Below are 72089 nucleotides of genomic sequence, written 5' to 3' on the forward strand. Positions count from 1 at the left end.
CTGTGAACTTTTGCAGAGTGGAGTCAGTGTCACAGATCAGCTCCATCTCCTAGGGAGCAAAGCAATTGGTTGGATTTCTATCATTATTTCAAGATGTTATTTGTCTTCATCAGGAGAATGACTAGGAAAGTTCCCTCACATGTGTTTGCCGGTCATGGGCCAACCCACAGGAGATATAACTTGGTTCATATTATGAGTAGCCTCTCATTATAAGCACAGATTTTTTAATTTTATTTTGCATTTATTGCCTCCAGCTCTGCTGTGATGAGCCTTTGCCTCTCATAGAAAATATGCTCACAAATCAAGTGCATAGCATGGCAGGCCCTCTATCACAGTGCCTCATTCCATTTCTTTAAATCCCAGTGCTTTTTTTGGCCAGTCCTGGGCCTTGGACTCAGGGCCTGAGCACTGTCCCTGGCTTCTTCCCGCTCATGGCTAGCACTCTGCCACCTAAGCCACAGAGCCCCTTCTGGCCCTTTTCCATATATGTGGTGCTTGGGAATCGAACCTAGAGCTTCATGTGTAGGAGGCAAGCACTCTTGCCACTAGGCCATATTCCCAGCCCCCCCAGTGCTTTTCTTTTAAAACTTCAATCTTATCTCTAATTTAGAGAGAAAGAGAGAGAGAGAGAGAGAGAGAGAGAGAGAGAGAGAGAGAGAGAGAGAGAGAGATGCTGGTGATGGAACTCAGGGCCTTGTGCACGCTGAACAAGTGTTCTATCACTTCTGAGTTAACTTGCCACCCAACAATTCTGGTTGGTTACTGAGTGCCACTTGGAGATAAGAGACCTGACAGTATGAAACACAGTCAAGTCTGATGTCTTGGAGCCACCAAAGGTCCTTTCAGAACTTTACCTCATTCTCTGGCTGATACTACCTCCCAGCACAATATCACAGACTTTTTACTCTTTCCTGGGAAGACCTTCAACAAGAATGTACTTCCTTGTTTCTTCTATCCTCTTCAGGTACTTGGACTGATAGACACGAGTGGCATAGGCATCCAGTTTCCTGCTTACTAGGACCTGAGACAGGATGGTAATTTGCCCTTTCCCATCAGACAGTTGCATCAGATATCTAGCTCATAGTTTTTTTTACTGTAAGCCAAGAATAGTTAGTCAGAAAATGAGCTTTTGTGGTTGATGTCTAGTGGGGTAAAAATACAATCTCTATTCATCCTTCTTATTCATTTATGTTGTCTTTGACCAGTGGTCTTCTGTATGTACAGTGGTACCTATGTACCTATCTACCTACCTATTGCTACTTAACCTACAAAATCCATCCTCCAAAGAGTCCGATCCAGTGTCTTTTTGTGTCTTCACCAGATTGTGCAACAATCACTGCTATTAACCCTTTTCACCCCTAAAGAAACCCTGTACCTCTTGACACTCCCCATTGCTGCCTGTCTCCGGCCTCTGTCTCCTTTCTGACTGTGCATTTGCCGGTTCTGGATATTTGGACATTTGTGTGACCTTTGGTGTCTAGTTTCTTTCCCTGCTGAATGTTACTTTGAACTGTGATCCTCAGATCTCAGCTTGCTGAGTAACTAGGATTACAGGTGTGAGACACTGGTGTCCAGCTTTATTTTTGCTTTTTGACTAATGGATGTGGGTGTTTGTGCTCAGATTTTTGTATAACCATAAGCTTTCGATTCTCTCTGGGTGTATAATTGGTAGAGGAATTGCTGGGTCATATGGAACTCTATTAATACCCTGAAAATATAAAGACCTAAAAATTAAATGTCAGAAGAATCCATGAATGGAGAGATGGTCAAATGAATTGAGGATAGTTTTCAAAAGGAGTATAAATGGCCATTAGGGGATGAAATAAAAACTACATGGAGATTTTATGTTACTACAGTCAGAATGATTATTATGTAGACTAGAAATAACAAACTGGTGTTGTAGCTCAAACCTGTAATCCCAGCTACTTGGGAGATGTAGTTTAGGGGATTGTGGTTTGAGGCCAGCCTAGATTCTCGCCCTCCATGCTATACAAATGCCCTACTACTTGAGCTATGCTTTCAGCCTCTGTGTATGTGTGTTTGCACATACATGTGTGTGTGCATGTGTGTGTGAGAAAGAGAGAGAAAGAGAGAGAGAGAGAGAGAGAGAGAGAGAGAGAGAGAGAGAGATTTTGCTGCCTTTGCTTTGACTGAGCACTTACTCTGTATTATCCTTCCTCTGCCTCCCCAGTAGCTGAGATTACAGATGTGTGCCACCATGCCTGGCTTCCTCTGTATTTTCATACTTTAAATTCTAAAGAATATTACGTATTTTCAGGTGAGTTCCAATGTCTTTTACCTGAGTCCTAGCTACTCATCCTAGAGGATTACAATTCAAAACCAGGTGGGACAAAATAACCAGGAAAATGCTGAACTGGAGGTATGACTAAAATGGTACAGCACCACCCATAAGGAAGCAAGCTGAGTCAAGAGAGTATAGGTGCTAGGTGCCAATGGCTCAAACCTGTAATCCTAGCTACTTAAGAGGCTGAAATCTGAGGATTGTGGTTCAAAGCCAGCCTGGACAGGAAACTGCATGAGACTCTTAACTCCAGTTAACCACCAGAAAGACAGAAAAGTGGGGCTGTGGCTCAAGTGGTGTACAAGAAATGTACCCAATGCCTTATGTATGAAACTGTAACCCCTCTGTACATCACTTTGACAATAAATAAGTAATTATTCAGAAAATAATTAATAATAACAAAAATATAAATTAGAAAAATAAAATACAAAGACATTGGCTAGAGAACAAATGTGAACATTGTTCCAATCCATTTTTAATAATCTAAACTATGTTTACTTATTTAAAAGACTTTCATAATAAATTATATCCACACCTATACTCACACAGTAAGATCTACTTGAAGATGGTACTTTTGTGGTTATATTTCTCTGCTATACTTTACCCAAGTTATATTGCAATAATTGTCAGGACTTTACATGCTTGTTTTTGTACTATGCAAATCCACTATAAATGCTTCTCTAGAAAAACAATAATGTCCAGTATGAAACATAGCATGAATAAATATATGAAAAAAGAAATACTTAAATGGAGATGATCAGGAGCTGCTTAAAATGTGTTTTTACATTTAGTATAAAACTTTCAGTTGACACAGAATTTTAATGATTGCTCAATTATCCAGGATTTCAGTATGGATGGATCTGCTCATTTATCACATAAGAATTCTTGTTAGAGGGATAAAATAACAAACGATTCCAAAATCAATACTTACAAAAACCATTTGGTGTAAACCAACTGTACAACTCATGGGAGGGAGAGGGAAAGGGGGGGGAATGAGGGAGGAGGTAACAAGTTGAACAAGAAGTATACTCACTGACTTACATATGAAACTGCAACCTCCCTGTAATTCACTTTGACAATAAAGGAAAAAAAAATATAATGTAGCTAAACAATAAAAAAAAGAATTCTTGTTAGCTTACAACTTGAAAAGTGTGCTTTCCTATAGTAAGTTTTGGCTGCCATTTTGAAGTGTGTTTGAAGAGTGAGAAACACAGTCTTCTTTTCAAAGCAAAGTTATTGTGCAATAGCATCTAAAAAACGCAAGAAGGATCCAAAGATGAAAAATTTAAAGGCACTGACACTTAATACATTTTAGATAACACCAAAACTGGATACCCACCATGTATCTATGCCTAATATTATTGACATTAGTGGATAGAAATTTGTTCTATACAATTCTCAGATATTTAAGTATTTGAAAAAGTGAGAGAGCGAGAGAGAGAGACTTGTCTAGTTTGAGGTAGATTACTTTTAAAAGACTTTTAGAAAATCTTTGAATTCACCTTTTCCTAAAATATTTTTCATTAATTTCTTTCTAGCCAAATTTCAGGAAAAGAGAAGACTGATATAGATTAGTTATCCACCAAAACAAGGCAGTTGAAGACTATTCAGTGTAGTATTTCATTTGCAAAGTAAACTCACATCTAAAGTTAAGTATGACTGCCTTTAATTTTAGGTAGGAGGAACACATTTAAGTGGCAAATAAGCAACTTAATGTCCATAATCTATAATAGTTACATATGCTTTTTAGACTGTGGTGTCTTTCAGCCATCACCTTGGCATATATGTGCATGTACACACACACACACACACACACACACACACACGGTGTGGGAAGGTGTGGTGGGTTTGCTTTTCCTTATAAATTTTTAGTATCTTATGACAAGGATAATAATTTTACATCTAATCAAATTCCCATCAAAACTGTTAAGATATTATACTTGCTAGCATATGAAGTAATGTGACTAGCTGCCAATGATTCATTTGTCTTTTTATTATGCACATTTTCTTATGAAAAGTACAATTCTTAGTTTTAATTAATAACATAAAACAATCTATTTAACGCAAAGAGTCCTAAGAGAGTTTCCAGGGTGGGTTTTTTAGGTAATAACAGCACTCTTGCCTTCTAAGACATTTTTTTCCTCCTAGTTCATTCCTCAAGATAAATGGCTGTTTCCACATTTGATTGAAACAGAACATACATAATTGGAGCCAGTGAGTAGAATCTATCCCTACAATGTGTGAAATCTATATGACATACGCAGAGCTTAATGAGAACAGTAGAGATTCTCTTGTATCATGGCAAAAGGAAGGAAAATAATTGTGCCTCAGATCCCAAAGGAGACTGTTGATAGAAGATACAATGTTCTCTGGAGATGTAAAGATATTATAAAAAGCACTTTAATGTATACCAATCAAATGAGGATATGTCCTTAATTGTATCTTATATAGCTAACACAAGAAATATATACTTTGAAACTAACTAGGAAATAAAAATAAAATTTACGTAAATCATCCACAAGGATGTAACTAGTTTAGCAGACCATTCTGTTAGATATTCAATGAGGTGATAATAGATACTTGAAGAGACGAAGCATTTTCTTAGCAAATAAGTGGCATTCTGGGAATATATTTAAATTATGCCTTTAGTACAAGACATAATTTACTAAATACCTTTAGTAAAAACCAATTGTAGTGTCCAGGGGACACCCACTATAAATCTAACATTGGTGCAATACTTTCACACCTGGCTTTCAGGACTTTCATAGTGATAATAAACAAAACTGTGTCCACTGCAAATTTTTGGGAGAGAGTATGATCTTTTAAACTGACTGTTCAGAAGAGAATGTTTAAGTTTGGAGTCCATCTTAAACTACAATAGATTTTTTTTATTTTTGTAGCAATAATTGACACAGAGTAGCTTCACAGGGTGGATCTACCCTCCTACACCATTCTTGGGAAAATGATACAACAAAATATTTTCACCTCATTTGTATTCCCTATCTAGCTAATGTGATGCTGCATTAAACCTTTCCTTGTGCTTGGTGTCTGACTGTGGTTGACCTTAGTTTTCAAGTTACAAATCTGAAAGAAAAAAGTTGAAACAAAAAAGAAAAGAAAGTCAAAATACTGTGTTAAGGTTGTAAACAAGCCTTAGCTCATCTCTTACCTATAGTTTATCACAATTTCCACAAATACTTATTGAGTCTCTGTGCCAAGTATTTTCTAAATTCCTGGGATTATAGAGATGAGCAAAACAGAAAAGGTAGCTACTCTAATAAAACTTCCACTATCTGGAAGAGCAAAGATAAACTAGCAAAGAAACACACTAAAAATAATTGCACTTCATGCTTTGTGCTGGGAAGAACCTGAAGAGAATGCGCTGAGTGACAGGTGTGAGCCAGTGCTGCTTTAGGTTGGGCAGTTATTTCTGATGTGAAATGAGAAATAATAGCTGTGGGAAACTGCTGTGTAGGTTTAGACAGGAAAGAAATATTCCAAGTTATATTTTGAAAATAATCATTATGCTGATGCATAGATGTTAAGTCATTGTGATGCAAAAAGAAAAACAGAATGACACTAACAAAGTTCTGGTAGCAACCCAGGAGATCAATGGCAGTTTACAGAACAATTTGGACAAAATCACTAGCAATAAATATTGGTGATCAAATGCATTAACAGTAGATTCTGTGGGTGGAGGTAAGTCAAGAAAATAATCAAGAGCATTTCTCAACCTATTAATGTGATATCTCTCTATCATGTTACTAGTTACTGTTTTTGGATGTGGGAAATCTTTAAAAGAAGTAAGTTTGTGAAGGAAAGATCACAAACACTCTTATGTTATAGCACTTGTAGTAGGGTAGAAAACATTAAGCCATGATAATAATAAAGAAAAAATCTCACAATGACTTAAAGTAACATAGGGTTTATTTCCCGCTCTTCCTATGTGTTGACCACAGCTCATCAGGTGACTGTGTGCATTATAGTTTCTTCAGAGAGCAAGGATAATAGAGGATCCCCCATGTCACAAGTACATCAACTGTTTCCTCAGTTGCCAAAGAAGGGGAGAAAAAACTAGAGAACCATGTCTATGATGTGTGGTTGTTTCTGTTGTTGCCGTGTATTTAAGGTTAGATAGAGCATGGGCTTTTCATAGCAAAATACTGGGTTTACATTTCATTAACAAGAATGTGACATTGCCCCACCACAATTCAAGAGGACTAAGAAATATCAAGGATCAAATGAGATGTGCTGTCCCCAGTGTCTATTAGTAAGTCTTACTGCTGATTTTCCTCTTGACATCATATAAGCTATTGAGATTTCAGTCAATTACCAAAACTTGTTTCTGATTAAACTGATCAGCAAGAACAAAGTAGAACTAGAGCTAGATGGAGGAAAAAAGAAACTGATAGAAAATGAAGGAAGGGTTGACACTGTCCAAAAATAAATGTACTCAATACCTGACTATGTAACTGTAACCCCTCTGTATATCACCTTTGCAATAAAAATTTAAAAGAAAAAATATAGTATATTTTGATATGATGCATCCAGAACACTAAGTAATTCTATCAATCAAGATCCTAATAAAAAAAGAGATGGTACATTGGGTTTATAATAAATGAATTAAAAATTATGGATTTCTTTATGTCATTTTTTGGTGAATGGATGGGGCCATGAGGATATAGTATAGGAATTAAATAATGGGAAGGTTGTCACCAAAATAGCTCTAGCCATTTGTTCTATCCAAGTAGGTGACACCATGACTGCACTGTCAGTGGAGGCAGGGAATGATGAAACTGGGTCAGAAGTCAGGAAGTAGAAAAACATGATACAGACCGAAGCCACAGTGTCTGAATAACACATGCTTTGGTTGAAATATAAGAGCCATTTTCTTATCTCTTTTGCAAAGCTATTTCTAAAACCTCTCTAAAACAGGAATTTGAATTATTTCTCTGAGGATAAATGCAGTTGCATATGCTGTTCAAAGTGAAAGATGCCAGGTGTGTAAAAATGTACTCTCTCTGTATCTGTCTCTCTCACACAGACACACGCATGCACATATACACAATAGCATTTGACACAGGGATTGGGAACTATGGCAAGTGAACACGTTGCTCTACAGTTTAGCTGATAGGTAAAAACATAGGTTTAGAAATCATTCATTGAGTAAGTTGGAGTCACTGGCAAATGCTGTCACCGGGGAGCATGCTGAGAGCAAATGGCAGAGATGGCTCCTAGAAAACCTCATAGTTTTGTTTTGTTTTGTTTTTGTTGCCAGTCCTGGGGCTTGAACTCAGGGCCTGAGCACTGTCCCTGGCTTCTTTTTGCTCAAGGCTAGCACTCGGCGACTTGAGCCACAGCGCCACTTCTGGCTTTTTCTATATATGTGGTGCTGAGGAATCAAACCCAGGGCTTCATGTACACAAGACGAGGTCTTTACCACTAGGCCATATTCCCAGCCCCAAACCTCATAGTTAATATGCATTATAACTAGGAATGCCCATTTCCTAAGCCAGATGGTATTCACTCCCTAGAGCAAAATCAAAATCAAAATCTTAGAAGCCTTTTACTCATAGTCTTCCTATGAATGTAGCCACACTACCTTGAAACCCAAGTTAAAGAAATAAATGGTTTATCATTGTTGCTGTCATTTTCAATGTACTACATGAAATTATGCCTTTTTCTTTCGTTTATCTTCCCTAAGGTTTTGCCCTGTGGTACCTTCGGTATTGTATATACACTTATCTAAACTAGGGAAGGGAAGGAGAACATCAAAATGGTGATACAAAGAGTAAAAGGCAAACCAATGAAATAGCAATAATTATAAGACAATATGCTGTAAACCAACTGTACACCTGGGGCAAGGGAGTTAAGGAGGGGGAAAAGTGGGAGAAAAGTGTTGGAGGAGGTAACAAGTTTGACAAGAAATGCACTCACTGCCTTACATATGTAATTGTAACCCCACTGTACATCATTTTGATAATAAAAATAAATTTAAAAAGAGATAAGGAACCAGAGTCCCACAATCAAAATAATAATAATAAATAATAATAATAATAAAGATCTCAACAAGGTGCTGGTGGCTCATGCCTGTAATCCTAGCTATACAGAAGACTGAGATCTGAGGATCAGGGTTCAAAGCCAGCCAGGGAAAGAAAATCCATGAGACTCTTACCTCCAATTAATCACAGAAAAAAAACATAAGTACAGCAAGTGGTAGAGTACTAGCCTTGAGCAAACAGAGTTCAGGGACAACACGCAGGCCCAGAGTCCAAGCCCTCAGACCAGAAAACAATTTTAAAAAATCAAGAAATTTCTTTCTCTACCTCTAAACCTTAGGATTATAGGCATCAATGACAACACCTAGTTCCTTTTAAGTATTTTTATTCCTACAAACACTAAAGTTAACTGAAGACAGCATATATACTATAATGAACTAACAAAGCCCTCTTCAACTCCTCCCATGATTCCAGCCATATACAAGATGTCTGATCGCAAAACAGATAGAGGGTGGGGTTCTTTTTCATGCTATTCCTACCTTGCAGATTTTGAGTTTCCATTGGCTATTATCTTAGCTACTCTCCTTTTTTCTTTTTAAGTTTTAACTAGGTTTTATTTTAGTATGACAAGGTTAAAGTAGGAAGAAGTAGAAATAGATATATTTCTTATTACCTATGCAGGAAGTGAGTCAAAGACTACCACTCTGTTCTCTTCTGTGGATTACACACATACCCCCCTCTAATTGAGAACATAGGTGTTTGTTTCCCTGTTTCTGTCTTCAACCTGTTCTCTTTCTATTTTTCTTTTACCTGAGTTCTTCTTTTCCTCTGTCAGCTCCTTGCCAGTGATTTTTCAATCACACTCCATTCTATGAGATATCTTTAGATTATAATTACAGGTGTTGAGAAAATAAATATCCTTTTTTGTCCAATTTAAGGTTAAAGGCAAAGTTGGATCTCTTCCAAAAGAATTTCTGTACTGCTTCTACACCATTTCCTGCCCCTGCAGAGCCAGAGCAGGGCTCAGAGGCTAGATGCCAAGCTCCATGGAGCAAAGGTAGGGAGAGATATCTTCAGAAAAAAAAAAACTCTGAATACTAAAGAAACAGAGAAACATTCAATGCTTAGCTAAAAATGTGAATTTTGACTAGTTTGTAAATATATTACCTCAGTCATCGAGCTTGACAAATAGATACTCTGCGTTGAAATTAGGATGTGTTGTCTAAAAATTACTAATGACATCATTACCAGATTGTATAAAATTTATTAAATATGAGAAGATGCTTGTCATCTGACTGCTATTACTTCTTCCAACCACCTTTATCATCACTCTGCTCAGAATTTCATCTGTGGTTAACTGATCTTAGCTGATCATTTTTCCTAAAGGCAAAGGAGAGGAAAGTACCTCTGCTCAGACATCTATCTATCATCAGCTAAAGATTTGGCAGATACAGAAAGAGAAATCAAGCTGCAGGTCTTTATCTGACCTTCATCATTTCTATCCATTTTAGTTAGAGAAAGTTTTATAAGTTAGGACTACTTCATACAGCACATCATACATTCTGGTATGATTATGTAAAACCATAAGAGGAAAGAGGAAAGCTCTGAAGAAAAGGGATTACATAGCATCCTAGAGAGGTTCTCATCTCTTCCTGTAATTCAAAGTTCTAAATTGGAATGTGGATAGTCTATAAAAAAAATTAACTACATTTGCTATAAAAGCAAGAAGTTTTATAAACACACAAGCCTCAGATTGGTAAGTATCAGAAGTAACCAATAGTAACACTGGATAACAAAACACACAATATAAAATCATAAGCAGAATAGATTTATACATACACTTTATTGTAGTCTTTGGTAGTAATTTACCACGATCACTCATCATGGATTTTGATTTGGCTAGGATATGCCCAATTTGGGTTGTCTTTATGATGCCTAATGTAGACAGAATCAGTGTCACCCTAAAGTTGAATAGTGATACCTAACTTCTATAGTGATGTGGTTTTAGGAAAAGCTCCTCATGATGAGATCAGTCTCATATACAATAATTATACATATATATAAGAAGTTAGTCTCTTTATATATTAGAGAATACATACAGTTACACAGAGATATATCTATAGAGAGAGAAAAATAGATATTTCTATATACCATATCTGATATAATCTTATATATCATATCTAATCCATATCATACCTGAGGGAGAGAGAGAAGTTGGCATTTGCATTCAATGAGAAGGTAGCTATCTGCAAACTCAGAATCTCAAGGATCCAATAAGTAGGAACCTTGATGATATTCTTTCCAGGCCCCAAAAGTGTGAGAAACTGTGTTTGTTGTTTAAGCCACACAAGTCTATGGTATTTAGTCTTAGCATATCAAGAAGATTATAATCTTCTTGATATAATGGTATAATGGTATAATGGTATAATGGCCCATACTCAGAGGACTTCTGGGAAGACGGCGGAGGAGAAGCAGAGCCCTAGCTGAGCTCCCTCTGACATCGGAGTTTTCTCACCCCATAGAAACTTTTACTCCTAGAAAGACAGCCAAAGTAAGTTCTAACAGTACAGGGATTCTGACCAGGAAGGAAAAATCGACTTTGCTCGTCTGAAAACACAGATTTGAGCTCCGGACGGCGTCCCACCGCCGCGCCAGTGCCGGTGCCGGCACAGTGCCCGGCACAGCAACTGCACTCCGCGCGGCTAAAGCACACAGCGTATACCAGCAAGAAATACTCCAGATGGCGTCTGAGCACGGACGACCTGAAATCGCAGAGAAAGCATGAGTTCCCCAAGAAAGATATTCTCACTCGCACCAACAGAGCAGCTTATGGAAGACAGCCCTTCCCCCACCGCCAGAGCAAAGCGCCATCTTTGCCATTGGCATAGGGTCAGACCAGATTGGAACTGAAGCGGGCCTGGGGAAAGCAAGGTCAAAGTAGCCATCTTTGAAAAGGGCAGGAGGGACCGAACAGTGAGAGCCAGCTCCACCCAGAAGAATGCCCCCTGCCCTGGCGGGAGGCGAATCCCAGGCAGTGGATTAGCCAGAGGTTCCCCGTCATGCCCACCGGATTTTCTAAATTTAAAGCAAAAGCAGCTACCGGTGGCACGGAAACACCAGAGGGAGGAACAAACAGTTCCTGGGACAGCTAAACGGTCCAGTCACAGAGGAAGCCCAATTCCCAGCCCAAAACGGAGCTGCATTCCATAGCCTTCTCCTTGAAGGAGGCCGCCTCCTCCAGGCAAGCAACTCTCAGCCGAGCAAAACAGGCCAGAGGCGCCCCGCCCTGCTGAGTCCACAACCTATTCAAATCCAGGCATCAAAGGCAGCGGCCCCACAGCAGACAGACGAGCCACAGTTCCTGAGACTGCTCACATCCCCATCTACAGAGGATGCCAAGGCCCACCTGCAAGCTATGCGAACCTCAGAGACCCAGGATTGCACCAACAAAGGAGAAGGGTCAGAACAGATCCACCCCTTGCATACTGAAATCAAGTCAAACCAGCCAATCAGGAAAATAGACTGCAGACCATTGCAAGGAAACCAGAGACTGGGGAAAGACCACCCAAACAAGTAGGACTCCATTTTTTTTTCTTTTCAAACATTTTTTAACCTTTTTCTTAAAAAAATTTTCTTTTTAATTTTTTCACATCTGAAACATCGTTGGTTGTTTTTGTTTGTTTTTTATTTGTTTGTTTGTTTTCCATTTTTACTGGTTTGTTTTATCAAGTTTTGTTTGTTTGTTTGTTTGTTTGTGTTGTTCCTCCTCTGTTTTTTTCCTTTTTATTTATTTTTTCTTCTTTTTTAAATAATTTTTCTGTTTTGTGTATCTGTATTCCAGTATTTTTACTTTATTTCCCTCTTTGCATTCTCTTTCTTTAAAAACTACTTTCCTACGAATAACACCTCCACTCTTTTCTGCTAACTCTCCATTGTCTGTCATGTTAACCTTGTTCTTTCTACTGATTCTACTCTTCTCCACATTTCCAAGTCACTGAAACTAAACCAAAATCACCACACCCCCCCCCAATACATTTTACTCTATTCTCTTTACTATCTCCAACTTACACTCCTGACTTACTGCCTGGACCTCCAGGTTCCATTGACTCCTGGTTATTGGATAGAGGGTATCCCAGCTTAATCTGAGTGAATCAAAGGGGTTCATAGAGAAAGCCAGTCCTAAAAGAACTTAATATCAAAACAAGAATTGCGTATAGGGTTGTAACAGTAAATAAGTAACTACTGAATACAGGGCCCAGGATCGGTTGTTATTTTGAAATTGTATTCTTTAGGAACACCAAATCTAACTTTATAGACAGGTATACAAGTTATCTGTATATAATTGTGAACTTGTAAGATTTACACAACAGTGCTTGGTAAGGGCTGCTTTGGGTCTTAAACAGTACTCACAGATGCTGGTAGACTGGCATTCCCTATTCAAATGGGCAGAAGAAACACAAGAAGGATGGCAAACAATGAAGTCCTATCCCCCACTCAAAACAAGCAGGAAGCAGAGCAGTCAATCAAAGACATAGAAGAGAACCCCCAAAAGGCTCTACAAACTCTACTGATAAACATGATAAATAAAAAGTTTGAATCTCTTCAGTCAATTCTGTTAGAGCGTGAGGAGGCAAAGCAAAAATTAATAGAGAATTTCATGGCATCCACAAATAAAGATAAATGATCTTCAAGAGTCAAATGAAAAGATAGCTACCCAGCTTAAAGATCTGAGAGACAACAATCAAAACCAAAGTAATGAAGTTAATGAAGTAAAGAAGTCCATACAAGACCTAAGAAATGACATGGAAATCATCAGGAAAGACCAGTCAGAAGGAAAAGAGATTCGAAATCAAGTAGCTAGCCTACAGTCCAGACTAACTGAAGCAGAGGATCGAATCTCAGGAGCTAAAGATTCCTTAGATTCTATGGAGAAAGATAAAAAATCAATACAAATCCAGTCCAATCAACAAAACAGATCGCTACAGGAGATTCAAGACACGATCAGGAAGCCCAATTTAAGAATAATAGGTATTGAGGAAAATTGGAGAAAGAAGTCAATGGGATAGGCAATCTATTTAACAGAATATTAGCTGAGAACTTCCAAATATCCAGAAGGAAAGGCCTATGCAGATACAAGAAGCATTTAGAACCCCAAACTGAGCAGACCAGAATAGGACATCCCACTGACACATTGTGATCACACAGGATCAGTAGAGTACAAGCAAAGAATCCTTAAAGCTGTTAGGGAGAAGAAAACAATGACATATAAAGGAAAAGCAATCAGAATTACCCCAGACTTCTCAGCAGAGACCATGAAAGCAAGGAGAGCCTGGAATGAGGTATACCAAACACTAAATAAAAATAACTACCAACCAAGAATTCTGTACCCAGCCAAACTCTCATTCATAGTCGAAGGTCAAATAAAAGTCTTCCACAATAAGGAAAAACTGAAACAATATATCTCCACAAAGCCAGCTTTACACAAAATCCTCAAAGATGTACTACACAGGGAAAATAATCAAGATCCCAATACAGACAGAGAAATGAACCCTAAATAGTAAACATCAGATCAAGAAGTGGGAAGACACCGCTTTAAAGAAGATAGTAATAAAAGATAGTGATAATGAAAGGAACAAACGATCATCTCTCAATCCTAACTCTCAACATTAATGGACTTAATTCTCCAATCAAATGACATAGGCTCATAATTTGGATCAAAAATCAAAATCCATCTTTCTGCTGCCTCCAAGAGACACATCTATCCAGCAAAAGTAAACATCTTCTAAAAGTGAAAGGCTGGAATCAAATCTATCAAGCAAATGGCCCCCATAAGCAGGCTGGAGTTGCAATCCTAGTATCAGATAAAATTGACTTCAAATTAAAAAAGGTAAGAAGAGACAAAGAAGGCTACTACATACTAGTAAAGGGATCTCTCCTACAGGAAGATATAACCATCCTAAATATCTACACACCAAATGCAGGAGCACCCAACTTCATCAAACAAACACTACTGACTCTAAAAACACTCATAGACCCAAACACATTGATAGTTGGGCACTTTAATTACTCCAGTATCACCTCTGGACAGATCAACACGCCAAAAACTGAACAAAGAAACCACAGATCTTAATAATTGCATAGACCACCTAGACTTAATCGACACCTACAGAATATTCCACACAGCAAGGACAGAATACACATTCTTCTCTGCAGCACATGGAACATTCTCCAAAACAGATCACATCTTAGGGCACAAAGAAAATCTGTACAAATTCAGAAGTATCAAAACCATTCCCTGCATTCTCTCAGACCACAATGGAATAAAATTAGAGTTCAACTCAAAGAGACACCACAGAAAATCCTATACTTCATGGAGACTAAACAACACACTGCTGAACCATCAGTGGGTCATTGAAGAAATTAAAACGGAAATTCAAATGTTTACGGACTTCAACCAAGTTGAGAACACAAAGTACCAGCTCTTTTGGGACACAGCAAAGGCAGTACTCAGAGGAAAATTTATATCTCTGAGTACATACATCAACAAACTGGAGAAACAGCAACTCAGTAATTTAAGGAAGCACCTTATTTTTCTGGAGAGAGAACAGCAAGCCAAACCACAAGTCAATAGACAGAAGCAAATAATTGAAATCAAATCAGAATTAACTAAATTAGAGATGAAAAAATCAACAAAACAAAGAGTTGGTTCTTTGAAAAGATCAACAAGATAGACAGACCCCTGGCAAACCTGACCAAAAAACGAAGGCAGCACGCTCAAATAAACAAGATAAGAGATGAAACAGGTAACATCACCACAGAAATAACCGAAATTCAAAAAATAATAAGGGACTATTTTGCAAACCTTTATGCCAACAAATTCGAGAACTTGGAAGTAATGGATGATTTCCTAGAAAAAATTGATATCCCCAAACTCAACAATGAAGATTTAAACCTTCTAAACAGACCCATATCTAGTATTGAAATAGAAACGGCAATAAATGATCTCCCATCCAAGAAAAGCCCAGGTCCAGAGAGATTCACTGCAGAATTCTACAAGGCCTTCAAAACAGAACTCACACCAATATTTCTCAAACTCTTCAATGAAATTGAAAGAGAACGTTCACTACCAGACTCATTCTATGAATCCAGTATAACCCTCATCCCAAAACCAGGCAAAGACTCATCATGGAAAGAGGACTACAGACCGATCTCCCTGATAAACATAGACGCAAAAATTCTCAACAAAATTCTGGCAAATTGACGTCAACAGGTCATCAAAAAAAATCATACACCACGATCAAACTGGATTCATCCCAGGGATGCAAAGTTGGTTTAATATACGCAAGTCAATTAATGTAATCCACCACATCAACCGGAGCAAGGTAAAGAACCACATGGTTTTATCTCTGGATGTGGAAAAAGCGTTTGATAAAATCCAGCACCCATTTATGCTAAAAGCCCTGGAAAAACTGGGATTCCAGGGAACATTCCTGAATATAATCAAAGCAGTTTATGACAAACCAACAGCTAGCATAACTCTAAATGGTGAAAAACTAAAGCCATTCCCTTTAAAATCAGGAACAAGGCAGGGATGTCCACTCTCTCCCCTGCTCTTCAACATAGTACTAGAATTCCTAGCCCGAGCAATTAGGCAAGAAGAAAATATAAAGGGTATCCAAATAGGAAAAGATGAAGTTAAACTTTCTCTCTTCGCAGATGACATGATCTTATACCTAAAGAATCCCATAGACTCTACCCCCAAGCTACTAGAGCTGATCCAAAACTTTGGCAAAGTTGCAGGATAGAAAATAAACCTTCAAAAATCAACGGCCTTTCTCTATGCTAACGACCCGAAGACCGAGGCTGAAATCAGGAAAGCAACTCCTTTTGCAATAGCTCCCAAAACCATAAAATACCTAGGAATAACCTTAACCAAAGAAGTGAAAGACCTCTTTGATGAGAACTTTATAAGCTTGAAAAACGAAATTAAGTCAGAACTAAGGAAATGGAAAAACCTCCCATGCTCCTGGATTGGGAGGATTAATATAATCAAAATGGCAATATTGCCAAATGCTGTCTACAGATTCAATGCAATACCCATTAATATCCCAACACCATTCTTTAATGAAATAGAGGAAGCAATCCAGAAATTCATATGGAACAATAAAAGACCTAGAATAGCAAAAACACTCCTAAGCAAAAAGAACAGTGCTGGAGGCATTACAATACCCAACTTCAAGCTGTATTATAAAGCTATAGTAATAAAAACAGCTTGGTATTGGCACTGGAACAGGCCTGAAGACCAATGGAACAGAATTGAAGACCCAGAAATGAACCCACAGAACTACGCCTACTTAATCTTTGATAAAGGAGCTAAAACAATAGTATGGAATAAAGATAGCCTCTTTAACAAGTGGTGCTGGCAAAATTGGCTCAACACATGCAACAAACTAAAACTAGATCCTTATATATCACCCTGCAACAAAATCAATTCCAAATGGATTAAAGACCTTGAAATCAAAACAGACACCCTGAAAACACTAAAGGAAGGAGTAGGAAAAACACTTGGGCTCCTTGGCGCAGGATCGAACTTCCTTAACAAAGACCCAGAAAGGCTACAAATCAAAGAAAGGTTGGAGAAATGGGAATGCATCAAACTGCAGAGCTTCTGCATGGCAAAGGACATAGCTCTCAAGATAAACAGAAAGCCCACAGACTGGGAGAAGATCTTTACCGGACATTCAACAGACAAAGGCCTCATCTCTAAAATATACGCAGAACTAAAAAAATTGCCTTTTTCCAAAACAAAACCGCAAAGAACCAATAGCCCCCTCATCAAGTGGGATAAAGACTTACAAAGAGACTTCTCTGATGAGGAAATGAGAATGGCCAAGAGACATATGAAAAAATGCTCTACATCACTGGCCATAAAAGAAATGCAAATCAAAACAACTTTGAGATTCCATTTCACCCCAGTAAGAATGTCATCTATCAAGAAAACTAACAATAACAATTGTTGGAGGGGAAGTGGCCAAAAGGGAACCATAATTCATTGTTGGTGGGAATGTAAACTGGTTCAGCCACTCTGGCAAGCAGTATGGAGATTCCTCAGAAGGCTAAATATAGAACTCTCCTATGACCCAGCAGCCCCACTTTTGGGTATCTATCCAAAAGACCACAAACAAAATCACAGTAATGCCACCAGCACAACAATGTTCATTGCAGCACAATTTGTCATAGCAAGAATCTGGAACCAGCCCAGATGCCCCTCAGTAGACGAATAGATCAGGAAAATCTGGTACATACACACAATGGAATTTTATGCCTCTATCAGAAAAAATGACATTGTCCCATTTGTAAGGAAATGGAAGGACTTGGAAAAAAATTATACTAAGTGAAGTGAGCCAGACCCAAAGAAACATGGACTCTATGGTCTCTCTTATTGGGAATAATTAGTACAGGTTTAGGCAAGTCATAGCAGAACATCATAAGGCCCAATAGCTATACCCTTATGAACACATAAGATGATGCTAAGTGAAATGAACTCCATGTTATGGAAACAGTTGTAACTACTTTTAACCTCCTATGTGTATCTGTAGCTTCTATTATTGATGATGTTCTTGTATCACCTTCCTGTGGTTGTACCTACACTATCTCTGTAATCTTATTTGAGTATATTGGAGACCGTGTATACTGGTATTGGAAGTAGGAAATTGAAAGGGAATACCAAATTTGGGAGACACAGGGTAAAAAAAGACAAACAACTACAAAAGCAATACTTGCAAAACTGTTTGGTGTAAGTGAACTGAACACCTCCGGGGGTGGGGAAGGGAAAGGGGAGGAGGGAGGAGGGTATGAGGGACAAGGTAAGAAACTGTACAAGAAATGTATCCAGTGCCTAACGTATGAAACTGTAACCTTTCTGTACATCAGTTTGATAATAAAAATTTGAAAAAAAAAAAAAAAAAAAGAATAGCCCATATTCTGAACTCAGGAAACAACAAATGCTGGACGGGGTGCGGGGGAAAAAGGAACCCTTCTCCATTGTTGGTGGGAGTGCAAATTAGTACAACCACTTTGGAGAACAGTATGGAGGTTTCTCAAAAAGCTCATATAGACCTACCCTATGACCCAGCCATACCACTCCTAGGCATCTATCCTAAACAGCAAAACCCAAGGTATCAAAAAGATATTTGCACCTCTATGTTTATCGCGGCACAATTCACAATAGCCAAAATATGGAAACAACCCAGATGCCCCTCCACAGACGAATGGATCCAAAAAATATGGTACTTATACACAATGGAATACTACATAGCAATTAGGAATGGTGAAATATTGTTATTCACAGAAAAATGGTCAGAACTCGAACAAATAATGTTGAGCGAGACAAGCCTAGAACACAGAAAACAAAGGGGCATGATCTCCCTGATATATGACTGTTAACAAGGGGAGACGGAGAGACAGTGAAGACCAAGTCTGGGAAACCAAAAACTGCTTGTCAAATAGTATTCCCCACAGGATTGGGGCAGCGACCCAACAGTATGTAACTAAAAACCAAACAATTACTCAACATATAAAGGTCAAAAATTGATCTCTCAGGGGAATACAATAGCTCAAAAGCTAGGTATGTACGTTCATATAAGACTACTGTCAACATATGATCTAATATCGACATTACATTTAAAGCCCTAGGCGAACTTTCTTGGGTGTGGCCACGTGGCTACTGTATATGTTCGTGATACATTGTATATTGTATATATGTCTACCTGACCTAGAGAAGAGATAGAAAAACAGGACGTAAGATATCACAAGAAATGTATACACTGCCCTACTATGTAACTGTACCCTTTTTGCACAACACCTTGTCAAAAAATTTGTGTTCAATTAATAAAAAAATAAATTTTTAAAAAAAGAAGAAGAAAAAGAGGAAATGGAAATGTTGTTCAAGAACAAACTTGTTCAAGAACGCATGTTGTGGTAGCACACAGGATGTAGGAGAGAATTGTTCTGTGATTCTCCCTCGCATCCTTGCCTGCATGATACAGGGCATCCCCGGCGGAGGAGGTACCCTTGGGATAAGAAGAGAGACTTGCTACACCAATGAGGTAATGATTAGGCAATAGTGAATGCTTTGTGCATTAACTCACACTTCATATTAACCCTGTGTGGTGGGCATTGATGGCTTCTTGTTTTAAAAATAAGGAATCTATGCTCCAGAAAATTTAAACTGAGGTTCCACAGTTGAGAGAAAGAACCAGAGTCTAGTCTAGTCTAGTACTTTCTAGAACCCAAATGCTTATCAGTTGTAGTACAAAGGAGTGGGCAGCAGAGATGGACTGTGGCTAATTTTGAGAGGACAGCAACTGTGTGTCCCCATGCATCTTCCTGTACTCAATGTCTGCCATGAAACTGCTTGAATAAATGCTTTTGAAGGTCAAAAAAAAAAGAAGAAGAAGATTATAAAGTACCAGGTGGAAAATAACTTATTTAACAAAATATTGATCAAGTTACAAAAAATAACTAACACTGTTCTCCAAAATTACCTTAATAATAACAAGAAGCAAATAAGGGCATATGAAGTCCTGGTATATATTAGCTCTTTTCCTTAATCCCATATAGCACATAAAAAATTTCTATTCACCAAGCACTGAATAATCAGATTAACAAATCCAGTGACCTCTCTTCTCCCCACCCCCCCAAATCTTTTTTTCACTTAGAAAGTATCATAGCTTCCAAACATCTTCCAGCTTTACCTTTGGCCTCCCGTAAAGCATCCACCCTACAACTGTCATAATAAATGACCATTATAAAATCTAATATGGTCCCTCATTTCAAATCTCTAATGGTGTTCCAGGGAACTTAATAAGATCGAAACTTCTCCAATGAAGAAAGTGTTGTTCCTTGACTCCTGCATACTTCTCCAATCTGGTGCCAGATTATTCTTCCCTCCTGCTTAACTCATTTCCATAGTTCTGACTAAACATACTGGTGATATTAATGTTCTCTCCTTGAGACCCTCTTTCCTATGATTTTTACCTGATTGGCTGCTGTTGGCCATTCAGATCTCATTTTGAAGATCAGCAGTTCAGAGATTCTCCTGACCACAGTCTACATGACGCTCCCTGTCATTCCTTGCACTAATACACCATTTTACTCATCCATAATAGCTCTCATTCTTACATCACTCTACTTTCTCTGCAGAGTGCTCATTGCTAGATATTTTTACTTATTTGATTACTTCTTTACTTAACAAGCACCAGAATTTATTTTTCCTATTCATACCAAAATCACCATCTCCAGATGAAAATCTGATAAAGAATTCCTAAATACATTAAAAAATGCCATTTCAAGATATTGATATCATCTGCCTTCAAAAAAATGTACTCCTTCAGTCTACCATGGTACCAGAGATCTCTACATTTATATGTAATCATTTCTGGAACAGATAGAGTTTGTTTAGACCTATTAAAACATAAACATTTTATGTTGCTTACAGAAGATGCTAAGCTGTAATCATTCATTGCAATCACTCTTTTAGCTCTAATAGAACATGCTTCAATAGAATAAGATGTAAGTGGGGAAGGAGTTTAGAAGTTGGGAATTGCTCCCCAGAAGAAAGTAACATGGTGTAAAGCCATTGGCAGCTGGAGAACATGGTGCAGGGAGAACACTGTGCTCTCTTGAGCACAGTGTGCACTGGATGCTGAAGTTAACCCAACTCAGAATTTATATCCCCTCTTTCTCTCAAGTGCAAAAGTACTTCCCAGATAGATTCTAAGTCATCCTCCACCTCTTTGAACCCATCAATACTGTACCTTCCAATCCAACAAAATGAGGGCATCTTCTACATGGTGAGTCACTGATATATCTGAAGTTAACTCTTCTGCCCATCTATGCTTCTACAATGTACCTTTTAGATCAATGGATCCAAAGGTTATAACATTCCACCAATATTTATTGAGTTCATGTGAAGTGGACCTGGGTGAGATTAGAGAAAAAAAATAAAATCTCTTTCTAATTTTCTTTTCAGATATTGAAAGGCTTGAAATTTTTCTAAATAGCAAAAGACATTTTTTATTTGTATCTGTGCTCCCTGTCCTTGGCTATTTCCTTTTCCCAGTCCATTGCTGAATGAATAAGAATGTGAAATCAATGGAGTCAAGTAGAAAAGGTAGGGCATCATGGAATGTGATGTGTGCTGACTGCATTCCCTACATCCAGATGGTGAATGGAATCCAACAAGGATGACCCAGGCAGAAAACAAGCATGGTCTTTAGACATAATTATCAGAATCCCCTTGGCAATTTGGCAGAAGTTGAAAGTTGAAAGCCCCAACTCAAGCCTACTAAGGGGAAATCTCCTGGGGAGTCTGAAGTATCCATGAGAATCTGAATTTGAAAAACTGGAGAAGTAAACCTCAAATTAGACCCAGATCTACAAAACACTATGGTCCTCTTGTTCTGAGAGTGCTGAATTCAATTGCATTTATAAATGATTTATTTTTGTATCACTTCAGTTGATTCAAGTTCAATTTTTAGTACTTGACAGAGAAATGGTTTTTTAATGCAGACACTTTAGATAAGGCCTTGGAGTTCAGATGTGTATCTAGATAATATCAAACATCTGATTGAGCTTTTCAGTTTCTGGGAAAGTTCTACAAAGGGCAGAGCTTTACTCTAAAACTTTCCAGCAATAACTGATATTGTTTGCTTTTTTTTTCAAAATGTTATTTGACTAACCCAAACAGGAGCAGCTTTTTGGTCTAAATATCCCCTGATGACTATTACAGTTTTCTATTTGACTTTAATGCCAAAGATTTGGCTGATTGGTACCGTCTACATATATTGCTATCCTTTTATAATAACATGATTCCAATTATTATAAAATTTAAATGTGAAATCATAACTATAATTTATCAATAGCAGCACTTGTTTTTCTAAATGCAAGAATCTTGCATTCTCTAATGACTCTACATCAGTTTCCTGGAACTAATTTTTTAATGTAATGTATCACCTTTCCAAACAATTTCTAATCTCATCAAAGCATTTATCTAATGAAATACTTCAAATTACTTCCCCAGATAATGTCAGAACATGATGACATCAAAGTGGTACTACTGTTTAATCCCAAAGGATATTTACTGAAATCTTCCTTTTGAATGTATTGAAAATAGAAAAGAAGGGCTCTGCTAGGACTGAAATAGAATTCTCAGGAAAATCTGAAAACAAGTTTTCCTTGTTGTTTAAAAAAGTTTCAAAAGGATTTTGTGCTGTGTTACTATTTGTTACCATTGCTGATTTAAGGCTGGGTATTTCCCACTTATCCATAATTATGTCCCCTACTCTGGGGGGTTGGGGGGAAAGCCTTCATAGCTGTTCCAGTGCCCAGATACCTATATCTTTTGGTTTTACCATTAGTAGACATGGGTTCAAGTTAACCAGTATTTTTCCAAATTAACCTATTTTTATATTGTCTAACATTTTCATTTCTTTTTCATATATATATATAGTTAGTTAGTTAGTTAGTTACTATCAATTATTTGTACAAGGAAGATTCATTTGACAAGTTCATATATACATACACATCCTTTTTGTTACTCTCCTCATCCTGCCTCGCCCTTTCCTTAACCAATGTCAACTAGCTTGATTGTTCCATTTTCACATGGTACACAGTATTTGACCTTATTTATTTTCTGGTATTTATCACTTCTTATATTGCAAATGATATGGAACCCTACCTGTATCCAAAATTATGTCATTAGGTCTTACTTGTTGATTCTAATATAACTTGATAATGAGCTCCTGGAAGTATTTTTTTTTATATTTTTATTGTCAAACTGATGTACAGAAAGGTTACAGTTTCATACATTAGGCATTGGATACATTTCTTGTACTGTTTGTTACCTCCTCCCTCATTCCCCCCTCTTCCCTCCCCCTTTTCCTTCCTCCCACCCCCACCCCACATGAGTTGTTCAGTTTTGCAAGTGTTGCCTTTGTAGTCGTTTGTCTTTTTTTTTACCCTGTGCCTCTCGATTTTGGTATTCCCTTTCAGTTTCCTAGTTCTAATACCAGTATACACAGTTTGCAATGTACTCAGATAAGATACAGAGATAGTGCAGATACACCACAGGAAGGGAATACAAGAAGATCATCAATAATAGAAGCTACGGTTACACATAACATGTTGAAAGTAGTTACAACAGTGGTATTACAATCGTTTTCATAACATGGAGTTCATTTCACTTAGCATTATCTTATATGTTCATAAGGATATAGCTATTGGGCTCTTGTGATCCTCTGCTGTGACTAGCCTAAACCTGTGCTAATTATTCCCTATGAGGGAGACCATAGAGTCCATGTGTCTTTGGGTCTGGCTCACTTCACTTAAGATAATTTTTTCCAAGTCCTTCCATTTCCTTACGAATGGGGCAATGTCATTCTTTCTGATAAAGGCATAAAATTCCATTGTGTATATGTACCACATTTTCCTGATCCATTCGTCTACTGAGGGGCATCTGGGTTGGTTCCAAATTCTAGCTATGACAAATTGTCCTGCGATGAACATTGTCGTGCTGGTGGCTTTAGTGTCTTCCTGTTTGTGGTCTTTTGGGTAGATGCACAAAAGTGGGGCTGCTTGGTCATAGGGGAGCTCTATGTTTAGCCTTCTGAGGAATCTCCATACTGCTTGCCAGAGTAGCTGAACCAGTTTACATTCCCACCAACAATGAAGTAGGATTCCCTTTTGGCCACATCCCCTCCAACATTCTTTATTTTTAGTTTTCTTGATATAGGACATTCTTACTGGGGTGAGATGGAATCTCAATTATATAGCTTGTCAGTGCCTCTGGATGTTCTTTTTCTGTTGTTAAACATAACCATAAACAGATGAGTGCAAAGGAGCATGCTGATCACTGTGGTGGGGCTATCATGCCTGAGGAGCTTGCAGCTTTGGTCCCAATGAAGAATTGAAGCAGCACAAGACTTTTCATAGAACATCTGTCCTGGAAATTGGAAGAACATATAGAAATTTCCAGGTGAAGAAAGGGCTGATGGGTTACCTAGAAAACATAATTCATTCATTCCTAAAACCTTTCTGTATGAACAGCTAATAAAAGTTTCTGGGTAGTTACTGGTTAGCCATGTTTTTGCTTTACATGGAAAGTTTTTTAAGTCATTCCTACAATAAATTCAATCCTAACAAACAATAAAGCACTACTGTAAAAATGTTGTAATTCCAAAGTACAGTGATAACATTTTAGTCGTCTAACTTTAAATTCACTTCAAACTACCTTATAAGATTTTTTAAATCATAAGAATGCACTTCTGAAAGGCACATGAAAAAACCATCTAATTCCATTCCCTTATTTTATATATGTAACATTCTAATAAATCTAGTGTCCTATGTGAATCAGTCTCAGAACACTGGCATATTTCAACAGCTCAGGAAACTATCAAAGTAACTTTTTTATTCCATTTTTACTTACATTTCTCATAAACCACTATAACTGGTTCACTGAGTGAGCTGAACTCACTCAAGGACAAAATCAACTACACTTCTTATTGCTGGCCATCAAAATGGCTCCACCAACTCAGCTTTCTGAGTTATTTATATGTGTTAAGTAAGCAGAACTAAAAATCAAATAATTCCATCCAAGCAGGTACAAAACGCAAAGTTCACGTGTCCTCTCTCAGTCTCTCTCTCTCTCTCTCTTTCTCTCTCTCTCTCTCTCTCTTCCTCTTCTCTTCTCTTCTCTTCTTTTCTAAATCACATTTGACCCAGAATTGGAAGCTTGGTTGGGGAGAAAGCCATGTGGAAACTTGCCTTGCTTCATCTCTCCCTTTTGCTGATCTGCCAGGGTGAGGGCTTGGAGAAGAGGAAGGGAAAGAGAGATGATGATGTGTCCCATGAATGTGCTAGTCAGTATCTGGGATTAGTGGCCCAAGGACATAGTCGATGTCCAAAGCTAATCTGCTTTCTCATGGAGGGCAAAGGATACACCTCTGCAGATACCACAGAGAGCTCTTCATTTAGGGCCTTCAGCAATATATCTTCTCTCCCAGTGGCATATGCAGAATTCTGCCTCTGGCCAGCTGCTTCCAGCTATGCAAAACACTCCCAGTGTCTCTGAGGCTTAAACTGCTTTCTTTCCCTGTTTGGACCACATGATCCGTTATTCTTAATTTTTATTTTTATTTATTTTATTTGATTTTTAGGAGAGTTTTTAGGAGAGTGGGCTCCTTTTGTCCTACCCTCGATTGAATTGCAGCTCGCTTCCATTACGTTCTTATTTCTCTATGATCAGCAAAGGCCAGGCCAGCTCCAGCATCTGGTTTCTAGACCCTTCTTCAGGTCTGAGTCAAATATCAATCTTGGAGCCCTTCACATCTTAAGGGTCACAGAAATGTTTTTACTTGACCACTCTTCCCTATTACATTGGTGGAGATATGACTAAAAAAAAAACACAATCATCCAGCATACTGACTACTTCCAGCAAAAAGCGGTCTCTCTGCCTCTTTATCCTTACCCTCATAATTAAGATAAGATCTTGCTGATGAATTTTTGTGGAAAAATTCATTTTGGATACCTTATTTTCAGATGCCACTTATATTGCTAGACACCTCCTTTTAAAAGAAAAAAGTCCAAGACAAATTTCTCAGCCTTTAATCTGTCCTGAAATTCTTTTGCAAAGGTAAGCCAGGGTACTGGTAGCTTGTTCCATGATAGCACACAGTGCAAGCCTCATTTATTAAAATATTTGCTCTCCTATCTACTTCCTGACACCTCACAGCTACTCCAGTACCATCTTAGAGTTTTTCAACCACCAGATGGAGACTTGATGCCTTTTCTCTTTCTGTACTTTGCCCTTAGCTTTTTTTCTCTAAATGGAGGGGAACACTGTCTGGCTTTCTCACTCAAAAGTGGAGCTTTAATACTGAGCTACATCTCAACTTCATTTTCAGGAGTAAAAAGGTAAACATTAGCTGCCAATTAGAAAAGTTCTCTCTTACCTTGGCACCAGTGGCTCACACCTGTAATCCTAGCACTTGAGAGGCTGAGATTACGAGAAGTGAGGTGGCAAATCAACAAGACCTCATCTCCATGGAAGGGAACCTAGATGTGATGACATATGCCTATAATCCTAGCAACAACAGGAAATCTATAATAGGTGAATTATGGCTCAATCCTCTAACTGGATGGGAAGCCAGACTCTTTACTAAAAATAGCCTGTGAATAAGGCTGGAAACCTGGCTCAGCCTGTATGTACAAGACCCTGAGTTCAAATCCCCAAAACAACCACATTAAAAAATATTCTCCCTTCACCAGTGAAGACAACATGGGAAGTCTGTGAACAGTCCCAGGTAGTGAATTATCCATTCACACATATACATAATTATCACTCCAGAAGTACAATGACTTGTTCCAGATTGTATTACTAATCACATCCATCAGTACAAAACCATCTTGGGTTCATGAAATTGTCTAATCTAGAAGATGAATTGTGTCACCGCTTGTCACAGATTTTTCAGTTTACATAATTGGAGAAACTTAAAGCACCTGAATCTACTGCAACTCAGAAGACATCTTTTAAAATAATAGCCCTGTGGGTTATTGAATGAGTAAGGGGTTCATAGAGAGGTAGCCTATAATGCTGACTAAAATCTGAGCCCCAGATTTATCCACATTGCTCACATGTCACCACCTTTGTGGAATAGTAGCAAAAAGAAATAGTGACACCAGTTCCCAAGGGGCATTCCTGAGTCTGAGTGGAAGCCCCTCTGCCACTGCCATCAGATTCCTCAATCAGAGCAAGCAAATTTCTATTGAAGGTTTATCTCCTTTTAGGAAAGGAAAACATTTATTACTGTCTACTGTGTGTCTATGCGTGCTTTAGATAAGACTAGAGATAGAAAGATTAATAGAAATATATTCTGCCTTCGAAAAGACTGACATTTTTATTTTAAAAATCAATATATTACAAGTATAAAAGTTAAATTGCCAGGATAAAATGACACAGGTTTCAGAAGAGGGTTCTCAATAAATATCTTTTGATGAGAGAATGACCAGTCTCTGGAGGAGGTGGTATTTGAATTGACATTTGAAAATGGGTGGAATGTGATCGTGCAGTAACTGGAAAAGACCTTAAATCAAAGACTACCATCAGGCAGGTAGAGAAGCCCAGGGAATAAGAATTACAGTTACAGCTTGTACCGGGTGCTGTATTTAGCACTTTACAAACAGCACCAGATTCATCTACACAGTAACAAGTCTATGACCCCAAAGTTACTTTGAAGGACAATGAGCACTAATACTGATTAAATGCTCACTGCATTCCAGAGATTGTTCTTAGAACTGCTATTTCTATATAATCATGTTTAATCTTCTAAAATGTACAATGTAAATAATAACATGAATAGCATGTTTGCATCTTACAGTAAAGAAAATAAGGATTACAGAAATAAACATCTGAGCCAATGTCACACTGCAATTAATGATGGAATCTGGCTTCTACCCCAAGCCAACTCAGTTCCAGAGTCCTTAATCTAGTTTTCTGTTATATTCCTTTTCTAGAAAGGAGGAGCATCCATCTTTCCTCCTAAGCCATTTAGGCAATCCACAACAGTTGAATGTTAAATGGGGCGGGGGGAAAATCAAGATTTGAAAACAAAGATTTAAAAACATTGATGTATTATGATGAACTGAGAATAAAGCTTATAACATTTTTCCAGAAAAATACAGAACAGAAAAGTGGACATCATAGAGAACATGTGGATTCAAGAACTTCTCTAATGAAACCATTCAAACAACTACTTATTTCCATTTGCTGAGGGCAAATCAAGCCAATGAAATGAGTTTATTGATATGAACTGAAGAACTGCACTAGTAAGGGGAAGAACACACTAGAAGCCTGGGGAGACAGTTCACACTTTGCCTTTAGGTTACATCAAGGAAAATTGAATTTTTTACTGTGGTTTTTTTCAGTCTCAAACTTAAAAACAACAACAAAGTACATCTTCATTTTTAAATTCAATATGTAAAGACAAATACAAACAAAATTAAGAGGAAGATAGGTAAAAATAAATTATTCCTTCAAAGGATAAAATTATAAAAAAAAAATCTTACCAAAAGATCATGGTCAAGATTATTTAATAGAAAATAAGTCTGCCATGGTTTCAGGATAAGAAAAATTTTTAATTTTTTTATTTAATATTGTCGAAGTGATGTACAGAGGGATTACAGTTTCATATATAAGGTGAGTACATTTCTTATCAAACTTGTTACCTACTCCCTCATTTTTCTCCCACCTATACAGTTGGTTTACAGTGTATTGTCTTCTTCTAAGTATTGCTGTTGCGTTGGTTCACCTTTTGCCCTTTGTCTCTCCATTTTGATGTTCCCTTTCCCTTCCCTAGTTTCGATAAATGTGTATGCAATAACCAGGGTACTAAAGTCAGTTAGAGTGACATGAGAAGTAAAACCATGGGGAAGAAGACCAAAGAAAAAAAGGCATAATTTCACATTGAATGTTGGAAAATAACAGCAATGATAAACCACTTATTTCCATAACTTGGAGTTTCACTTAGCATCATCTTCTGTGTTCATATGTGCTAGTGATTAAGCTATTGTGACCTTCTGCTAGGACTATCCTAGACATGTACTAGATATTATCAGTGAGGGAAACCATAGAATGTATGTTTCTTTGAATCTGGCTCACTTTGGTTAATACTATTTTTTCCAAGTCTTTCCATTTCCTAATGAATGGAGCTATGTCATTCTTTCTGTTGGAAGCATTGCATTCCGTTGTGTATATATACCACATTTTCTTAATCCATTCATCTACTGGGAGGGCATCTGGGTTGGTTCCATATTTTAGTGATGGTAAATTGTGCTGCAATAAACAGAGTAGTGCTGGTAGCTTTACTGTAATCTTGCTTGTAATCCTTTGGGTAAATGCCCAAAAGCTGGGTTGCTGGGTCTTAGGGGAGCTCTATGTTTAGCCTTTTGAGGAACCTTTGTAGTGCTTTCCAGGGTGGTTGAACAAGTTTACACTCCCACCAACAGTGTAGTAGCAGCATCTGTTGTTCGTTTTCTTGATAATGGACATTCTTATTGGGGTGAGATGGAATCTCAATGTTATTTTGACTTGAATTTCTTTCATGACCAGTGATGTTGATCACTTCTTCATGTGTCTCTTTACCAGTCTCATTTTCTCTTCAGAAAAGTCTCTCTTTCAGCTTTTAGCCCATTTACTAAGGGGGCAGTATAAACGTGAGAAAATTTTAGCATGTGGAAGTAGCCTCTTGATTTCAGTGTTTAAAAAAAAGGTCACTTTTTGTGTTCTGGAATTTTAAGCCTATGCTGTTTCCTGGTTTTCAAACTGCATATAAGCTGGAAGTTAAGAATAAACATGGCTGCAGTCTTGAGTTTCAATCTCGAGATGCATACCTCCCGTACCCCCCAAAAAAATACAATAAAATAAAATAAAGGTCATACCAACCCCAGCATATAAGATGTCAGGTTGGAAGGGAGGAGCTCAGTTTGCTACTTTCTGATGTACTCATTCTACTGTTGGCTTCTGCGTAGCAATGAGGCAAAAACATTTCGATGTGAAAAGAACATTGTTTTCTGGATACCCAGTGCCTAACGTATAGTTTATGACCATTGGCTGTTGGTTTATGCAAATTTATGAAGTCATCATGGATGAAAAGATCTTTGATGGCAAATTTCTAGCATAATATTGCTCTCTAAAAAGTTACTAAGGGACACTTAAGTGAGTTCAAGGAATGAATTTATTTCATTCACTTATTCATCTAATCTATTAATTCATACATACAAGAAACAGAAGGTGAACCTAAGATCTACCAACCTCTGACCTCAAGAAGCTCTCAGCCAAATGAATCAATTTGGTTGCTGTCATCACACAGGTACCAAATATTGTGAGCCACAGAATAATGACATATTTATTTTTTTAAATGTAGCTTGCAGATATAAAGAACATTTCTGCCTACCCCAGCCTAGGGTTTTAAACTGAGGTACAGATTATACTGAAAAACAGTTCAGCACTGAGAACAAAATGCATAGTTTACCTTCTATACTCTGAGAAGAGCAGGATAAATTTCTCTACCATAATGTTTTTAGTGTAATAAGGTTGTAAAATAACATTGTATCAAAGCACTATTTCTTCTCCCAATTCTGCCATCTATACTAAGAGCTAGTCTGTTTCCAGTGCTCTCTTGCCCACATTTGTCTATTTATTCCCTTGGATGGACTTGTAGTCTCCTGACTCCTAAGCTACAGAGCCTCTAGCCTGCAGGTGGATCTCATCCTGTCAAACTATGGCATGAAGTCCAGATATGAGATGGAAACAGGAAGTGTCCAGGGTAGTCTTCTGTCCCACTGATTGGCCTACTTTGCTGATGCTTACTTTCTCCCTGAGGTACAAGAACACTCCTGAGTCAAGTAGGACTGAAGCCATCTGTGAATAACTGCATAAAAACTGCCTGCTGAAGCAGGAAGAACCTAGTTATTGGACTTCCCACCAAGAGGATAAAAAGTAGCTCCAGCTGGAGAGAATACCATTTGCAGAAGTAGCTAAGGGGAGGATTCTCCAGAAGAACTCACAAATATGAGGTACTCAAGAGCCAGGTTTTACATGCCAGGGACCCAGAAGGAGCCAATAAACAGCTGATGTTAGGCAGAGAAACAATAATGACCAACAGTGGAGCAATCACAATTTCCACCACTAAATTGTGATCATTCATAGCAGCAAACATGACCATACACAACCCCACAGCTTCTGCAGCTGTGTGGATGTAGAGAGACTGGGGTGGGAGTGATGAGTCTAGATACCAGTCTTTCTTTTCTCAGTGGGATTCTGCACCTATGTGAGAACTCTGCCTGAATTTTTGGAAGAGGACTTGAGATGGCCACTCACATTAATGTCTCTAGATTACACGTAAGTACCACCACCACCACCTCTGGCTCATTTTATTATCTTATTAAATCTATGAACAGGAAGAATAATTGAACTCATCTCTAGTTGACCAAGATCACTCAGATAATATATTGTAAAAACAAAACCAAAATTCAGTTTCACTTTAAATGGATAAAATTTTAAATGATTCAACTGGCTTTGTGTGAGCAATGCTGATCTCATAGTCTGGATTTTTTAAACTTGGTTCCCTTTTTCTTTAATTAATGGGAAGCACCTGTGAAATCTGCCACCCACTGTGGCCATGCATGCTTATGAGCAATGCTTTATGCACTGTACACTGGTAGGGAACTTCATTTACTTATTAGAAAATGGCACAAGGCATGTTGATTAATTGTGACAGAAACTGTGGCCACAGGCAATTTGTCTCTCTCAAACAAAATCATTAAATCCTCAGCACCTCTGCAAATTTGCATGATTTTTAAATTTCAGACATTAGACCAAAAAATGACAATAATTTCCTAAGTTTGAATTTATATCCTTAGAGAAAGGAAGTAGGTGTGATTACTTCTAATAAAGTCCTCCAGGACACCTGAAGCTTAACAAGCAAAATTCCTCTCTCAAAATCATTACTATTCATTCCACCAATTAGTATTTCACCTTCACATATTAAAAGATTATCTCATTTTGACCTGACTTCATTGGTTAGAAATGTCTACTAGATGAATCAGTGAAAAATGCATCATTCAAAGTGCTTGTTAATCCTTGAAAGAATGAATAAAAATGAATATTATGAGACTTGTTGATATAAAAAGCTTTAATAGTATTTGTTAATCTGGGGAATTGAATTTGTGATATTGATATCCATAACTACCAATCAAATAAGTTTATCATAAAGTCCTTATAGCCATCAATAGCTACTATAATGTCACATGGGGTAGAAACACTACACACTAGTCCCCGAAACCTGAAACAAAAGTTTCACCTGAGGAAATAAGATATTTGTCCAGAAATGTATAACCCTATCAGATCATCTATAAAACAGGTGAAGTTATAAGTACTACTTGATAATCAACTTTACCAACAGATGGAATTTACAGAAAATCAATCTCCTTATTTCTTACCAGTAATATAGTATTAATCTCCTCTATAGGTTTTCCTCTAAGAAGTCTTCAGTACCTAAACAAAATTGACAATGGTGGAGACTACATTCTTTATCAAAATGTAAAATGAACACATCCAGACAAAAATAATCTTGTGAAAAAAGTATTTCTGATCATAGGTTGTTTACCTTGTTTATATATGTATTGTAATAACCACACAGAACTGACCCAATGTACCTGTCTAGCTTGTAAATCAGAGCTTCAGGAATATCATAAAAGAACTGAATGGGAACACTAATCATTAACGTAATGAAATACATGTGTGAATTGCAATTCACTCCATATTTTTATAATACATAATACATAATATGATCAATTTAGTATGCATCTATTCTCCTACATTTTATTCGATATATCTATGGCAGTGGTTTACATACAACACTAAATTCGCCCTTAATCTCCCCACAGTGTCTAGTTTAGCTATGAGTACATGACAGCATTGGTAATAAGAGGTACAAAGAGTCTTCTGGATATTTGTGACAACATTTTTGTCATCCTTACTGACTGTATGAATCTAGGTAAAATATATCTCTTTCCTCCATTGAAATTCTTCTTTATCATGTGACTTGACCAGTTGAATATTTGGGACAGGAAAGGTGGCATTGATTTTCCAATTTTGTTGGGCCTCTTCAATTCTAGTGACTTCCAGAATATGTGTGCCACGCAGCCACTGGGCAATAGAATGTGACCTGTACAGGTACCCTTGAGTCTGAACAGAAAATGGGAGTGAGTCCAACCAACTACAACCTCCCATAGATCTGACCTAGTTACCCAACAAACCTGTGATAACACTTCAAAAATTATTGTTGATAAAAACCATAGGGGATGGTTTGCTGCCCCACATTATTGTGGCAATTGCTGACTAATACAATAAGTGAATAGAAGGATTATATCAAACTGGGTGTTTGGGGAGAGCTTCTTGGAGGAGATATGTAAGCTACATTGAATGTTAAGGCAGTCTAGGCTGCAGAATGATCTGTGAGACAGTCACTGCACTGGTGCAAAGTTCTTAAGGAAATATCAGGATCAAAGTTCCTAAGGAAGGACCAGGATTGCCACATTAAAATTAATTCTTTTTTAATTTATGTATTTCTTTTTTAATTTAATTTAATTTTTTTATTTTTCTGAATAATTATTTATTTATTGTCAAAGTGATTTACAGAGGGGTTACAGTTTCATATGTAAGGCAGTGGGTACATTTCTTGTACAAAAAGTGATGTACAGAGGGGTTACAGCTTCATACATAAGGTAGTGCATACATTTCTTATCCAACTTGTTACCTCCTCCCTCATCCCCCCCGCCCACCCCCTCCCTATCCCCTTTCCCTCTGTGAGTTTTACAATTGGTTTACAGTATATAGTTTTGTAAGGATTTCTGTTGCATTGGTTTGTCTTTTATCCTTTGTCTCTCAATTTTGATATTCCCCTTCCCTTCCCTAGTTCCAATACATACTTTAAGCCCAAGAAACTAAAATCTACTGGCAAGAGGGAAATGGAAGCATGTGGGTAGTCAGTGAGACAGACTGTTCCTACGGTGTGTAAACCAGGTTGAACAATTAGGGCTTTATTCTGGTAGCAATGAGATGATGTGTCTGGAGGATTTGAAGCACCAATGGGACTTATGATTTTTCAAAATACCACTCTAGCTGGTGGGAGAGTAGAGAGTAAGGAGTCAAGGGTTTTGTAGCATCTTAGGAGGAGATTATGGTACTCTGGATTATCATGGTAAGTAATTAAGAGGGAGAACATGAGATTGACCCCAGATATACTATGAAAGTAAGATAAATTGTTCTTTTTTTCTCTTTTTTTTCAAATTTTTATTATCAAACTGATGTACAGAGAGGTTACAGTTTCATACGTTAGGCATTGGATACATTACTTGTACTGTTTGTTACCTGGTCCCTCAGATAAATTGTTCTTGTTGATAGGATAGATGTGGAGAATGAAGCCAGGAAATTGTCTGTATTTTTGCTTCAGTAAGAAATCAGTTAGTAGTCACACTTAATGACATATAGAAGCCTGGGAGATATATAAATGGATGCAAGGAAGAGGAAAATCTGAATTCAATACAGAACTTGTGTTTGACTTGCACAGTTTAATATCTTCCCAAATATCCAGGCATATGTCAGACAAGCAGTTATATATTAATATATTGAATATTTGAATCTGAGGATCCAGAATAGAGTAAACATTAAGAAGATTAATTAAGTGCTTATGAGGGTTTCAGATTGGCCAGATCCAATCTGAAGTATAGACATGTGACAGGAAAGAGTAATTTCAAATACATTGTGGAAAAATCTGTTTGGAAGGAAAACACAGACATTTGTTTCCTACCTCGTGTTTTTATTCACTGTTCAATATAACTCTAAGACATGGCAAGGGGTCATGATTAAGTTTTGCTACTAATAATTAGTTTTATAAAATATATGTTACTGATACATAATGAGAATACTCTAATTTTATTTCATGCATTCAGTGAGCAATGGGCAAAGAATTTTGTCCACAATAAAGAAAATCATTAGCAATAATTCTATTTGTTAATTACAAAGTGCAAGAAACAATAATATGAATAACAATTACATATCTATGCAATATTCTATGTGCCCTGAAATTAGAAGGTTTGAGTTTTAGAGAGAAATTTATAATTTAGAAATATTTCATTAATATTGTTTGCATGTACCAAAGGACTGTTTGCAAGATTTGTTTATTCAGTCTTTCACTTGACACATCCAAAGGCTGCAGAGTAAATGTTAAACATGGGGTAACTGGTAAATAACAGCTTGAAAATGAGAAAAACAGAAGACAAAGAGAGGACACCGCATACTAAGTTAAGGAACAGTTAGGAACAGGAACAGTAAATAATAGCAAAATCTGACTGTGGACAAAAGGTAAAAGTTTTAACAAGATACTCTAGTTCATCTGAGAGCAAGTAGTAAGGGAAGAACACATAATTCATTGCCAAGATTTTGAACCACATTATATCATTATTTTCTTCAGCCTCTCTATCACTCTCTTTCTCTCTCTCTCTCATTACACACACAAACATACACACCCATATATAAATATATATATATATATATATATATCTGTCTCTATGTGTCTGTGTATCTCTCTGTGTCTCTCTGCCTTTGTCTCAGTACCTCTTTTTCTCTCTCTCTCCCCTACCCTTCTCTCCCACCACACATATTTGATAATTAGCTTTTCTCATCGCTGTGATAAAATTCCTGACATAAACAACATAAATGAGAAAACAGTTACTTTGCTCATTGTTTCAGTAGACAGTTGCTGGTCACCATGAGCTTGGTAGAGTAGCACGGTGGCAGAAGCATGTGAAGGAAAAAGCCATTGACCTTATGATAAACAGGAAGCGGAGAGAGGGAATGCAGGGTGGGATCAGATACAGTCCACACTACACACTCAAGTAATCTACCTTTTCTCTCCCCTACCTCCTACTTTCTACCACCTCCCCAAAATACCATCATATCAGGAATCTATTAACAAATTAATCCTTTGATTAAATCTGAGGACTCATGATCTAATCCTTTATAGAAATAACCTCACCAAAGAGTGATTTACTAGCCCCGTAGGTATTTCTTAATCCAATCAAGTTATCAATTAAAATTAATCATTACACCATCCCTTACACCATCTATATAGTTTTAAGTTAATGTCACCAATTCCATTCTAAGGTTCAAATCATTAGCTACTATTTTTTAGCAGTATCTCACAGCAGTTAACTATTAGGGAGTGGACTTCAGTGTCACTAGGAAGAAAAAAATAACAATTTGGCTTCATTTGGGGTACCCTTTCTATTCTCTGAAACTTGAAAAATTTGACAGGAACACAAAAGTTCGAGTAACTTGTGGCCCTATTTAAAAGACTGTGAAAGATTGATGAGTCCGTGGAAGTTTCTCATTATTGGAAATCTTCAGATACAACTCTGGCTTACAAATGCATCAAATGCATGCTTCTAAGTCAGTCCTTGATTTTATTTAAGAAAGACAAGCCATAATATGGTTTAGGTCACTATCTATCTAAATATACCCACAGATTTCTTTACGTGTTCACAAATCATATTACTCAAAAATAATGGTAATTTAGAGGGGTGTGTGTGTTTGTGTGTGTGTGTGTGTGTGTGTGTATTGTTGTTTTTCTTGTTTTTATGCATGCCCTTGGCTTAAGACCTTCCAGATTTAATAACTGATTTGTAGGTGGAAGTAATTCTGCTATGGGTGATTACATTTTTCACAGAAAGAAAGGAACTCATCTGAGAAGCCCATTCTTTGCAGATTGTTTTTTGAAGCTCACTCCATGTAAATTATGGATATATGAGGAACAGATAAAGTTGGAAAAGTTATTGCATCTAGAAGAATGTCTAGTAAAGGAACAGATATCATCCATTAATGTGGTTTGTTGCTTGGAACAGAAAGTTACAGTATTTTTTTTCACTCTGTAGACTAAGTGAATTTCATTTTTAAATCCTATTTTTCCAAATAGTCTAATAATAGCTTTGCATTTTTCTCTATGCTTTACATTTCATTTTGGTTGAGATATTCTGACTGGCATACTAATGTATCCTTGGTATGTCATAAAGGACATGTACCATTCCTTTCCCTATTTAGTGATAATTAATACTTTTATTGTGATCTGCCATATATTCTATAATAACGAATTGCATTATTTCCTCAGTAGCAAAATTGGGTGGTTAATTGTGTCAGTGACCTTTATTAACTGTTCATTTTCCTGCTTAATTAGATTATTATTCATATATAGCCTTAAAACGTAATAAGAGAATGTTCCATATGGTATGAGAAATGTTTAAACTGTTCAAAGAAAATAAAAATGGATTTGTGAACATAAAAGCTTGTGAAATAGATGGTTATCTGAGGCAAACATTTACTGCACTCAAAAGCTTAAAAAAAAGCAATATACTGACTCAACAATTATTACCTCCAATGTTTATCACTTTCCATTTTTCACATAATCTTCTATACTGGTATGCCAAACTATTCTATAATTCTAATCTCAATAACAGACTCAATCCCCAACCCAGTAGTGTTATTTTTCTATTGGAAATAAGAATGAATATTTTGAATAATTGACACACCTAGTAACAAATGTCAAGCCATTCTGTCCTCAATTTACCAGTGTTAAGTACAAAGACTTCACGTATCTGTTCTTATTTTGGCAAGGCAATAGTTGGTTTCTTTCAGGAAGTATTTATTATGTTGACACTTTTATAATCCTAATTCTTCAAATCATATTTTTCCCTTTTAATGTTTATAATCTTGCTTCATGAAGAAATGTCTGCTAATAGATTGAAGATAGAGACAGATACACTGAGATCTATCTAGATTAGATAGAGATCTAGATATATATATATAGTGTGTGTGTGTGTGTGTGTGTGTGTGTGTGTGTGTGTGTGTGTTGGTCATGGGGCTTTAAGGGTCTGGGCACTGTTCCTAAGCCCTTTCTCTCACAGCTAGTACTCTACCATTTTGAGCCGCAGCACCACTTCTGGTACTCTGGTGGTTAATTGGGGATAAGAGTCTCACATTCTTTCCTGCCTGGGCTAGCATTGAACTGCAATCCTCAGCTCTCAGTTTCCTGAGTAGCTAGAATATAGGCATGAGCTATCAGCACCCAACTTAGGATATATTTTTCTTCTTGTTTTTGATCTCACACTACTATTTTTGTTTAACAGCACTAATGTTTGAACTCAGTGTCTCACAGGCCCTCTATCACTTGAGCTGCAAACACTCACTCTTTTGGCTTCAGTCATTTTTTAGGACTATCTAAATATCTTCAACCTAAAATCAATGCATACTAAACTAAGGTTGTCCCTAAATATCCAATATGACTAACATGCATAAAAGACAAAAGGCTGTACATATACATCTGCATGTGCACATTCATGGACACAGAAGAACATTATGTGCAGATACAGGCAGAGATTGGTGTTATGTAACTGAAGCCAAACAATGCCGTACTACATTGCCACCAATTCTAGGAGAGGGTCTTTTTAATTTTTTTTTAATTTTTATTTTTCGGCAGTCCTGGGCCTTGGACTCAGGGCCTGAACACTGACCCTGGCTTCTTTTTGCTCAAGGCTAGCACTCTACCTCTTGAGCCACCGCGGCACTTCTGCCCATTTTCTATATATGCGGTGCTGGGGAATCTAACCCAGGGCTTCATGTATACGAGGCAAGCCCTCTTGCCACTAGGCCATATTCCCAGCCCCTAGGAGAGGGTCATGAACAGATTATCCACAGAGGCCCAATGAAGCAACCAACCCTGTTGGCACTTTATTTCTGAATTACAAGATCGTAAATTTCTGGTCTTTGACCAACCCAATTTTGTGGTGCATTGTAACTGTACCCCTATGAAACTAACATGCCATGTAAAGACGGTATGAATGCCAACTCCTCCAGCTTAGTCTACCTTCCTTCCTCCTTTCTCCTTTCCTTCTTTCCTTCCATCCTTCCTTCCTTCCTTCTTCTTCCTTCCTTCCTTCCTTCCTGCCTGCCTGCCTGCCTGCCTGCCTTCTTTCCTTTGAATTATTAAGGCATCCCTGGATATAATTAGGAGTAAGTAGTGTCTCTCCACATGTGTTGTACACTACTTGTAGCTTAGGGACAATGTTTTCTTCTTGGAATACACACACACACACGCCACTAGGTACAGCCTCATCTTACTTCACCTGGACACTCAGGAGTAGATGGCAGGTACACAGTGTAAATTACTAAATACTGTTCTTATGGACTGATTGAGATGCTTAACAATAGAGAGAGGGTTGATATAAATATGAATGGACTACTAAAATAAATCTGCTTTCCCCTGATTGAATAAATAAGCAGAAACTGCAGCTATTTACTTACTTGACTAACAATCCATAATTCATTAAGAACCACTTTAATCAACATGTGTGTACACTGAAATTGGAATTTTATATTAGCTTTATCTGGAGATTAACACATTATTTATTTGTGTGTTCAAAATTATATAGAACGTACCTAAAACAATTTATGAAGTTCTTAATTTTTTAACATAGGTGTGAAAATTAAGATTAAACAAAGAATACAATCACTGAATGCTCACCGTTTTCCATTTTATGTTCTAAATGAATTATTTAATCCCCCAAACAACCCAGTATGGTAGATATTATTACTATGCTCAGAAGAATCTGAGACACAAAGCAATTAATGACACTGCCTAAAATTACATAGATACTGTGCTAAGAAAATAGCTGCAAAGGATGAATCTGAACTCAAAATTTGACAGTTGCATTTCCTTTCTGATTTTGGTGAATAGTACATGTGTAGTAGCAGGATTTCATAGGAAAGCAGTTCAATGGAAAAATTAGAGATTGCTTATTATCCCACTTAACTAGTCAGCAATAACAAAATGGATAAAAACTAAGATACCAAATATAATCAGACAAAAAAATGAGAGGAATAAATTTTATGTTCATTGCTGTGCATATAATGACTGCAACAGTATGCTAATATTTCTTGGCTTCTCACAGAAAAGTACTTTCTCACAAAGTTGATGACTTAGTCCAAAGGCATGTGAGAATACTTAGAAATAAAAGAGAAATTTTTAGACTGCTTAGAAAACCAGACTTTTCTAAAACTCCAGCTTACTGCATGCTAACACATTTAGTCACTGTGAGTCTGTCCTAAAAGCAAGCAGACTGTTAATTTTTATAAGCTATAGTTTCAGTCAATAACAACAGAGAATGTATATACAAGGTCTTCAAGTTTGCAAAAGAATGGAATTATAGGCAGCAGGGATGGTCTTGCTCCTAAACATGTGGAAACAAACTAAGAGATTAGTGTCTTTTTCAATGTGAAGGATCTGTTCAATATATCTATATTTTATTATGTTCCTTACCACTGATTTTTAACTAGTCGACATTTGGTATTCCCTTGCTTCTCCCTTCACTAGGAAGCCTAATGAATGATAAGTTATATAACACATAGAAAAGTAAACTGACTAACATACCCTGTAAAACCCAATAACATCTAAAAAAAAAAAAAGTTGACACAAGAAGGCACAATTAAATTGTATGACCCTGAGATTAGCAGAGAGCTCCACACAGTTGCTAAAATGTTCCTATTAAATAATGAACATTTACTTACGTTTAATTTAGATCTTTAATCACACTAAAGGGCATCAAAAACTTGCACATAAAATTACTAAATCAAGATGAGGAAAGAAATCCAATTTGTCTTTATGTGTAATGTCTAATGAAAATCATTTATAATATCTAAACTTATCAGAAGCTATCTGCTTTTAACATGTTGTCTACCTCAGTAGTGGGAAGCACATTTTCTTTCTGTAGTACAGTTAAGCTCACAGTGATGCTTTTTCACATCCTACTAGCTCCCATAACCATATCACCACTACTTATTTCCATAAAATGGAAAAAAGAATTTTACTATTTCTAAATATTTTACATAAAATATATGATATTTTACTTGAACCTGCTGCTAATAATTTAAAAGTCCATATACTAAATCAAATTCTCAATATGTCATAGTTTTCAAATGTGAAAATTGAGCATCTTGAAAGTAGTATGAGGAAATATAGGTGACGGTTTACTAATAGCAAATCTTAACATGGAGAGGATTTTCTAACATAGTATATATGAAAGCAGCTAGTAAAAACATGACTGTGAGATTAACAGACATGATTTATTTACTGTTGTAGTACCATTATTAAACAAAGTCCTTAACACATAGTAAACTCATAAGCAACTCATAAGCAGCAATTGTCACACCAAAAAAGAAAAATCCATGGAAAAATGTTTAACATATATGATACCTAAAATATAAATGCCTTTAATTTATAAAATATTTTTACCACTCAATAAGAATTGGTTGCTGCTTAGGTTCTTATACTTCTACAATTAAATTCATTATGAAGCTAAAACAAGGCCAGATGCTGGTGGCTAACATCCATAATCCCAGGATTATGGATAATACTTAGGAGATTGAGATCGGATGATCACAGTTCAAAGCCAGCCTGGACAGAAAAGTCCCCATCAGACTCTTATCTCCAATAAACCACTCAAAAACCAGAAGTGATGCTGTGGCTTAAGTGGTAGAGTGCTACACTTGAGCACAAAGAGGTTCAAGGACAGTGCCCAGGCCCTGAGTTCAAGGCCCACAACTGATAAAACAAAAAATAAAGGCTAAAACAGAATACTTCAAAAAAGAAACTGTTTCCTCTGCTAAGATTTTTTCCCTTTAAACATCATCAGAGTCAAAGAATTTTATACTTTAACTTTAAGTTAATATTTCAGAATATGTAAATAATTTCTGAAAACATTTCCTAAGTTGTTTTTTTGGTTTTTTTTTTACAATATCTACTTAGGAAAATACAATCGGCCTGTGAAAAACACTGATAAAAATTTGTTTTATAAATTTAAAATTAAGAAGGCTGGAAGGGATGACATTGATCAAGATTCATTGTATTTATATACTACTCTGTTGAGTGGCAACTCCTTTGCACAACTCTTTAAAGATAAAAATAAATTTTAAAAAACAGAAATCTGGGACGTGGTTCAAGTTGTATAGCACCTGCATAACACGCATGAGGCTCATTGCAACCAAAAACATTTATTAATTTAAAAAAAGATATTTGGAGTATATAATGGTGTCCATTCTGATATTAAAGTCCAGATATTTGTGCTTCACTATGCATATCAAACCAAACTGTTCCAATATTTTTATATTTTACATTGCAAATCACTCCCCTGTTGAAAGCAAACATTTCTTTCCCCTGGTTTCTCAAAAAGCCCCCATTGCTTCTTTTGATCCCATTTTTTTGACCTTTGTTCTTTTGCCCTGGCATGGAAACTAGCCTCTAATCTTTTTTATTCTATTTCCATCTACCATGAAAGATTCTCTTTTAAATGTTTTTTGGTGTAAATTCTTATTACCCTTCATTTACTAATTCCCCATGAAGTCTTCTCGTGGCTTAAAGGTAATAGACTTATCAAAGATGTCATTATTCTGAAGTATTTGCTTTTCATCTTTCTTTGTCATTTGGTTTCGAGTTTCTGACTGATCTCTCTCATTATTTGCCACTTATTCAAAATGAACACCATGCATTTTTCTGACTACTCTCAAATCAGAAAGAGGAAATAATGTTCCTAGTTAAGAAATATGTCCCATTCTCTATGTTAAATCTGGAATACAAGCATCCTCTTTTTAGTGTTCCAGGAATGACTTAGTCATCTTTCTGGTCATGATATCAAAAATGACAAAACAGGTATTCAATCATAAACAAAAAAATTCTTGGAGGTTTGTGGGGGATGTTTTTGTTTTGGTAAATCATAAACAGATTTCCCAGTCCTGTTTCCAAGGCTCTCTCATGATATGTAAATCCATGAGAGATGAAGAGGATGGATCTAGTAGAGAGTCTTCTGTTGCCTTTTGTACTTTTTCCACATCAAGAATAGGTTTGAGTTTAATGGAACTTCTACTATTGGAAAAGTTTATCTACAGAAGGTAGAAGATTTTTCTCTGAAATGTTATACTAAATGTAATGTTTCATTTTTTTTGTATTTTGCCTTTTTCTCAGTAGTGTGATAATCCCATTACTGGATTTTTCTCAATAATTCCACTTTTGTGCGTATATGTAAAGGAACAGGGATGAATATTGAAGAGATATCTCACTCTTATGCTCATCACAGCACTCACAACAGCCAAGGGAAGGATCATCTAAATTTCTGTCAATGCCTGAATAGGAGAAAAAAAGTGTGTGTGTGTGTGTGTGTGTGTGTGTGTGTGTGTATGTGTGTGTAGACATACACAAGCACAGTGGAATACTATTTAGCCTAAATAGGAAAAAATCATATCATCAGTGACAGCATGGATAAATCTGGAGAAACAATAGTTATGCTTAGTCAAATAAACCAGGCATGAAAAGACAAATGCCACATGGATCTTACTTATACATGGAAGCTAATAAATTTGAAGCTCACAAGTAGGGAGTAGACTGATAGTTACCAAAGACTGGGGGAAAAAAAAGATGAAAGGAATAGGTAATCATAGGGGGGAAAGAACGTAAAGTTGATCTATCTAGACAGTAAGAATAGATTTTCTCTCTTTAGCTCTATTGCACAACAGGATGACTATGCTGAATAAAAAGCTATTGGATATTTCAAAATAACCAAAAGTCAATTTAAAAGGTCACGCTATAAAAATATGACAAGTTAATGACGTTAGTTTGATTTCATCATTCCAAATTGTAACTATGTATTAAACATCACCTTGCAGTCCGCGCATGTATTCAATTATTATTTGTCAATCAAAAATAATATTTACAGAATTTTTTTTAGAAAATACTCATGCAAATATTCCAAAGATTATGTAACACATTTTCTTCACCTGACTTAAGAGGAAACATCTTGCTAAAACGTGTGGATTTAACCAAAAAGCTACTTTTATAATATTGTCATTTAGTGGTCATTTAGTGGTAAGTGAATAGAGTTATAATATCCAATATACAAATAAGAAATCCTAACTAGGAAACTTGGGAAATGGGATAAATGAGAGGACAAGATAATGATATAAGGAGTGACTCTGATTGACATGCATTTCATACATAAATGGATATGTTAAACTACAACCCCTTCGTAGAAATATAGAAAGCTAACAATAAAGAGAAGAAATAAATATGCATATATAATTGGATATATATTCATATATGTATATAGACAGACGGATAAATTCTAAATATGATTGTATCTTTATCTTAAAGGATTCTGGATAGAATAATCCCCCAATGAAAATTGCTTATTTCTGTAGCACTATCAATTTTTTTTTAATTAAAATTTTTCTTTATTGTCAATGTGTGGTAGAGGGGTTACATGTAGATTCATATAAATTTCAATAATTTGAGACACCAATTTTCGTCAAATTCATCTGTAAACTCCGTCTGATGACTATTAAAGTTCAAGCAGGTGTGGGTGTTGTGGAACTGATAAAATGATTGAATAATAATACAAAAATATATATGACCACAAGTCACAACCTGAGGAAGAAAGCTAGAGCATATATATTCATCACCAATGTCTATGATATTAATTAGGATATTGGCATAGTATGGATTATCTAGACTAAGATACATGTGTAGCACTATCAAAATTTTACAGGTTTGTTTGTTTGTTGTCAGAAAACAACAAAGCCAGAAGGCTACTAAACATGAAGATGTCAACTGTTTTTTTTCTCCTTTTTGATATTTCTTCTAACATTATAAATAGAACCCTATTCCCTAAAACCTTGCTGTTATCAGCCAGCTCCTTTCATGCCATACTTCATACCATATGCTTCTCTAGTAAGATTGTTCAATCATTCTAAAGGGCATCATCTATTTCTTTTCCTTCTGCTCAAATTCTTTACACATTATAAATGTGGATGATAATCCAAGAGCTACAAAAAAAGACAGTGATCAAAATCTTCTACAAATGTAATAGATCATAACTAATAAATCTAACTCTCTGAAACTATTCATTAAATCAAGCAGAGGCATAAATGCTTAGGAAAAAAAAGATATGAGACATGTAACTTCTAAAGATACCAAGGAATTTTGACAATTATTACACATGGAAGATAATTAAAATTTATCAAAATGTAGTAAAAGATTAATAAGTCTTAAGCACAATATTGAGCAAATGAACATGGTACAAATATTACATTTAGCATGGGCTATTTACATGAATTTGAAAAAATATTATGAAGATATGCACACATAGGTTATTAGACAGTAAAGAAATGTAAAGGAGAGTGCTCCCATGGTTTAGGCCTATAATACTAGTTACTTGAAAGGATGAAAGTTGGAGGATCACAATTCAAGGCCACTCCAGGGAAGATGTACATGAGATGTCACTTTGCCAGAAAAAGTTAGATCTGGTAGTACACACCAGTCATTCCATCTATATCAGATGTCATGAATAGGAGTCTAGCCCGGCCCAAGCAAAATGCAAGACTCTAAATTTAAAAAATAATCAAAATTAAAAATAGCTGGAAGCCAGAAGTCGTGCTGTGGCTCAAGTGGCAGAGTGCTAGCCTTGAGCAAAAAGAAGCCAGGGGCAGTGCTGAGGCCCTAAGTCCAAGGCCAAGGACTGGCAAAAAAAAAAAAAAGCTGGAAGCATAGCTCAAGTGGACGTTTATCTGCCTAGCAAGCCTGAAGCCCTGAGTTCAAGCATTAGTATGGAGGAGGAAAGAAAGGAGAAAGAGAAAGGGAAAGAGATAGGGAAGGAAAGAAGAATGAAGGGAAGGAGGGAGGAACAGAAGGAAAGAAGGAAGGAGGGAGGGAGGGGAAAAACATGTGAAAGTATTTTGATCACAGAAGTTAATATGTGATACTTCTAGCAAATGTGAAGATATATTTAGCAACAGTTGCTTTCTGAAAGCCATTGGTTTTCTAATTTTTGTTTGCTTTCTAAAAACTAATTGTGTCATTCTTTCAGATGGATGAGTAGAATTTCATTTGTGTATATATACCACATTTTCTTGATCCATTCATCCACTGAGGGGCACCTGGCTTAACTCCATATCTTGGCAATAGTAAATAACACTTCAATGAACACAGTTGTGCCGGTGGCTTTAGTGTGGTCTTGCTTGTGGTCTACTGGATAAATGTTCAGGAATGAGATTGTTGGGTCAGAGTGAAGATCTATGTTTAATCTTTTGAGGAACCTCTATACTGCTTTCTGGAGTAGTTGAAGATTCCCATCAACCACGTAGTAATGTTCCCTTTTAGCCCCATCCCTATCAGCCTCTGTTATTGGTAGTTTTTCTGATAATGGGCGTTCTAACTGGGCTGAGGGGTAATCTTAGTGTTTTCTTTAACATTCTCTTTTTTATTTAAATTTCATTGTAAAGGTGATGTTCAGAGGGTGGTTACAATTACATAAGTAAGGTAATTAATACATTTCTTTTTTAACAGTGTTACTCTCTCACTTTCTCCCTTGTTTTCCCCACCCAACCTCACTCACCCCATTTTGTATGTTCACTTCCACAATGGTATCTAATGAGTAGCACTGTTGAATTAATTCACCCTTAGTGAGTAGCACTGTTGAATTAATTCACCCTTTGTCCCACTGTTTCTGTGATTCCCCTTCCATACCCCAAATCAGGTAAGCTTATGTATAAGACAAAAGGTACAGAAATCAAAAACAATGACAACAGAATAAACCAAATGGGGTGGGAGGGAAGCAAAGAACAAGAAATAACTGCAAACAGTAGAGTAAAAAAGCCTCTTGTTTCCATTTCTTGGAGTTAATTTCCATAAGCATCATTTTACATGGAAATATACATATACCTACTGAGCCATTATGATCCTCTCTTAAGAATATCCTCCATTGGGACTGCGAATGTGGCTTAGTGGTAGAGTGTTTGCCTAGCATGCATGAAGCCCTAAGTTCGATGCCTTAGCACCACATAAACAGAAAAGGCCAAAAGTGGTGCTGTGGCTCAAGAGATAGAGTGCTAGCCCTGAGGAAAAAGAAGCTAGAGACTGTGCTCAGGCTCTGAGTTCCAAACCGCAGGACTGAAAAAATATATATATATAAGAATATCCTCCTTTGTTCTCAGTGTGTGAATGCTTAGAATGCTGTTTAATTAATCACATCTAAGTGTGATTATTTGCTTTTTACTATCCATTTGATTAACTTGTAGATTTATAGACATATTCTAGTTATTGCAAATGAGGGGAAGCAATGTAGCCTATATTTCTTTGAGTCTGGCTTACTTTGCTTAATATAATGTTTCCCAAGTCTTTCTAAATCCTTTCAAATGGGCCAATGTCATATGTTCTGATGGAAGCATGAAATTCCATTGTGTATATATACCATATTTTCTTGATCCATTCATCCACTGAGGGACATCTACATTGATTCCATATCATAGCTATGTTAAATACTGCTGCAATGAATACAGTTGTGCTGGTGGCATTAGTGCAGGCTGGTTTGTGGTCATTTCGGTACATTCCTAGAAGTGAGATTACTGGGTCATTGCTGGGTTTAGTCTTTTTTGTTGTTGTTGTTCTTTTGAGGAACCTCCATACTGCTTTCCAGAGTGGCTGAACCAGTTTACATTCCCAACAACACAGTAACATTCCCCTTTGGCCACATACCCACCAGGATATGTTATTATTAGTTCTCTTGAGTAATGATAATTCTAACTGGGGTTAGGTGGAATCTCAATGTTGTTGTGATTTTTATTTCTTTTTTGGCCAGAGATGTTGAACATTTCTTCATGTATATGTTGGCCATTTTATTTCTTCTTCAGAGAAGCCTCTCCTTAAGTCTTTAACCACTTATTTAATGGGATTGTTGTTTCTTTGAAGATTTGTCCATTTTTGGGGGGGAAGGGTTAATTTTTTTTAGTTCTCAGTGTATTTTAGATATGAGCTCTATGTTGTATGTAGAGCTAGTAAAGCTCTTCCCATGTTTGTGAGCTTTCTATTTATCTTGCTACATCTATATGCTCAGGATTTCACTACCAGGGGAGGAGGGTCAGAGAAGATCCACCCAGTGCAAACTGAAAGCAAGTCAAACCAGCCAAGCAGGAAAATAGACTGCAGACCATTGCAAGAAAACCAGAGACTGTAGAAAGCCCACCCAAACAAGGAAGACTCCTTTTTTTTTCGTTTCAAAACATTTAAGTGTTTGGTTTTTTTTCATTCCTAAAACATCGTTGGGTTTTTTGTTTTCCATTTTTGCTTCTTTGCTTTATCAAGTTTTTTTTTTTTTTTTGGTTGTTCATTTTTCTGTTTATTTTCTTTTTTTAAATAACTTTTCTCTGTTTTCTGCATTTGTCTCCCACTATTTTGTCTTTATTTCTCTATTCACATTCTTTTTCTTTAAAAATTTACTTTCCTATAAATAACACCTCAACTCTTTTCTGCTAATACTCCATTGTCTATCATTTTAACCTTGTTCTTTTTGCTAATTCTACTCTTTTCCACATTTCCACATCACTGAAACTAAACCAAATCATCACACACACACACCCATACACTGTACTCTATTCTCTTTACTACCTCTAACTTACCCTCTTGACTTACTTCCAGGACCTCCCGATTCCATTGAGCCCTGGTTATTGGATAGAGGGTATCCCAGTTCAATCACAGTGAATCAAAGGGGTTCAAAGACAAAGCTATCCAGTCCAAAAAGAACTTAATATAAGAACAAAAATTGCTCATAGAGTTGTAACAGTAAACAAGTATCTACTGAATAGAGGGCTCAGGATTGGTTGTTAGATCAAAACTGTATTCTTTAGAAACACGAAATCTAATTTTATACACAGGTATACAAGGTATCTGTATATAATTGTGAACTTCTAAGATTTACACAACAGTGCTTGGTAAGGTCTGCTTTGGGTCTTAAATGGTGCTAACAAGGACTTGTAGACTGGCATTCCCAATCCAAATGGGCAGAAGAAACACAAGAAAAATGACAAACAATGGAGTCTCATCTCCCATTTAAAACAAGCAGGAAGCATAGCAGTCAATCAAAGACATAGAAGAGAACCCTTAAAATGCTCTACAAAGTCTACTGATAAAAAATGATAAATGAAAAGTTTGAATCTGTTCAGTCAACTATTCTAGAGCGTGAGGAGGCAAAGCAAAAATTAATGGAGAATTTCATGGCCTACACAAACAGAAAGATAATTGAATTTCAGGAGTCAAACAAAAAGATAGTTACCCAGCTAAAAGATTTGAGAGACACCACTCAAAACCAAACTAATGAAGTTAGTGAAGTAAAGAAGTCCATCAGGACCTAAGAGATGAGAACACCAATGACATGGAAATTATCAGGAAATGCCAGTCGGAAGGAAAACAGATTCGAAATCAAGTAGCTAGCCTACAGTCCTGACTAACTGAAGCAGAGGATCAAATCTCAGGACGTGAAGATTCCCTAGAATCTATGGGGAAAGATAAAAAATCAATACAGAACCAATGCAATCAACAAAACAGATCGCTCCAGGAGATTCAAGACACAATCAGGAAGCCCAATTTAAGGATAACAGGTATTGAGGAAAACCTGGAGAAGGAAGTTAATGAAATAGGCAAGCTATTTAACAGAATATTAGCTGAGAACTTCCCAAATAACCAAAAGGATAGGCCTATACAGACACAAGAAGCATTTAGAACCCCAAACTGACCAGACCAGAATAGGCCATCCCAATTACACATTGTGATCAAAACAGGATCAGTAGAATCCAAGGAAAGAATGCTTGAAGCTGTTAGGGAGAAGAAAATAATCACATATAAAGATAAAGCAATCAGAATTACCCCAGACTTCTCAGCAGAGACCATGAAAGCAAGGAGAGCCTGGAATGAGGTATACCAAACACTAAATAAAAATAACTACCAACCAAGAACAGTGGACCCAGCTAAACTCTCCTTCAGAGCCAAAGGTCAAATAAAAGTCTTCAACAGTAAGGAAAAACTGAAACAATATATCTCCACAAAACGAGCTTTACAGAAAACCCTCAAAGATGTTCTCCACAGGGAAAATAATCAAGTTCACAATACAGACAGAGAAATGAACCCTAAATAGAATACCAGGATATCAGATCACCCAACGGGAAGACACAGCTTTTAACAAGATAGGGATAATGAAAAGGACAAATGATCAGCTCTCAATCCTAACTCTCAACATTAATGGACTTAATTCTCCAATCAAATGACATAGGCTCATAAGTTGGATCAAAAATCAGGATTCATCTTTCTTCTCCCTCCAAGAGACACATCTATCCAGAAAAAGTAAAGATCGTCTAAAAGTGAAAGGCTGGAATCAAATCTATCAAGCAAATGGCCCCCATAAGCAGGCTGGAGTTGCAATCCTAAAATCAGATAAAATTGACTTCAAATTAAAAATGGTAAGAAGAGACAAAGAAGGTTACTACATACTAGTAAAGGGATCTCTCCTAAAGGAAGATAAAACCATACTAAATATCTACACACCAAATACAGGAGCACCCAACTTCATCGAACAAACACTACTGACTCTAAAAACACTCATAGACCCAAACACATTGATAGTTGGGGACTTTAACACTCCACTATCATCTCTGGACAGATCAACACGCCAAAAACTGAACAACAAAACCACAGAACTAAACAATTACATAGACCAACTAGACTTAATCGACATCTACAGAATATTCCACACAGCAAGGACAGAATACACATTCTTCTCAGCAGCACATGGAACATTCTCCAAAATGGATGACATTTTAGGGCACAAAGAAAATCTGTAAAAATTCAGAAGTATCAAAACCATTCCCTGCATTCTCTTAGACCACAATGGAATAAAATTAGAGCTCAACTCAAACAGCCACCACAGAAAAATCCGACAATTCATGGAGACTAAACAACACACTGCTAAACCATCAGTGGGTATTGAGGAAATTAAAAGGTAATTTCAAATGTTTATGTAATTCAACCAAGATGAGAGGACACAAAGTACCAGCTCCTTTGGGACACAGCAAAGGCAGTACTCAGAGGAAAATTTATATCTCAGAGTGCATACACCAACAAACTGGAGAAACAGAGACTCAATAATTAAAGGAAGGACCTTAATTTCCTCGAAAGAGAACAACAAGCCAAACCCCAAGTCAATAGACAGAAGCAAATAATTAAAATCAAATCAGAATTAACTAAATTGGAGATGAAAAAATCAACAAAACAAAGAGTTGGTTCTTTGAAAAGATCAACAAGATAGACAGACCCCTAGCAAACCTGACCAAAAAACAAAGGCAGCACACTCAAATAAACAAGATAAGAGATGAAACAGGTACCATTATCACAGAAAAAAACAAAATTCAGAAAATAATAAGGGACTATTTTGCAAACCTTTATGCCAACAAATTCGAGAACTTGGAAGAAATGGATGATTTCCTAGAAAAAATTCAAATCCCCAAACTCAACAATGAAGATTTAAACCTTCTAAACAGACCCATATCCAGTATTAAAATAGAAACTGCAGTAAGTGATCTCCCATCCAAGAAAAGCCCAGGTCCAGAAGGATTCACAGAATTCTACAAGGTCTTCAAAACAGAACTCACACCAATATTTATCAAACTCTTCAATGAAATTGAAAGAGAACGTTCACTACCAGACACATTCTATGAAGCCAGTATAACCCTCATCCCAAAACCAGGCAGGGACTCATCACAGAAAGGGGACAATAGACCGATTTCGCTGATAAACATAGAAGCAAAAATTCTCAACAAAATTCTGGCCAATTGACTTTAACAGGTCATAAAAAAACATCATACACCACGATCAAACTGGATTCATCCCAGGGATGCACAGTTGGTTCAATATACGCAAGTCAATTAATGTAATCCACCACATAAACAGGAGCAAGGTAAAGAACCACATGGTTATATCTCTGGATACAGAAAAGAAGTTTGATAAAATCCAGCACCCATTTATGCTAAAAGCCCTAGAAAAACTGGTATTCCAGGGAACACTCCCGACTATAATAAAGGCACTCTATGACAAACAAACAGCAAGTATAATTCTAAATGGTGAAAAACTAAAGCCATTCCCTGTAAAATCAGGAGCAAGACAGGGATGTCCGCTCTCTCCCCTTCTCTTCAACATAGTACTAGAATTCCTAGCCAGAGCAATTAGGCAAGAAGAAAATATAAAGGGGATCCAAATAGGAAAAGATTAAATTAAACTTTCTCTCTTCATAGATGACATGATCCTATACCTAAAGAACACTATAGACTCTACCCCCAATCTACTAGAGCTGATCCAAAGCTTTAGCAAAATTACAGGATATAAAATAAACCCTCAAAAATCAATAGCAATTCTATATGCTAATGACCCGAACGCCAAGGCTGAAATCAGGAAAGCAACTCCTTATGCAATAGCCTCAAAAAACATAAAATACCTGGGAATAACCGTAACCAAAGAAATGAAAGACCTCTATGATGAGAACTTTAAAAACATGAAAAATGAAATTAAGACAGAACAAAGGAAATGGATAAACCTCCCAAGCTCCTGGATTGGGAGGATTAATATAATCAAAATGGCAATATTGCCAAAGGCTATCTACAAATTCAATGCAATACCCATTAATATCCCAACACCATTTTTTAATGAAATAGAGGAAGCAATCCAGAAATTCATATGGAACAATAAAAGACCCAGAATAGCAAAAACAATCCTAAGCAGAAAGAACAGTGCTGGAGGAATTACAATACCCAACTTCAAGCTGTATTATAAAGCTATAGTAATAAAAACAGCTTGGTATTGGCACTGGAACAGGCCCGAAGACCAATGGAACAGAATTAAAGACCCAGAAATGAACCCACAGAACTACGCCTACTTAATCTTTGATAAAGGAGCTAAAAAAAATAGTCTGGAAGAAAGATAGCCTCTTTAACAAATGGTGCTGGCAAAACTGGTTCAACACATGCAACAAACTAAAACTAGATCCTTATATATCACCCTGCACCAAAATCAATTCCAAATGGATCAAAGACCTCAAAATTAAAACAGATACCCTGAAAACACTAAAGGAAGGAGTAAGAGAAATACTTGGGCTCCTTGGCACAGGCGGGAATTTCCTTTACAAAGGCCCAGAAATGGGACAAATCAAAGAAAGGATGAACAAATGAGACTGCATCAAACTGCAGAGCTTCTGCAAAGCAAAGGACATAGCTCGCAAGATAAACAGAAAGCCCACAGATTGAGAAAAGATCTTTACTGGCCATACAATGAACTAAGGCCTCAACTCTAAAATATATGCAGAACTAAAAAATTACATTTCTCCAAAACAAAACCGCAAAGAAAGAATAGCCCCCTCAAAAAGTGGGCTAAAGACTTAAAAAGAGACTTCTCTGATGAGGAAATGAGAATGGCCAAGAGACATATGAAAAAGTGCTCTACATCACTGGCTATAAAAGAAATGCAAATCAAAACAATATTGTGATTCCACCTCTCCCCAGTAAGAATGTCCTTTATCAAAAAAACAAATAATAATAAATGTTGGAAGGGATGTGGCCAAAAGGGAACTCTACTTCATTGTTGGTGGGAATGTAAACTGATTCAGCCACATTGGAAAGTGGTATGGGGATTCCTCAGGAGGCTAAGCATAGAGCTCCCCTATGACCCAGCAGCCCCTCTTTTGCGCATCTACCCAAAAGACCACAAACAAGAACACACTAAAGCCACCAGCACAACAATGTTCATCGCAGCACAATCTATCACAGCTAGAATTTAGAACCAACCCAGATGCCCCTCAGTAGACGAATGGATCAGGAAAATGTGGTATATATACTCAATGGAATTTTATGCCTCTATCAGAAAGTATGACATTGCCCCATTCGTAAGGAAATGGAAGGACTTGGAAAAAATTATCCTAAGTGAAGTGAACCAGACACAAAGAAACATGGACTCTATGGTCTCCCTCATAGGGAATAATTAGCACAGGTTTAGGCAAGTCATAGCAGAGGATCACAAGAGCCCAATAGCTATACCCTTATGAACATAAAAGATGATGCTAAATGAAATGAACTCGATGTTATGGAAACGACTGTTATATCACTGTTGTAATTACTTTCAACATGTGATGTGAAACCATAGCTTCTATTGTTGATGATCCTCTTGTATCCCCTTTCTGTGACTGTACCTGCACTATCTCTGTATCTTATCTGAGTACATTGGAAACGGTGTATACAGGGATTAGAACTAGGAAACTGAAAGGGAATACCAAAATCGAGAGACACAGGGTAAAAAAGACAAATGATTACAAAAGCAATACTTGCAAAACTGTTTATTGTAAATCTACTGAACAACTCATGGGGGCAAGGGAAAGGAGGAGTTGGAGGGGGAATGAGGGAAGAGGTAACAAACAGTACAAGAAATGTATCCAATGCCTTACATATGAAACTGTAATGGCTCTGTATATCAGTCTGACAATAAAAATTTAAAAAAGAAACAATTCTTAATTTATTTTAACTACTTGCTTCCACCTATTGGCTTGGGGTTTGGCTTTTCCTCTTTCAAGGAGTGTAAGGTACTTTGTTAGGTTTTTGAATTGAGATTTCTCCAATTTGTTGATGTATGTGGTCTGGGCTGTAAATTTTCCTCTGAATACTGGCTTTGCTGAGTCCCAGAAGAGCAAGTAATTTGTGTGTTCATCTTGCTTTAATTCCATAAACATTTGAAATTATGTTCTGATTTCCTTCATGATCCATTGATAGCTCACCAATGTATTGTTGAGTATCCATGTGTTGTGAGATTTTCTTTGGTGGCCTTTGGCGTTTTGCTCTAGTTTTATCCTGTTGTGATCTGAGAGAATGCAAGGAGTGATTTCAATGTTTCTGAACTTGTGCAGGTTTTCTCTGTGCCCTAACATGTGATCTATTTTGGAGAATGTTCCATGTGCTGCTGAGAATGTATATTCTGGTATTGCTGGATGGCATATTCTGTAGATGTCGGTTAAGTCTAAATGGTCTATGCAGTAGTTTAATTCTGAGGTTTCTTTGCTCCGTTGTTGGCGTGTTGATCTGTCCAGGGTTGGGAGTGGTGAGTTAAGGTCCCCGACAATCAATGTGTTTGAATCTATGAGGAATTTTAGAGTCAGTAGTGATTGGTTGATAAAGTTGGAGCTCCTGTATTTGGTGTGCAGATGTTTAAGATAGTTATGTCCTCCTGTAAGAGAGATCCCTTTATAAGTAAGTAGTAGCCTTCTTTTTTTTTTTCAAATTTTTATTATCAAACTGATGTACAGAGAGGTTACAGTTTCATATATTAGGCATTGGATACATTTCTTGTACTGTTTGTTACCTCATCCCTCATTCCCCACTCCCGCCTCTCCCTTTACCTTTCCCCCAATGAGGTGTTCAGTACATTTACACCAAACAGTTTTACAAGTATTTCTTTTGTAGTTGTTTGTCTTTTTTTACCCTGTGTCTCTCGATTTTGGTATTCCCTTTCAATTTCCTAGTTCTAATACCAGTATAGACAGTTTCCAATATACTCAGATAAGATAACAGAGATAGTGTAGATACAACCACAGGAAGGTGATACAAGAACATCATCAATAGTAGAAGCTACAGATACACATGGGACGTTGAAAGTAGTTACAACTGTGATATAACAATTGTTTCCATAACATGGAGTTCATTTCACTTAGCATCGTCTTATTGATCATAAGGGTATAGCTATTGGGCTCTTGTGATCCTCTGCTGTGACTTGCCTAAAACTGTACTAATTGTTCCCAATAAGGGAGACCATATAGTCCGTGTTTCTTTGGGTCTGGCTCACTTCACTTAGTATAATTTTTTCCAAGTCCTTCCATTTCCTTACAAATGGGGCAATTTCATTCTTTCTGATAGAGGCATAAAATTCCATTGTGTATATGTACCACATTTTCCTGATCCATTCGTCTACTGAGGGGCATTTGGGTTGGTTCCAGATTCTAGCTGTGACAAATTGCGCTGTGATTAACATTGTTGTTCTGGTGGCTATACTGTGATTTTGTTTGTGGTTTTTGGATAGATACCCAAAAGTGCGGTTGCTGGGTGATAGGGGAGTTCTATATTTAACCTTCTGAGGAATCTCCATACTGCTTGCCAGAGTTGCTGAACCAGTTTACATTCCCATCAACAATGAAGTAGGGTTCCCTTTTGGCCACATCCCCTCCAACAATTGTTATTGTTAGTTTTCTTGATATATGACATTCTTACTGGGGTGAGATGGAATCTCAATGTTGTTTTGATTTGCATTTCTTTTATGGCTAGTGATATAGAGCACTTTTTCATATGTCTCTTGGCCATTCTCATTTCCTCATCAGAGAAGTCTCTTTGTAAGTCTTTAGCCCACTTGATGAGGGGGCTATTGGTTGTTTGCAGTTTTGTTTTGGAGGAATTTAATTTTTTTAGTTGTTCATATATTTTAGATATGAGGCCTTTGTCCATTGAATGGCCAGTAAAGATCTTCTCCCAGTCTGTGGGCTTTCTGTTTATCTTGCGAGCTATGTCCTTTGCCATGCAGAAGCTCTGCAATTTGATGCAGTCCCATTTCTCCAACCTTTCTTTGATTTGTAGCCTTTCTGGGTCTTTGTTAAGGAAGTTCAATCCTGCGCTAAGGAGCCCAAGTGTTTCTCCTACTCCTTCCTTTAGTGTTTTCAGGGTATCTGTTTGATTTCCAGGTCTTTGATCCATTTGGAATTGAGTTTGGTGCAGGGTGATATATAAGGATCTAGTTTTAGTTTGTTGCATGTGTTGAACCAGTTTTCCAGCACCATTTGTTAAAGAGGCTACCTTTCTTCCAGACTATTGTTTTAGCTCCTTTATCAAAGATTAAATAGGCATAGTTCTGTAGGTTCATTTCTCAGTCTTCAATTTTGTTCCACTGGTCTTCAGGCCTGTTCCAGTGCCAATACCAAGGTGTTTTTATTACTATAGCTTTATAATACAGCTTGAAGTTGGGTATTGTAGTTCCTCCAGCACTGTTCTTTCTGCTTAGGATTGTTTTTGCTATTCTGGGTCTTTTATTGTTCCATATGAATTTCTGGATTGCTTCCTCTATTTCATTAAAAAATGGTGTTGGGATATTAATGGGTATTGCATTGAATTTGTAGATAGCCTTTGGCAATATTGCCATTTTGATTATATTAATCCTCCCAATCCAGGAGCTTGGGAGGTTTATCCATTTCCTTAGTTCTGACAATTTTATTTTTCAAGCTTTTAAAGTTCTCATCAAAGAGGTCTTTCACTTCTTTGGTTAAGGTTATTCTAGGTATTTTATGTTTTGGAAGGCTATTGCAAAAGGAGTTGCTTTCCTCATTTCAGCCTCAGTCTTCAGGTCGTTAGGATAGAGAAAGGACGTTGATTTTTGAGGGTTTATTTTATATCCTGTAACTTTGCCAAAGTTTTAGATCAGCTCCAGTAGGTTGGGGGTAGAGTCTATGGGGTTCTTTAGGTATAGGATCATGTCATCTTTTTTAATTTGAAGTCAATTTTGTCTGATACTAGGATTGCAACTCCAGCCTGCTTATGGGGGCCATTTCTTGATAGATTTGATTCCAGCCTTTCACTTTTAGAAGATGTTTACATTTGCTGGATAGCTGTGCCTCTTGGAGGCAGCAGAAAGTTGGATCTTGATTTTTGATCCAACTTATGAGCCTATGTCGTTTGATTGGAGAATTAAGTCCATTAATCTTGAGAGTTAAGATTGAGAGATGATCGTTTGTTCCTTTCATTATCCCTATCTTGTTAAAAGCTGTGTCTTCCCATTTCTTGATCTGATGTTTACTATTTAGGGTTCATTTCTCTGTCTGTATTGTAATCTTGATTATTTTCCCTGTATAGTACATCTTTGAGGATTTTCTGTAATGCTGGTTTGGTGGAGATATATTGATTCAGTTTTTCCTTACTGTGGAAGACTTTTATTTGACCTTTCACTATGATTGAGAGTTTGGCTGGGTACAGTGTTCTTGATTGGTAGTGTTTTTTTTATTTAGTGTTTGGTATACCTCATTCCAGGCTCTCCTTGCTTTCATGGTCTCTGCTGAGAAGTCCGGGGTAATTCTGATTGCTTTTCCTTTATGTGATTCTTTTCTTCTCCCTAACAGCTTTAAGGATTCTTTCCTTGTACTCTACTGATTCTGTTTTGATTACAATGTGTCGGTGGGTTATCCTATTCTGGTCTGGTCGGTTTGGGGTTCTAAATGCTTCTTGTGTCTGTATAAGCCTATCTTTCTGGATATTTGGGAAGTTCTCAGCTAATATTCTGTTAAATAGCTTGCCTATCCCATTAATTTCTTTCTCCAAGTTTTCCTCAATACCTATTATCCTTAAATTGGGCTCCTGATAGTGTCTTGAATCTCCTGTAGCGATCTGTTTTGTTGATTCGGCTGAATTTGTATTGATTTTTTATCTTTCCCCATAGATTCTAGGGAATCTTCACGTCCTGAGATTTGATCCTCTGCTTCAGTTAGTCAGGACTGTAGGCTAGCTACTTGATTTCGAATCTCTTTTCCTTCTGACTGGTCTTTCCTGATGATTTCCATGTCATCTCTTACGTCTTGTATGGACCTCTTTACTTCATTAATTTTGTTTTTCGTCCTGTCTCTCCAATCTTTTACCTGGGTAGCTATCTTTTCATTGGACTCTAGAATTTCATTTATCTTTCTGTTTGTTGAGGCCTTGAAATCATCTATTACTTTATGAAAGAATTGTTGTATTGATTCAAACTTTTCATTTAACATGTTTATCAGTAAACTTTGTAGAACATTTTGAGGGTTCTCGTCTATGTCTTTGATTGACTGCTCTATTTCCTGCTTGTTTTGAGTGGGAGAAAAGATGCCATTGTTTGCCATCTTTCTTGTGTTTCTTCTGCCCATTTGGATTTGGAATGCCAATCTACAAGCACCTGTGAGTACCGTTTAAGTCCCAAAACAGCCCTTACCAAGCACTGTTGTGTAAATCTTATAAGTTCACAATTATATAGATACTTTGTATACCTGTCTATAAAATTAGATTTGGTGTTCCTAAAGAATACAATTTCAATATAACAACTGATCCTGGGCCCTGTATTCAGTAGTTACTTATTTACTGTTACAACCCTATGAGCAATTCTTGTTCTTATATTACGTTCTTTTAGGACTGGCTTTCTCTATAAACCCCTTTGATTCACTTGGATTAAGCAGGGATACCCTCTATCCCATAACCAGGAGTCAATGGAACCTGGAGGTCCTGGCAGTAAGTCAGGAGGGAAAGTTAGAGGTAGTAAAGAGAATAGAGTAAAATGTATTGGGGGAGGGGTGATGATTTTGGTTTAGTTTCCGTGACATGTAAATGTGGAGAAAAGTAGAATCAGTAGAAAGAACAAGGTTAAAATGATAGACAATGGAGAGTTAGCAGAAAAGAGTGGAGGTGTTATTCATAGGAAAGTAATTTTTAAAGAAAGAGAATGCAAAGAGAGAAATAAAGAAAAATTAGTGGAAGACAGATGCACAAAACAGAGAAAAATTATTTTAAAAAATAAAAACAAAAAAACAGAAAAACAACAACAAAAAAAACTTGATAAAACAAACAGGTAAAAATGAAAAACAAAAAACCAAGGACGTGGGGCTGGGGATATAGCCTAGTGGCAAGAGTGCCTGCCTCGGATACACGAGGCCCTAGGTTCGATTCCCCAGCACCACATATACAGAAAACGGCCAGAAGCGGCGCTGTGGCTCAAGAGGCAGAGTGCTAGCCTTGAGCGGAAAGAAGCCAGGGACAGTGCTCAGGCCCTGAGTCCAAGGCCCAGGACTGGCCAAAAAAAAAAAAAAAAAAAAAAAAAAACCAAGGACGTTTCAGAAGTGAAAAAAAAAATTTTTTTTTAAGTTTAAAAAATGTTTGAAAAGAAATAAAAAATGGAGTCCTCCTTGTTTGGGTGGTCTTTCCCCAGTCTCTGGTTTCCTTGTGATGGTCTGCAGTCTATTTTCCTGATTGGCTGTTTTGACTTGCTTTCAGTTTGCAGGGCGTGGTTCTGTTCTGGCCCTTCTTCCCTGTTGGTGCAATCCTGGGTCTCTGTAGTTCTCACAGCTTGCAGGTAGGCTTTGGGCTTCCTCTGTAGATGGGAACGTGAGCAGTCTCAGGAACCATGGTTCCTCTGTCTGCTGTGAGGCCGCGGCCTTTTATGCCTGGCTTTGAATAGGCTGTGTACTCAACAGGTCGGGGTGCCTCTGGCCTGGTTTACCTGGCTGAGAGTTGCTTGCCTGGGGAGGTTCCTCCCTCCTGGGTGGAGCGGCCACCTGGCGGAGCTGGCTATGGAATTCAGCTCTGTTTCAGGCTAGGAATTGGGCTTCCTCTGTGACGGGACCGTTTAACTTTCTCAGGAACTGTTTGTTCCCCTGTCTGGTGTTTCCATGCCGCTGGTAGCTGCTTGCTGCTTTCGCTTTAAATTTAGAAATTCCGGCGGGCAGCGCAGGGCAACTCTAGCTAAGCTGCAGCCCAGGACAAGCCTCCCGCCTGGGCGGCTGGTGTTCTCCTGGGCGGAGCTGGCTCTCACTGGTTGGTCCCTCTTGCCCTTTTCAAAGATGGCTCCTTTGTCCTTGCTTTCCCCAGGCCTGCTTTAGTTCCAGTCTGGTCTGACCCTATGCCAGTGTCAAAAAATGGCGCTTTGCTCTGGCAGTGGAGGAACAGCTACCTTCCAGAAGCTGCTCTGTGGGCGCGAGTGAAAATATCTTTTGTGGGGTACTCACGCTTTCTCTGCGATTTCAGCCCATCCGTGCTCAGCCGCCGTCTGGAGATTTCTCCCTGGTCTACGCTGTGTGCTTTAGCCGCGCGGAGTGCGGGTTGCTGTGCCAGGCTCGCGGCGGCGGGATGCCTCCCAGAGATCAAATCTGTGTTTTCAGACAAGCAAAGTCGATTTTTGCTTCCTGGCCAGAATCCCTGTACTGTTAGAACTTACTCTGGCTGTCTTTCTAGGAGTAAAAGTTTCTATGGGGTGAGAAAACTGTGATGTCGGAGGGAGCTCAGCTAGAGCTCTGCTGCTCCTCCACTGTCTTCCCGGAAGTTCCTGTAGTAGCCTTCTTTGTGTCTTTTTACTGTTTTTAGTTTGAAGCTAATTTTATCTGATACTAAGATTGTGATACCGGCCTGTTTGTTGGGACCATTTGCTTGATAGATTTTACTCCAGCCTTTCACTTTTAGAATATGTTTGCTTTTGCTGGCAAGGTGTGGCTCTTGGAAGCAGCACAAAGATGTTTTTTGATCCATCTTGTCAATCTATGTCATTTAATTGGAGATTTAAGTTCATTAATTTCAAGTGTTAGGATTCAGAGGGGATTGCTTGTTCCTTTCATTTTATCTGTCTTTGTAGGGGCTGTGTTTTCCCTTTTTGATCTACTAATCTGGGGTTTTATTTATGGATGTTTTCCCTGTCTGGATCATGGTCTTGGTGTTTTTTCACTGTGGAGGGCATCTTTGAGGATACTCTGTAGTTCTGGTTTTTGGAGATATATTGATTCAATTTTTTCTTGCTATGGAAGACTTTTATTTGACCTTCAGCTATGAATGAGAGTTTAGCTGGATACAGAATTCTTGGCTGATAGTTATTTTTCTTTAGGATATGGCAAACATCATTCCAGTCTCTCTTTGCTTTCATGGTCTCCGCTGAGAAATCTGAGGCAATGCCGACTGGTTTTTCTTTATATGTGATTGTTCTCTTTTCCCTAGCAGCTTTAAGAAATCTTTCTTTGGTCTCTATTGATCCTGTTTTTCTTACAATATGTCAATGGGAAGTACTGTTCTGGTCTAGTCTGTTTGGGGTTCTAAATGCTTCTTGTATCTGGATGGGTCTATCCTTCTGAATGTTTGGGAAGTTCTTAGCTAATATTCTGTTAAATAATTGACTATTCCATTAACTTCTTTCTCTAGGTTTTTTTCAATACCAATTAGCATTATATTGGGCTTCTTGATTGCATCTTGAAGCTCTCAAAGTCTTGCTTCTTTGACTGATTTTGTAATGTTTTTTCTTTTTTTCCATAGAGTCTAGGCTGTCCTCAATTCCTGAGATTTGATCTTCCACTTCATCCAGTCTGTTCCTTAAACATACAACTTGTTTTCTTGTCTCCCTACCTTCTGATTGATCTTTCTTAATGGCTTTCATATCTCTGCTGTAATTCTCTCTTAGGTCCTGTATGGACTTCCTTGCTTTATTAATTTTGTTCTGGGTGCTGCCTCTAATCTCTTTTAGCTGGGTAGCTATCTTTTCATGGGAATCTTTTTCTTTCTGTTGGAGTTCCTATATTATTCTGTTTGTGGAAGCCATGAAGCCCTCTATTATTTTACGGTTGGATTCATCACATTCATGAATTATTCTTTGGTTTGCCTCCTCATGCTCTACAACGCTTGTCTGGAGAGACTCAAACTTTCCATTTATCATTTTTATCAGCATAGTTGGTAAAGCATTTTGAGGGCTCTCCTCTAGGATTTCCATTGAATGCTCTGTTCCCTGTTTGTTTTGAGTGGGTGATGAGATTCCCTGTCTTGCCATACTTTTTGTGTTTCTTCTGCCCATTTGGATTTGGAATGCTAGTCTGTTAGCCCCCTTTGGCACTATTTAGGATCTGAACCAAGTCCTGTTGTGCTATTCTTATAGGTACAAAATCCTAGGCAGGTAAGTTCCCTCTCTTTTTATGCATATAGCAGCAGATTTAGTATTCCCACAAATTTCCCATTGGAAGTAAAAACCAACCCTGAGCCCTGTATTCAGTGGCTGGATTGTATACCATTACAATCTTGTTCTTATTTCTTTTTGGGTTGATAAAAATGTTCTAACAACCCCTTTTACTCACTCAGATTGCCCCAAGAGCCCTATTATCTTGTCTACCATTCACTTGGGCTCAATGGAATCTGGAGGTCCTAGGCAGTGGTGAGTCTGTGGTTTCTGAGGATTGTGGGTAGAAGTTGGGTGCATTCAGTGATTGGGGGACTGTGGTCAGCCTGGGGAACCAGTCTGTTGTTCCCAAGGCATTAGCAACAGCAGCATTCTACCTCGAAGGCAGTGGGACCTGTGGGACCTCTGGGCTGCTGAGGGCATGGGAGAGGGCAAGCAGCGGGCTCAGGTCGGGAATCCTGAGATGCCTGCAGGCGGGCCCTGAGCCAGAATCTTGAACTGGCTGTGGCAGGCCCCAGACGGGAGCCCAGGACTGCCTACTTCAGGCCACAGGTGGGAGCCCCAAACTGTTTGCGCAGGCCCCAGACAGGAGCCCCAAACTGGCTGTGGCAGGACTCAAGTAGGAGCCCTGAACTGACTTTAGCGGGCTCCTGGCGGGAGCCCCAAATTAAGTACAGCAGCCCTGGGTGAGAGGCCTGATCTGGCTGTGGCAGGCCCTAGGCAGGGACCCTGAACTGGCTGTGGTGGGCCCCTGGCAGGATCATGGGGCTGCTGAAGGCACACGGCAAGCTGTGGCTGGAAAGATGGAGGTTCCACCCACCTTGCAGGCTCTGGTTGGAAAGATGGAGCTGCCTGTGGTGGAAGCTCCGCCCACCTGGCTGGGGCTATCTTCTCCTGGGTGGAGCTGGCTGTGTTGTTCACTGGGTTTTGTGGTTACAGGCTGGGTACCACCAGTCACTGGTGGACAATGTTTGGCCTGGAAAACTAGTCTGTTGCTGACTCAGTGGCAGTTACAGTTATGGTGACCTGGATGCTCGCCTCTTGTTGTGTTTACTGGTGTTGAGGGGCCACTAGCCCCTCAGGAGCTTACTTCTGTTTGGGCAGGGAGTGCTTCCCCTGGGCAGAGCTGGGACTCACTACTCCTGCACCTTTGATCTTTTCAAAGATGACACCTTTGTCCTTACTTTCCCCTGGCACACCTTATTTTCAGTCTACTCTGGTTGTCTATGCCAGAGACAAAGATGGAGGTTCATTATGGTGGAGGGGGGTGGGAGGAGAGCTACTTTCTGAATGGCATTCTGTGGGTGCAGACTTGAGCAAGACTGTCTTTTGTGGAGTACTCAAGCTTCCTCTGGTTCTTCAGACTTTTCATGCACGGCTTGCAAATTGTGTCTGTCTGCTGCGGTCTGGCAGATTTCTCTCATTGTCGCTGGTGCAAGCTGGAGGTAGGTGTAGATTTGGTTCCACCAGGTAAGCAGCAGGCTGGTGGTGGCACTGCCGCCTATGGCTGAAATCTGGATTCTTGGATCTGCTGTCTCGTTTTTTTTCCTTCCTGGCTTCAATCTCTATGCTGTAATACCTTCCTTGGGCTAACTTTCTAGGGTTAGAAGTTTCCCTGTGGAAGAAAAACTGGGTTCTTGGAGAGAGAGCTTAGATAGGGCTCTGCTGCTCCTCCGCCATCTTCTTCCCTCTCTCTCTTATTTGTTCTTCTAAGAAGTCTCTCATTCATAAGAAAATTGGAAGACTTGGAAAAAATTATGTTACATGAAGTAAGATAGATCCAAAGACACAAAGGTTGTATACTTTCCTCATTTGTGGTATCTAAAATTTACCTATAAATCTGCAAGTAAGCATAGTGGATGGTAAAAGGAAGAAAAATACATTGGTCCATGATAAATTATACAGGTCTTTAGGCATTCACACAGAGTGAAACCAAAGTAGGATATTCTTAGGAGAGCATCACATAGATGCAATAGCTATGTGCATCTGACCATATAAAATTATTATATTATTGTACAATACCTTGATGTTTTTGTCCTGCCTTGTATGAATGCATATTATATTTTACAATAGGTTATATTCTTCATTTAACAAATGTAAACAGTACAGATAAGTACATTAACATCTCCTATAGTTTACTATCAACACCTAAAAATTTTTTAACTGGCAAGTTTGTTGCAGTAGTTTCAATGGAGTCATTCAGAAAGAACAAAAAATAGATCAAACCACAGGGGAAGTACAAAACAAATGATAATGAGCCAAAGAGTTTTTCATTTGTCTGAAAAATATTTCTAGCATGAACCTTTTCCAAAAAAAATATTAAGCCAGAGCAGAAATTACAAGGTATCTAATTGTCAACAATGAATATGTTAGCTTCTATTTAACTCTATCATTCCCAAATTTCTAAATTTCATTTTCTAAATCATAAGCTCTTTGGAAACAAAATGTTTTCTAAGAAGCTTATAATACTCTACTTCCTATAAAAAGCTATTTTTCAGGTTCAAGTAAAGATGTGACATGTCTTTGCCATCCTCACTGTACTCTTTATCATTATTTCCACTATAAACTATCAATAAATGTACAAAAATTTGTATTAGTGGTGTCATGAATGTATCAAGTATTATCAGAAGAAAGAAAATAAAAAACAAACTTTGCAACATCAAGACTGAAAAATAACTATGCTCAATAAAGAAGAAAGGTAAATAACATACCATGTGAAATTATGCCCTTTTTCTTTTGTATTTTTTTCCTGTGGTTTTACTGCTGATATCACTGTTACTGATTTTAGTACCCTGGATATTTTATATATGGGTATTGGAACTAGGGAGGGGAAAGGGAATACCAAAATTGAGAGACAAAGGATATAAAGACAAACCAATGCAACAACAATACTTACAAAACCATATGGTATAAACCAACTGTACAAGTCATGGGAGGGGAGGGAAATGAGGAAAGGGGAGGTGGGGGGAAAATGAGGGAGGACAAGACAAGTTGGATAAGAAATGTACTCACTGCCTTATGTACAAAACTGTAACCCCTTTGTACATTACTTTGACAATAAAGAAATGGAAGAGAAGAAGAAGGAGGAGGAGGAGGAGGAAGGAGAGGAGGAGGAGGAAGGGGAGGGGGAAAGGGAGGGGAGGGGGAAAGGGAGAGGAAAGGGAGGGGGAGGGGGAGGAGAAGAAGAAAGGTAAATGCCAAAGGTTGGTTTGGTCACTTTAGCTTGCCACATACCAACAAACCCCACCCCCATCATTTCACTGAATGCTCATCAATCTATCATAAGTTAGAGTTTAAAAATAAATTTAAAAAAGAAAAGCTGGTTGCATAACTCCAGGCAAGAGTCTTGGCATTTTTCTATACTACTTACCTACTGCTACATCTAAAAATATTTGCCAGTATACACTAATTTTCATTAAACATACTATACTTTCAAAATGAACATAGTTGTCTGTATTTCTTCTGTTGTTGCTGTTTTGGTTTGGTTTGGTTTGGTTTTGTCAGTCCTGGGGCTTGAACTCAGATCTCTTCAGCTCAAGGCTAAATCTACCACTTGAGCCACAATGCCACTTCCGGTTTTCTGCTGTTTAATTGGAGATGCATCTCACAGACTTTTCTGCCCTGCCTGGCTTCAAATCACAATCTTCAAATCTCAGCCTCATGAGTATCTAGGATTACAGGTGTGAGCCACCAGCATCTGACTTATCTGTATTTCTCAGGTACAAATTCCAGCTTTGTTTAAGTTTATTTTAGCTTAACCTCTAAAATTATGATTGATGAGCGGGAGATGCAGCTCAGTGGTAGTGTACTAGCCTAGTATGTGGGAGATCTTAAGTTCAAACCCCAGTACTACAAAAAATAAAATAAAATCATGAAAGGTTTGCCCTGGTGGTTCCTAAGATAATATCAATAAACATATTAAAGTACTGGATGCCAGGGGCTCATGCCTGTAATCCTCACTACTAAAGAGGCTTAGATGTGAGGATAGTCTGTAACTCAGTAGACACAAAGGCTTCTATTAGAACACTCAGTTTAACTCAGTTTAATTTGATATGTTAGTTGTGGTACCCCAGAAAGTCTTCCTTAAACTTAGATGTCTATTAGATACTAATAGTTTCCTGTACTTCTCCAAACCAAAATTTATTACTCTGCTTTGGAATTTTATCTTATCCTGCTCACTCACAAAGCTACATGCTTCATAGACATTAACTTGCTCCTCTTTACATACCAACACATTGCTGGGATCCAAACAGAAGCCTTGTAAATGCACTTGGAATTGTTGCTAAGTAATGGATTTGTTCATTAGTGTTACAAGAAAGCACATTCTTTATGTAAAATATTTAATGATATATATTTTAAATGTATGTGCAACATATATGTGTGTTTTCAATAGGCAGGAAAATATAAAGTTCCAAGTAAAATCATTTTGATAAAAGTGAAACAGAGTGAAGCAGAATTGAACTCAACAGACCAAAAAAATAGTTTTAATAGCTTTGAATATAGACATATAGAACTGATATCTGCCCCGCACCACCACCCCCCCCCCCAAAAAAAAATACCTATTCAATGTTCCCAATGTTTTCAGCTGGAATCTGCTGTGCTTGATATGTGCTGATCCTGAGCCTCTGGCAATACTTCTAATCCTTGTACAAAAATAAGTGAAAAACACAGACATTCCTGGAAATTTTAGTTATAGGTAAGCCTAAAAAGTGATTTAAAGCCAACCATTGAATTTTATATCAGTGCTTTTTAGACTGTGTACTTATAATTTCTGGAAGTTATGGAGATGCCATTGAGAAGCTGCAAAGTTGACTGTCTCACCATCTTCCTCTCTAGCATACGATGCTGTCTGACCTCACCCTCTTGGCACGGGGCATCTCTTTCCTGAGAGAACTGACTGAATAAAAGCTATTTTGTTGCTATTTCTTTATTTCTTTGATGAGGATGCAACCATTCTATTCTGTGTGTGTTCAAATTTGTCGGGGGCGGGGGAGGACATGTTTAAAAGTGCTCAATTCCACAAGAATGGTTACAATCTACTGGAATGTTTTTAAACCATCACTTAAATAGGTTATAAATGCCAGTAATTATTAACTGCTATAAATTAGCTGCTTTATCATGCTGGAAAGGCTAGCTAAAATCATCCATTCTTGGAAACTGTAAAGACACATTTACTCTTTTTCTATTAGTCTGCTTTTCTACCCTGCAGAGATCAAACAAAACAAACAAGTCTTGTGTTAGCTGAATTTGAAAGCATAATCTATTACTTTCCCACTAAAGATCACTGACTTACAGAAAAATGTTTTCATATCAAATCAAAGAAATGTTTCCACTTAGGGTCCTATAAAACTGCAAGTCCCAAGCCCCAAGAAAACTCTAAAGCCAGACCAATCAGCTGCTAAGTCCATTTAAATTGCTCCTATTTTATTTAGGTCACATAATCTTGTACAGTTATCTAGGCTTCGGGGATATTTATTGAAGTAAACCTCTATCTGCCTGGCCAATATTTGCTCTTCCTAAATCACTTTCTGCGGTAATCATCTTTGTTCCATATAATTCTTGTTAAGTTTCACTCAGTCTCAAGAGGGGGCACTTTCCCCAAGCCAGTAAAGTTATTTGTAAGAACATTCTAGGTTGCCATAAGATCATTCACTTAGGAATCACATAATCTAGCATTGCAGGGGCTGCATTTCTACTCAACAGCCTGGCATATGTGCCTGAGAATGGAATCCACACAGAGAAATGCAGCTCCTAGAGACTGCACCTACTGTGCTCACCATTGTCAATAAAAACATAAGTGAGAAAAACATCTGTTTGATGTTTTACTGAAAAATGTCTAAAAAAAGTGCCTATTTGTTTTTGAAATCTCTAAAAGGCAGTTTTCTTCTCTTGTTTGAGTACAATTTTATATATTTAAAAATTGGGAAGGAATCCTTATGGCTGTGTAAGCATAATGAAAAGGGGGGAGTTGAAGGTTTGGCTTAGGTGGTAGAAGGTCAACCAATGAGCAAAATCATTAGATACCAGGTTGAATCCTGGTCTTAAACAAAGGAAAGGGAAAGAGAAAGGGAAGGAAGGAAGGAAGGAAGGAAGGAAGGAAGGAAGGAAGGAAGGAAGGAAGGAAGGAAGGAAGGGAGGAAGGAAGGAAGGAAGGAAGGAAGGAAGGAAGGAAGGAAGGAAGGAAGGAAAATAAATGAGAAAAAATATGTGCTTTTTTGGGCTAAGAGAGAAATGGCCTTAGTACAAGAGAGAATTCCTATTTCGCTATGCATCAGCTAAATAACAACATGTAGCCATTGTCTCTCCTTCTGTGTCAACTAAATTGCCATTATACTTAAGGAAGACAGGCTCTCCCAGAGAAGGTCTAAATCAGATAGATGCCAAAATGCACAGAATAGCAAGCAGTCCAGCAAATATAAGACGTGAGCAGTCTAGGTGATAACATGGTAGTGAAAAGGCAAGTAGGAGAATGTCTTTTAAAAAACCTCTGTGAAGATGTCTAGTACTAAATACTGAACACTAAGGTAGTCAATATTCCGTTTCTTCTTTCCTTGGCCAATTTCTGAGGATCACTTATTTACTATTCTATATTTATATTCTATTTCCATCTCTGAAAATACTTTATGAATAGAAAGTCTTTCTTTATCCATAAATTCAGAGTAAAGTCCATAGAGTCATTGTGGTTTACCTAGTGTGCTTAGAAACCAAGCCAAGTAGATCATCTAAGGCCAAACTGGGTCTACTATTCCATCTGCTGAATCACATCTGGTTCTACACATCTAGTGAGTGGCACGAAGTAAGCTGAAGTGGGCAGACAGAGCATTTTGGGCAAATGAAGAGGTCTTGAGGTCTAAATAGAAGACAGATCCCATACCTAAGTCTGCAGTGGTACTCAGAAAATTGATAAGGACAGCTCTAAATGATTTCTGCATGCCTCTCCCATACAGAAAAGGGATTTTGCTGGCAATACTTTAGACAATATGTCAGCAGCAAGCAAAGACAAGTCAACAGTGAGGGGGGTGGGGGAGGTAAGGGAAGAGAATCCATAAATTTAAAGACTCTATTCTGATCAAACTGAAGAGAAATCTAGGCTCCAAATATTCTTAAACACAACTTGTTCAATTCTGGAAAACAACATGCTATTTCTCATATTTGACCTTAGAATCTTGTCCCTTTTCTAGTTTGAACAGAGTTGTCATGGAGCAGGCTGCCACAGATAGGCACCATTGAAGCTTTAAGAGTCATTAGTATGGCAAAAACAATTGTTTCCAAGGTTAATTTCTATAATGACCATAAAATTTATTCTATACAAAAGTCCTTTCATGTTTATCAATAATTATTTGATTTGTGGATGTTTCTGACAAAGCAAAATAAATAAAAACTATTCCAAGATACATAAGTGATAACTCAAACAGACCTGGAAGGTAAAGAAATACTTGTTCTCATCCTAAAGTAACACAACTTAAATTATCACCCTCCATGATCAAGAGATTATGCCATAATCTCATTAAAAACTTTAAGTTCATCAATTGATTTTTGAATCAGAGAAGTGAGAAAATACATAAAGCAGTAAAATGTGCCCCTGTCAGGAAGTAAACTAATGAACAGAGACATTTAAACAACATCACAGGTTTTCATTATGGAAAACCAAAATAATTAGCAGTTTTCACTGAAAATGCTTTCTACTTCTTTTACAAATCATTAAACAGAGGCACTTTTTTTCATGAAATTACTCTGTGATCCTATTTTTCTTGCATAATGTTCTCTTTTTTTTACCATTTCAAAATAATGACTTAACTAGTCATTAACACATTAAACCTTGTGTAACTTTTTCGCAATTTAAATTCAGTATAGGCATACTCACATTTAGAGAAGAACGTGTCAAAATAAGGTGGGAGAGAAGGCAGAAAGTTGGGAGAAATAGTGCAAGTATTAGAAAACTTACTCTCCAAAGCAACTAACTACAACGGACTTTCAGACTTGTTTGCACATACCTACAGCAAAAAATCCTACTTTGATGTCACTTTATATTCTTTGTCATACACCCAGTGCTAAATTTTGTGTATCAAGTTTACTCAACTGGGCCATAGATATCAAGGTAAAATAAACATTAGTTTCTGGGTGTGTCTGTGAGAGTAATTCCATAAGATATTAAAACTTAAGTTAGTGCACTGAGTAAAGCAGATGGCTCTCCTCAATGCTGGTGGACACCATCAAATCCAATCCATTGCAAGCCTGGTGAGAAGCAAAGGCTGGAGGAAGGCATTAGTCTTCAATGTTCCTGCCTTTGGTGTTCCTGCTTCTCAGACCTGCAAGTTTGGACTGAAAGGTGTATCATCAGCTCTCTGTCTCACAATTCTTCAAACTGATCACCAGCTTCCCAATACTAGATCCATCATTATATGAGTCAATGCCTCTAATAAATCTCCTTCCACATCTATGGACCAATGTGTTTATATTAGCCTCCAACTGATCATGTTTCTCTGCAGAATCCAGGCTAATATTACTCCTGATATTATCTACATTCTCATTTCTCTTAAGACATGATAGAAATCAGAATGGAGCTTCTTTGGAAAAGTCAAAGTAGAACTACTATGTGACTTGGTTGTGCCATTTTTGGACTTATGTTTGGAGGGATTAATGAGCAAACAATAGAGATACCAGCATACCCATGTTTATCCTGGCTTTATTCACAGTAGCCATGGCATTAAATCAGTCTAGGCAATCATGGATTTTTTTAAAAATGGATTTATATAAACAACAGAGTACTTGTCTGTCATAAAGAAAAATAAAATTCTGGATTTTGAAGGATAAACTAGAAATCATGATTTTAATCAAAGTAAGGTATAATCTGAAAGACAAATATCATGTTTCTCTAACATTCAGAATCCAGATAAAGGAAAAACAGGTGAAAGTAGAAAAGGAACTATTTGGGAAGGAGATGAGTGGGAGGAGAACAAGGGAAGATAACAGGGGAATGAATATGCTCAAAGTACATTGCATTTATGCAGAACAGTACAGTAATTAAATCCATTATTTTGTACCAGCAATACATGCCAATAAAAACTTGAGAAAACTTCCTTGTTCGTGTGCACATTTGTGCACTCTCCTGTGCACATGTGTGAGCCATTTTGAAACAACAGAAGCTAAAGCAGTCCAGACTTCCTAGAATCAAAACTCCTCACAATGTCATTGTCTCTTAGGTCCGCATCATCCAGCATTCACAATGCTAAAACAATTTTAATTTGAATCAAAACTTGAACAAAATATTTGTAAATGCTTAAAATAATGTTTTACATGATTTCTTTTAAGATCTTGGAAGGTTTTTTTTTTCAGTCTTGACAAAGTTATGCAAAATTTAAGAAGCTAATTTACATGTGGGGAAAATGAAAAACTTTTCTACTGACTTATAGTATCTAAAATAATTGCTGTATAAAATATTTTCTGTCACTTGATAGTAAATATGAAGACATGTAAAAACAGCAGGACACTCTGAGGCAAACTAAGTTTCAAAAGTTAATTCCAAGTATT

This window comes from Perognathus longimembris, chromosome 4, assembly GCF_023159225.1.
Source record: "Perognathus longimembris pacificus isolate PPM17 chromosome 4, ASM2315922v1, whole genome shotgun sequence".
Taxonomy (NCBI): Eukaryota; Metazoa; Chordata; class Mammalia; order Rodentia; family Heteromyidae; genus Perognathus; species Perognathus longimembris.